The 51,818-nt window shown below is 52.2% G+C and overlaps 1 protein-coding gene across 1 annotated transcript; it reads left to right on the top strand.

Moving 5' to 3' along the window:
- The first annotated feature begins 9,581 nt into the window (after positions 1-9,581).
- Positions 9,582-35,710, top strand: LOC119100386 (chorion peroxidase). Its single transcript, XM_037223484.1, has 17 exons — positions 9,582-9,698; positions 10,080-10,228; positions 12,609-12,667; positions 13,106-13,196; positions 14,220-14,411; positions 21,024-21,208; positions 22,719-22,883; positions 24,861-24,939; positions 25,220-25,371; positions 27,815-27,942; positions 28,834-28,947; positions 30,221-30,353; positions 30,996-31,123; positions 32,839-33,041; positions 33,368-33,537; positions 34,757-34,865; positions 35,462-35,710. The coding sequence occupies exons 1-17, from the start codon at positions 9,582-9,584 to the stop codon at positions 35,535-35,537; spliced, it is 2,250 nt and encodes a 749-aa protein (XP_037079379.1). The 3' UTR covers positions 35,538-35,710.
- The last annotated feature ends 16,108 nt before the right edge of the window (positions 35,711-51,818 follow it).

The raw sequence follows: 51,818 nt of genomic DNA on the forward strand, positions 1-51,818 counted from the left end.
GCACCCACGTATCAACACTGGATCCCATGCCTAAACTGGACCCTCGAATCCAAAGCAGGACGTTTAGAGCGACAATGTAAACCCCATCAGTTGAAAGGCTTCCTATGCCCCTCTATGTCCTCCCCTTCTGGGGGAAATCCTTGCTGCCTACTTGGTCGAGACGTTTGGCATTTGGGGGGGGGGGGGGTGGTAGCATTGTAGATAGCTGTAGAGTTTCACAGCCCTGTAAAACAGACGTGAAGGTATGGGTGTAATTCCCCATCGGGTTTGGGGAACTGCATTAACTAACCGCTGCGTGAAGATAAGTGGGCAGTGACGAGGCCTACCCGCATCGACAGGCTACCACAGGATTGCATGATCCAATCGCCTGTCACGAAGTCGTTTACTCATTTAGTGTATTAGAACCCATGCACGTTTAAGTAAACCGGTGACGCAAAGGGAGCTCACGGCTTCCGCCAAATTTACTGGCTCGGTCTTATGGGGGCGTGGGGTCCGACAGGTGCTGCCTGCAGAGACCCGCCCAGACCCGTCCGGTGCAATTCAAGGACAGTGCCTAGTGCTGAACGGTGACCCTTTCTCAAATACCGTGCCATAAGGAAAATTCTCAAGGGACCGGAACGTTCCAGCCGGTATGTCCTAGCTGCAGAGGAAGAAGATTGCACCTTTTGGGTCCTACTGTACACACGCACACGCACACACACACACACACACACGCACACCACACACCACACACACACACACACACACACACACGCACACACACACACACACACACAATATTATATATATATATATATATATATATATATATATATATATAAACACGTTGTCATTGCTTACGCCATTGCGAAGCGCGTAAGTGAATCATCAGACTCGCTCTGTGTCACACGTTTCTCAAATGATATTCCGTGTTTATCCGTTTTAAGGAATTGGGCGGAGCAAAATTGGGTGGAACTGCGACGTCATACCGTTCAAGTGTCTCTTTCCCTCTTCCGGTTGCTAATTTAGTGGTGTTGGAAAATTCCAGACGGATTATCGTACGCCATTTTGGTGATTTTCGGTACGCCATTTTTAGCTCCAGGTGACCCCTGGGGCCAGAGCCAGATGTCATTCGACGTCCGCATTTTTATTAGACTCGACTATTTGAAGTCTGCAAAACATTGCACTGGGTCTGATTTCATCAAAATATATGTCATTGAGCGCCCTGCAGGGGTAGGTTTGGGGCGGAAGTCGCTGCGAAGCACAGCTTGTGCGGAGTTCCTGCTTCCACCGCCAGGCAGTAGCGTAATTTCAGTTTCATTGGCTATTTTGGCAGGAGCATTTACGCGTGCCGCGAAAGATCACAGAGCGTGCGCCCACCTCGGCCTGTTCCTTTCGAGGTCAGCTGACCGTGTTTTACGAGTTAAACAACCGAGTACATTTTACAGGACGTGTACTCAGATTTTCACAAGTTACTGGCCAGGCATCTACCTCTCTGACCTCTCGGAGCTACGGAGACGGCAAATCGACAATTGGCGTGTTTGTGGTGCCGCTTTATACTCGACTCGCACTCACTGATATGGACTTGCCTGCTCCATGCTCTGCAAACGTGTCGGTATAAAACGGATGGCGGATGGCCAGGTTTTGTGGGTCACACATCGTTCTTATATCTACATGTTGTTTTAACTATCAGGTCAGGCAAAACGTGGTCGAGGTCACCTGTACCCGATTCACAGCGTTCCTTGCATTCACAAAGCAGCTTCCATCCAATTCTGCCAATATATCGATCGGAGAGAGGTCAGCCATAGATACTGAAAGTCATACCAACCTTGAACCTGAATGAGTTTTACTCTGAATAATGGCTTACGTGCGTTTTCAGTTTGCATGACCTTCATTAAATGAGAGTGGGGTGTTTTATTTTTTCCACGCCTGTATTCTCCTACCCTTCTTGAAATTGCGCTTATTTTTCTCAACAACGCTACCATGAGTTGATTTGCCCGTCAAGTTGTAGTGTAAGTACATACTCCGCTGTTTGATAAGACGACACCATGTTCACAGAATTGCATGGAAAGAATAGGCCTAAAATGCAGCATTTTTGTGCAAGACTCCGCCCCTGATCTGCATGATTGGAACAGCTCCACGGCTGACCGGAAGCGCGGAGGGAAGCCTCCCTCGCGCACTCCGGTGACGCAATGTCTCTCGGTAACGGAGCTTATCCAATGCTTTCGCTGTGATAAAATGAGGATATTTGCTTATTTCGAAGGCCTCGCTGGATGGGGTACGTCGTGCTCGGGTAGTGGCGAGGTCCCGTCACCTAAGCTCGCGCGCCGTTAGCTGGTCTCGGAGCAGGGCACGGCGGCGGCAGCCAGTAAGCGCGGTCCAGGACGCACCTGTGCTATGTACGAGCCCCGGCCTGACGATTAAGAAGTCTAAGAAGGTATTACGACCCTCCTGGTTAGCGCCACATCCCGTCCGTGCAGACCGACAGGAGGTTGCCAGAAAGCACCCAAGCGCTGAGAGGGGGCACGATAGGGCCTCTGTCGCTCCAGCTGTTGCCGTTTCCGAGCTTTCTGTGTCATGAACGCTGCAGCCGAGCCAGCGGACTGCGTCGTGCAACGGTAACGGGCACTAGCTTTCCTGTAACTGCCTCTCGCTCTCCAGCCAACGGGTTTCCGTCCCGCCCATTCTGCCAAATCGTGCTGCAGGACTGTGACGGATCCAGTCTGCTCGCGGCCGCCGACGGAGTGGATGCCTGCTGTTTCTGTGACAGTTCTGAACAAACATTTTGAAGCGATGGATAACCAGTTATCTTTAGTGACACGAGACCTACACATCATGACCTTGTTTTTATTAAGCATGGGGTCATACGAAGGGTCAGTTTTTGTGACAACTCCAAGTAGATCTATGCTCCGTTGTTCGTCGACAAAGACCATTTGCACGACCATGCGGGGCGCTATCCCGCTCCAACCTGGAACCACCGCTCCACCATTGCGTCCTGGAGCCACCTTCACTTTATGAAAATCGAAAGGTCGAATCCTCGTGTCGCGTCGCTGGATTTGCGGTTTCCGGCAAGCACGTTGTAGGTCACTGCAGTGAAAACTCAAATCGCCATCCTTGGCAGCCGCTAACATCTGCACAGCACTCCATCGAGTAAAATGTACTAACGCATTGTTGTCAGCACATTTCATGTTCCATAACGTCACAGGTCTCGTGATGTATGCGTCACGGTCCTGAGTCATGAGTTCCAAGGGCATAACCGACTTAGCCATGATTCCAAGGTTCACTCCTGGGACAAGCTGACACAAGTGACCGCGCTACCGCGACTCCGAGCGTCTTGTGTTTCACGGACTGTAGCTCGCGGTGGATGAATTCAAGCGGGGTCATCGCATGCCACGGCAGCGGTGCAGGCGGTGTCTAGTTTTAGCTTTAGAGCATGTTTACTGTGTTCATGTGTGATAACTTTAGAGTACCACCTGAGGATGTGTCATCTGATTAGTGAGGGCCCCTCGCCGATGAGTCACCCGCCTATCACATAAGTTCATTCAATTCAGTCTTAAGGTCATGTTTAGGAATGTTTTCCTTTCGTGAGGACGTCTGTCACGCATCTTTTTATTTCCATTGGTAGTCCACGCTTTCCCGTACATTCCCTAGCCTTTTTATCGATTCAACTTTGAAAATACCGTGCACCGGAGCCTCAAGCGCACATGACGTGTTCAGGGCGCGCGTGTTCACATGCTGTACAAGCGAAATCACGTTTTTAACCGCACGAGCCTCGCCACGGATCTGTTGGTTGATCGGATGTCTGCCCAGGGACTACAGTGGTAAAGAGTGTCCTTGTTTTTAAAGACCGCTGGAGCTTGAATGGGCTTCCCTTCCTGCAGCAGCATTGTCATGGACTTACAGACCCTGTTCGATGAGGAAAACATGGGAAGAAGCAAAAGATGTTCGGACACCAATTACCTTATTATTCTTTCCCTACCAGCGTAAAGAAACAATTCTCTCCTATTCCACCCTAGTCTTTCAGAGGATTAAAAAACATGCAACAGAACAATCCTTGTTTGATGGTGATTGTGCACGCTTTAGGGCGCGAGTATAGGATCGTGCACTTGTGGATAGGCTAAACACTCATGTCGCAGTGAGCTGGTTTGCAACCTTCATTGATGAACTTATGCTTGAATCATTTTCCCTTACACTCATACCATTATTGCACCCCAAACTAAGTAAACAGTAGAGTTATGAGTTATCAAAGTGCCTAGTTTTATAGAGAGTGTGCAAAGTTATCAGGAAGAAGCGAGCATACCGGTTTTAAAGAAACAACTACAGGGGATTGCGTGGACAGATATACTATGAACACATCTAAGATCAATCTGGACAAATACTCAGATGTTGGAAAATGACTAGACCTGAAGTCTTTTGAGTAGGCCTGACCTAAGATCTTACTGAATGAGATAACATGCTGGCACTGACCACGTATTGAAGCGTTAACCATTGGCGTCTAGCATGAGTTTTCGATTTCCTCCTTAAATCACGTATTTATATACTATAATTTTTTGATCAAACATTTTGATTTATTCCATTCATTATATGAGGGCGAGTCGAAGCTTACAACTCGTAGAAATCGCACTGCAATGCGATAAGACAACTTGGTGTGCAGCTGCATAGCACGAATTATTGAAATGTGATATAGAGGATGGCAGAGGGAGAACATTAGCAGGCTTGGCACGGCTAGGGCTTAGAATTGATGCTGCTTGGTGGCGAATAGGGTCGGCCAGAATTGTATTTAAAGTTGGATTGGTTTTTGTAATTGGTGAATTGTTATCAATAAGCACCAAGCAAGGTAATACGCCAAAGAAGCAAAATCGCACATAATCTGAAAAAAACAGTACCGTGTGTGTGGATGTCATGAGACCTTGCTCAAAAATGCACTCGTGAAATACAGCAATACTGTCAGCTTACTTTGAATATTAATGCCATGTGGAAGAGCACGTAGAGGTATTTTGCCGTGCTACCCATGTCTTGTTTTGCGCAGGTAACAGATGCCCCCAGCACAACGTGTTCTCATGTTTAGCACGCAGTCTCTTTCGGTTGCAAATAAACGCTCGGTGCTGACTTAATCATGCTTTCTTTAAATCGCATATATTTAAAATCCGCAGCAGACACTCCATAACCCGACGCGCTTGTGGTCTCGGTCCATTAACACTATGGTTGAAAGTCAAAATCTCGTCATCACGTGTGCTTGAGGAAAACTCCTCTCAGGCGAGCACTAACGGGTTCTACGAGCATCGTCCAGCCGTAAATGTCATGACCGCGAGGCATTCAACGACGGCCCGACATGGGGTTTAAAGAAAGCGTGGTTGAGGAATTTGATTCATGTGATCGGCGAACAGTCGATATGAAATGGCTCGTGTGTTTCAAGGGAGGCGGCCTAATATCTGTTCAGCGATGTGCTCGGAAGTTACTTGGAGATAGGTTCGAATGATATTGGAATGGCGAGTGCAAACGCATGGAAAGAAAGCGATGACAGTGTGTTTGATTTATCGCATGATATTGGCAACATTACGGATACCTGTAGATCGCTGAGTTCATGTTTTGCATATGCTTGTCGACTTGACAAGCAGTTTTGGAGCTCATAGGCAGCTTCCGAAAGAGAATTCAAATCGATATGATTACCGAACTGCTCCCGGAAAATTGGAATCCGGCATATGGAGACCTTTCAAAATTGGGGGACAACTCCATATCACAAGGATGCTCCAGAACGTTGCACGGACTTTCAATCATTTGCATCAGAGTCTTGGTGGTATATGGGGTGCGATGAGATAAGTGAGACGTATTTGTGGCGGTCTGCCTGCCGGGGTTCCCTTACTGATGCCTCCCTCGTACAAATTTGTCGCGAGTAGGGAAGGTCTGAACGATTGCCTTGATTGGACACCTTTTATGGCGTGGTCTGACAGAGTGTCGTTGTAAGCCACTCCCCTGCCGTTTCCAAATTGAGGCAGATTGGAGGCAGAAATTGAGGCTAGCGGAAAGCATGGGTGGATTGAGCTTAACGAGATCTCGCGGTTAGTAATGACGTTTTGTATTACCAGGCCAATAATTCAACCCATTATGCCTGGTAAAAGTCAAATTTTCAGAAAATTTAGCTTTTCAGGTTTACATGTTGGTCTGTTTGAGATCACGTCTCGTAGCAACACGAAATCTATACGGGCTAAATCTATCCTTGTTTAACCATGAGTATTCTGGTTTGTAATCTGATGTGTTTTGAACATATATTCAGATAGATGCCCACCCACTGAATACCGGGAGCCTCAAAGGGCACGAAGGTCGCGCACGTCACATGCGTGCGGCTTCAGACGTTCTCGAAGGTATCTGGCAAGGCTTGCTCACACTTAGAAGGAGCCATGCTGAATGTTATCATCGCGGGTGTCAGCTGACCCGATCTGGATAGCACCTTGCCACCGGTGACCGAGGCGCCAGGCACTGGTGGGCCATCGTTGCCGGGTCTGCCGTATCGCGGTCTCCCTCCTCTCCTCTCCCACCATTGTCTCTCTCCTCCCCTCTCCCATCATTGTCCCTCTCCTCCCTTCCCCCACTGCCGTCTCACTCTTCTCCTCTCCTCTTCCACCTTTGTCCCTCTCCTCCCCTCTCCACCGTTGTCTCTCTCCTCTCTTCCCCTCTCTCAATTTTGTCTCTCTCCTCTCCTCTCCCACTTTTGTCTCCCTCCTCTCCTCTCTCTCATCTTCGTCTCTCTCTCTTCTCCTCTCCCAACGTTGCCTCTCTCCTCTGCCACCTTGTTTCTTTGTCTCTTTATTCTCACACCTTTGCCTCTCGTTCTCTGTCACCTCTGCCTCTCTCCTCCCCTCTCCCACATTTGTCTCTGTCTCCTCTCCCACTTTTGTGTCTCTCCTCCCCTCTCCGACCTTTGTCGATGCCGATCGCTTCTCGCCGGTGTGTGTCTGCTGTGTTGGAGGGTCCAGATCAGTATCATCGCTCTGCAAGTTTTATATTGTATTCAATGTGTCATTAACCGAGGTGCCACTCGACCTCGTTCGATCACTGCTCTAGGCGATTGTGTTCTAACCAGGTGACGCCAAACATGCCTCATGGGTTATCTCACTACTTGTTAGTCTTTGTCCACGTTAAGGTGTCAGCGCCTTCAGCATTCGACGTTTCCGTTCGTGATTCCCAACCGGCATGGATTTGTGACTGTACGCTTCTTTTGAGCTTAAAATACTTGAGGCACCCACAGCTGTTGTGGTCCAGTTCTTAAAAGATAACCACCTGGCATTGCTCTACGAAAAATGTGTGCCACCAGAATTACTGGGAGCAAAGGGAAGGCAAGCAGATTAAGAGCTCAAAGTTCTTGTGCTGAGTTAACGACTTCCAAGGTATCAGGAGCACTGGTTAAACAACGCTGCAATGCTACTTAATGATTATATGGTCGGTGCTCAGTATTTCGAGCCGTGCTCATTTGAACTCATAATGCCGAAAAGATATGAGCTGAAGGCCTGTCTTGCTTATATCAGGAAAGCCGATACTATCCCTACCCCTCCATGGTGCATTGTTCTAACAGGCCCGTGTCAAACTTCTGTTTTGCGACATTCTAGGTCTTTCCGCTGATAATGCCGATATTCAATATGCCTCGAATCTGAAGGTGTAATCCGTCGTTAAGCATTATCAAAATCTATTTCAAAGTTTCCTTGACTCTGTCTTTTGATCGATTGCTCCTGGCATGTTGAAGGTTCCTAGTTTCAACTTAAAAATTGTCTAAATTAGTCGGTAAATTAGTCCGCGAGCAAGCGCTTGAAATCGTTTCAGAACTGATGCGGCGATTGGCTTCAGATCTCACACAGAGGCTGAAATAGCCCCACCCACACAGATCAAGGTCCACAGGTTCTGCAAAGTGGCAGGATCCGGGGGATCGGCCTTACAGAAAAGCTGTCCTGAGTCAAAGAAATAGAATGGTCTCAAACATTTTACCGACGCATGTGACACCTCTGCAAGACGTTTGTTGTCGCATCGTAACAGCCGGGAAGACCCTCAACAAGACCGATTTGAGTACCTTTGCAAATGCGTTTGACTTAATTGCGTTAATTCGGCGTCATCCGCGTGGTAAAAGCGCTCATGAGTGTCATCCTGCGCAGCACAGCGTCCCGCACGGGCTTGCTGTCTGGTGTTGTTTTGCCTGCTTTCCTGCAGGTCCTGTCCTGTGATTGTGTTTGCACTGTGCTGCTGGCCGCGCCGTTCGGCAGCCGGGGCTGCGCGGGCGTTCGGGGGGTGCCGGGAGCCAGCCACTGCGAGTCGGGGCTGTGCGGGCGTTCGGGCGGTGCCGGGAGCCAGCCACTGCGAGTCGGGGCTGTGCGGGCGTTCGGGCGGTGCCGGGAGCCAGCCACTGCGAGTCGGGGCTGTGCGGGCGTTCGGGCGGTGTCGGGAGCCAGCCACTGCGAGTCGGGGCTGTGCGGGCGTTCGGGCGGTGTCGGGAGCCAGCCACTGCGAGTCGGGGCTGTGCGGGCGTTCGGGCGGTGCCGGGAGCCAGCCACTGCGAGTCGGGGCTGCGCGGGCGTTCGGGCGGTGCCGGGAGCCAGCCACTGCGAGTCGGGGCTGCGCGGGCGTTCGGGCGGTGCCGGGAGCCAGCCACTGCGAGTCGGAGCTGCGCGGGCGTTCGGGCGGTGCCGGGAGCCAGCCACTGCGAGTCGGGGCTGCGCGGGCGTTCGGGCGGTGTCGGGAGCCAGCCACTGCGAGTCGGAGCTGCGCGGGCGTTCGGGCGGTGCCGGGAGCCAGCCACTGCGAGTCGGGGCTGCGCGGGCGTTCGGGCCGTGCCGGGAGCCAGCCACTGCGAGTCGGGGCTGTGCGGGCGTTCGGGCGGTGCCGGGAGCCAGCCACTGCGAGTCGGGGCTGTGCGGGCGTTCGGGCGGTGCCGGGAGCTAGGCACCGCGGGGACTGCCACTCAAGACTGCAGTTCAATCCCTGCGTGGTGACGCCTGCGGGACTTTGCGCGAGAGGGATGGCTTGTATACACCTGTGAGACGGACGACTTGCGCTTTTTCGACATCACGGGACATGCGATCTACCGTAGTTTAGTGGCGTTGCCCACTACGTGGGCGCTGTTTAATCACGGCTCAGACCACAGGCATCTGTTTGACCGCATGCCACTGCTCACAGGCCATATCGCATAGCTGTGCTGTTGGCACCCGTGGCCAGTGACGTGTGAACATCTTTAAAGCTATAAGAAGAAGGTCAGCTTCTCAGCTTCTCAGGGGTACAGTAGTCGCTGCGCAACTCCAACTGAATTGGACTGCTGCTTACATAAGCTCCCAAGGCTGTGGGCAGCCGCTGGGCGCCCTGCTCCGTGGCGCGAGCCGGCGCCGCTCCTGCTGACCTCTGACCCTGTGCCGGCCCGCCCCTGCAGGTGGCAGGCCGCCATGAGGACCGCTGCATTGCTGACCATGACGCTGCTGCTGCACACCGGCGCTGGCGTGCTCTCGCTGCTGCTGCGGCCGCCGGAGACGCTCGGCTGGGGGCTGGCGCCCAACCAGCTGATGAGCCGCTCCGGGCCGCTCGCCACGCTCGCTATGGTCTCACACGCCGCCGCCATCGATGCGTCCATGGCGTTCGACCCCAACCTGCCGGCCGAGCTGCACCGCGCCGTGCCGCGCGAGATCGCCGACACCATGTCACCCTTTGCCCGCGGCGCCGGCTTCGGCTTCGGCGAAGACGTCCAGGTGAAGACGCACTTTGCAGTGCCGGTGGCGCCCGCTCCTGCGCCGGCGCCGCCCGCGCTCGGGCTGCAGCGCCATAGGAACGCGCTCGGTCTCGGCGACTCTGGCGCGCCACCGCCGGCGCCGGGCGGCGTGCTGTTGAAGAACGGCGCCGGCCTGGCCGGGGCGGGGCCCTGCCCCGCCGGCGGGGCGGTGATCACCGACCCCGACCACGCCGGCTGGATGAGGAGCCGCGGCGAGCTGTCGGTGGCGGCTGGCTCGGCGTCGCACCCGCTGATGTGCGGCGGCCCGGCGGTGGCCGGCCCCTCGGGCCGCGTGATCCCTCCGCGCAGCCGAGATACGCCGCCCGGCCTGATGACCAGGGACGTCCGGCTGTCTCGCCAGCAGGAGAAGGACATCATCCCGCCGCGCTCGCCTGACTACGTCACACGCTTCCGCGAGCCGCCGCCTGGCGGCCTGCTCCCGGAAGGTCGGGCGCGCGACCTCGCCGGCCGACAGGCGCCCGACGACTGCGCCCTCAAGCTCGAGGGCAGGTGAGTACCGGGCGCTGTGTCGCTCGTCCGGTGCAGGAGCGGCAGGCGTAGTCGTGCGAGTCACAGGTCTAGCACGTGGCTGCAGTGTACGTGAGATGGCTGAATGGTCTGTCCCTGGAGGCTGGTGTCCGCATGAGTGCTACTGCAAGATCGATGTCCGTATAGGTTTTGTAAACGTTTAGTGAGGCATAGGTTACCGGGCATACCTGGTCCTGGATGGACGATTAGGTGCGGTTCAGCGCGGACATGAGCACTTGGATGAGCGACCGATGCCACTCGAGCGTCAGAGCGAGGCGTGAGCGCTCCTCGTACCGTGAACGGCACTGGTACATCAAACCGAAGGAGACTGTCGGCTAACGCAGAGTCAAGGGAGCAAACAAATCTCGCAAACGTCGATGAATTGAAAATCAAGCCGAAAAAAACAGACAAACTTGAGAACCTAATTGACTTAAAATAGGTAGTTATTTAGCCTAGTCTTTTCGTTTTCGGTTCGATAATGTTTGATTACCACCACACCTTTCGACGCAACAGCCAGATACGTATTTGTCAGTGACTGTTTTTTTTCATTTGAGCTGCATTTTAATGTCAGCTTGTTCTGGATGCCACAACTTACAAATCCCAGCAATCAAAACACCATCGTAGCTAGAATATAGTTGAGAATCTCCGCACACGTCCATGAGTTATCCATCGCGTGTTCACCATCAAAACCTTTAACGAAATCGGCATACGGTGATTTATCTGTCGGAACTAATCTGCATAGGAGTGCGTGAATACACCCTCTCACTAAAACCTCACCCGCGTTGTGAGGTTTGTTAAAACTTACCTAGGTCAAACCTCGCCCGCCAAGGTCAAACATGGTGCAGTATGGACGCGCGGCGAGAAATCGAGTCTCGGAAAAACCACCTTTCACTGTTGCTACGAACCGTGTTTCATTAGTTTTCATTGCGTACTTTAACTGCAGCGATATACATAATAATATTGTTCTGGCGGGGAATACGGCAGAAATCAAAGGGCATTGCTCGCAGTGTTGTAAACCGGTGCCTTTTGTGTTGCTGCATTGTAGTGCTGGCGCAATGTTCAATTAGACGATGATTACGCCCCTTGACGTCGCGTTACCCGACAGTATGGTGTCCCCTGCGGTATGATGCACCAGTGCCGTTCGCGGCACCAGGATACACAAATTTCGGCGTAATACAACATTTTTGGGGTGGTACAGCATTTTGAAAGTCAAGCGAAATCCGTCGCCGCACTTCCTCAAGGCCGCCTGGTTGCACGTTCGCTGACTGCACACTGCGCAGAGCAAAGAAATATATCAAAAGATACGTTCAAGCAAGGAGGCGTACTTTGATGTTCGAGGAACAACACAATAGTTCCTGTTTCAAACAATGCTGTATGCGTTTTACGAGGTAATTTGTGCGTGATAATACCAACTGCTTGACCTATTTCAACGCATTCGGATAACTTTTTCTAATTTTTAGATTGTGTTATCTTTTCCCTGCGTGACGTCTTTATTTGGGGCCTCCATCCGGCATTCTATTGTACGTCCACTTCTGGTTCAACTACTGGACAAAAGTCATTTGCTTAGGAGTATATGCAAAGAAAACTACGCCAACTCCACCTGCTTCTTGATGGCCCGTCTTTTCTCGTAAAGTGTTCCTTCTTTAGTTGAGAAAACTCGGCGATGTTTGAACCTTTGCACGGCACCCGGTGGGAGCGGGGGGGGGGAAGGGGGGGGGCTAACACTTAAATTTGAACTAAGTCCCATGTGCAGGACTTCAGCCACATCGTTGAGGCAAGTTCAGCTAAAGAAAATATCGAAAGCGTGACGATATTTCCGTTGTCCCTTTTGTCGGGCTGAAAATATGTTTTAGGGAACCAGATAAATCGCCTCGCTTTCGACATTGCTCTTTTGGATGTTTTTGACGTTTCCCAGCCCGGCTGGTGTGTAGTCAAACGAGGTGGTGTATTAAATTAAGTCCAGGACACATCTATCATTAGTTTTATATCAATGGGAAATTTGGACTTGTGTTTTTGGTAGGCACAAACAGCAGCGCATATTTCCACTCCAGGCGCGATTCCTACGTTGAAGAAATCGTGTTCAGTGATCAGGGAACTGAGCTCCTGGTGAGGGTGGGCGCCGCGTAGCCGTGTTCCTGAGAAATGGTGCTATGACATCATCACGTGACGTATTACACCCGCTTCTGAGCCTCGGCAAACAATGGCATTGTGTAATGCAGTTATGACCTGTAGCAATGCGGAGCTCGTACAGACCGTTAGTTCGAATGTATTCAGTGGGTCTGATAATGGTATGCCGCTGATCAAAGTGCACGCTATGTGCTATAATGAACTGTAAAATGGTAACGTTTTCCATCTGTTTCAGAGACTGCGTTACATACGGAGCAATTGAAGCTGCTTTCCAAGAAGCGGTTGAACGTACGGGTAAGGCGAACGTTGAACGTGGTTCATGGAAATTCCCCCAAATGAATGTACAGAAGCATGCAATAATACGCTAAGTGGAGGTTCTGGGGTACACAAGTGCCTGATCCAAGTATTCTAAGATTGCACAGTAGGACCGCGCCCGGCGGGGAAGGCAGCTGCGTCCCGCCTCGGAGCACGGCCCCGTCAGCGGTCAGAAAGCTGACTGAAACCATTGCGTAAGGCAAAAACAGGCACAACTCGCGCACAGAAAAAGATGGGCTTTTTTATTTTAGAAACGAGAACGTTACCCAGCCTGCATGAATGGTGTCTCTGTAATGGAAAGACCTTGCAATATCACAACCCAACTGATATGCACGTCTCGTCACAAAATCCCGAAGGATTCTCTGCGTGGTGTAGTACGTTCCGACTGACGGCTTCATCCGTGCCCACGTGTTCTAGCCTTGGATCTGCCCCGCGGCGAATGGCTGCCACCAAACGTGGGTACCGTCGGGAGTGCCATCCTGAGGGCTTCCATGAGCATAGCGAGGAGGTGAGCCCACGGCGCCACACTGTGGCTCCCCATCACTGCAACACGCCTCTTCGGATGCCATATTTGTATAAACTGGGGTGTACTGAGGAACGCATGTGTTACAGCGCAGCTTACGAACAGGCCCTCCTTGCGTTGCTGCGCCAATGTTTTATCTGGGAATGTGGAGCTCCTGTTGAAATACTGTTGATCGCAGTCAGAGGTACAGGCCACTACGCTACGTGTTCGAGCGCTTGTTTATCTAACTTTACGTGATACTCATAGACAAAGCGATGAAACTACACAAATGTGTGTTTGTTGCGTGATTGTTGGTGGCAGTGAGGTCGTGGTAAGGGCGCAGCAAGCGAGGGCAGGGGGGCACGTCATCCTTAGTTCCCGAGGGGCCGAAGGACCGTCAGGGACGACAATAAAGGGTGCGCATGGAGGGCCAGAGGCCTGAAAGGCTGGCAGCAGGTCGGGTAAGGGGCCACGGCTTGCAGAGATGGGCGTTCAGATGGCAGTCAATGGGTCTCCTGCACCACGACCATTCGGCTCCATGTCGGGTTTGTTCACGGGGCCAAGCATGAACAAAGCCGGGGCCGCGACCGTTATTCGAAAACCCCTCCATTGGTCGCACCCCAAAAACAATCGGGCTCCCCTGTGTCAACCAGGAGTCCGCAGAGCCTAACGGTGGATTACCGTGTCGACAAGGGGCCTGAGTTGGCCGGGGACTCATTGGCTGAATGGGAACAAGAGGGCCACGTAGAATGTCAGCGGGCCCATTTCGTTGGTCGGGGCTCCGAAATGATGAGAGAAGGGTCGTGTAACGCGCACGACTGACCGTTACAAGTCCCCTGGAGACCCGACACATCCGACGCTGAAGACGTCCGACTCTGACGCTGAAGCGCCGCGTCGGCGTCCCTCCCGCCTGCCCAACGTTCGAGCACGCGCGCATGCTGTACCGCAACACACCACGAGCGTTCGCCCGAAGACGGGTCGCGCGCCGCCCGTCCCGCGCTGCGTGAGCGCAGCCCCGGTCCGCTTCAGGTACGAGATGACGCAGTACGAGATCGAGTACGTGCTGCCGCGGGCCGACACCCTGAGCACGTCCATCGCCAACGTGTGTCCCGACTTCGTCACCCCGATCCAGTGCCACCCGAAGCGGTACCGGCGCATCGACGGCCTCTGCAACAACGTCCGCTTCCCCAACTGGGGCGCCACGCGCCGCGTCTTCCAAAGGTGGGTGGCGCGCCGCAGCAGGGTAACTGCATCTGATCCCTGAGGGAGGGCTTAAAGCTGGCTGCAGTTGTGATGCGGTTAGGTCTGGTCCGCCCCGACCGGACCTACCGTGTCGTTCTGGTCGCAATGGCATCTTGTTGACGTTAAACGCTCTAGTTCTACAGAACATCTTTGGCTTAGCTTATGTCAGAGTAAGCCCTTACTCGTAAATCACAGTTAGCAGTGGTACAGCGATCAAAACCACGTTTGCAGGGCCATACAATGGCGTTTGAAGACCCCCGCAAACCACCGACTATTTCCGGGTCCCGGCAGCTCAGCACGGCTGCCCCTGACCTGTCCCAGCGAGAGTGTCGAATTTCTTGTGGGATGGATTGGTGGGGACACGCCAGCACCTTAGAGTCGTGTTTTGACGCCTTTGATTGTGTGGTACCCTGATCCAGTGTGTGAAAACATGCATTGTAGGATGAAGCAAAACTGAGTTCACAACCGATGCATCATATGTACGCCACAGGTAGTGACATTGGTCTTTGATCATGACTTCCAGTGCAAATCTCCAGTTTTTTCCACGTCTTCCCCAGGTTCAAACTTGCATCGCAGTTTTGGCCTCTTTATGCTCTGAGTGAAAGATTATTGTCTCCAAAGTAACCCTAGCTGGGGTGTTACACTACCCTGACCGCCGGGGGATTACCACGGGGCGCGTTATTCTCTTTATGGTCTTGACCGTCCGGGTTGTTCCTTGGCCTCTGATTGTCTGAGAGCCGCAAGTTTCCTTGGGGTCTCAGAGGTCCCTGTTCCGTTCCTGGGCTCAGCGGTCCTTTAGACTCAAAGATTTTGTGGTCATTAGCAACGAGATGGCCACGAGAACTCGGGAGAAATGTATAACAATGAGCTGCCTTATGAATGGGCGCGTTTTCTTGTGACTGGCAAAAGGTCTAATATGAACCATGATTATTGGAAAATGAAAGTGCACGCGGAATGCCATTTGCTGTGCAGTTTGTCCATTACCTCTATAAGTAACTGCCTTATCCCCGATTTAGTTTTCCGGTAACATGCGATTTTTCGAGAGATTCTTCACATAATATTGGTGCGAAAATCGTAGCTTAAATGGATTAAATAACATCATTTACAAGAACCTCAATTAAAGTGGCCGAAAGCCGAGGGCCCAATTTCATTTTGACACAGGCAACGCTGTCCTCCGCCCTTGGGGCCCGCAGCTTCAGCATAGTACCTGCGCCTGTGTGTGACGTATATGTTTATGCCACCTCCTGGAAACTGCAGCCAAAACCAAAATTGCACTCCTCAAACATCTGAAATGTCTTACACCGCCAAATCACGTATCAGCCAGCGATTCAGGATGCACCGCATCATTATGTCATCATCGCAGCAATGTCAAATTGAGGCTTGTGCTAGGGTCAGCTGCCGCGACTTACGTCGCAGGTTTTAAACGTTAAGAAGAAAAGAAAGCTCCACGCATGTCCCATATTATACTGCCTGTACGCTTGGACCTTCGCTCAAACAGCAGCTGCGCAGGAAACTTTGCAGAGCAGTTAGCCTTATAACTCTCACTTCACTAGAATGCGCCGACTCGGTCACGATTTCGAACCACGCCCTGAGATTTCTTCAGCAGCCTTACGCAGGAGAAACCGGACACACTTTTGCAGGGAGGCACCAGAGGGCTCTGTTCTTCCTCTTTTGGTGGAACTCTCGCAAAACAGAGATCCTCAAAATTGGGTGACAGCTGGCGGGAAGGTTTTGAGGCCTTTGTAATATATTTATTACCACACAACGTCAAAGAGCCTATATTAAGTTTTTCAGACTTGGTGAAAACCCCCTTGTCGTTAGGTCCAACGTTTGCCTCTGTTCATGTCGACCTCCTCACCGGCGTCAAAATCTCCCTGCTCTCTAAACAACCCGCCGTCGCTCCAGACTAGCGTGACTACCAGCTTGCCGGCACATTACGCCGGGCCGGCGCTGGAACGGCCCGTGCACGCACTCAGCAGAGCGGGGAAAGCGGGACCTTGGCAAGGCAGGCAGATCAGGGGCTCGTGCAGCCGCTCCCACGCGCCGGCCCCGTTGCCGCTGCGCTGTGACAGATGGCGGCTGGTGATTGCAAGGGTCACGGGTCCGGCGGACGCCCGCAGCGCGTGGGAAAAGCGCCAGTGGCGCCGGATATGCGCCGCCCTCAGCTGACAGGTCGACAGTGGCGGGTCGGATATACCGGAGTCTGTGGGTGAGAATATCGAGTTTTTGTTCACTGGGTTGTTTGAAATCATTGGACGCGTTCATCGATCTGCCATTGTTCATCAAATCATCGGGTTCATTGCTACTCGAAGTCGGTCATTTTCACACCGCGACCGAAGGCGCCATGCAAAAGCTGACAAACACTGAGCGAGCTGCAGCCTCTTCAAACGTGTGGAAAGCTTCACTCATGGCGTTACGTTTTGACTCCGGTCATGCGGTCCGGTCCCATGCTCCGGTCCCGACTGTACTTCGCTTATGACCTTTGCCGATGTTGCATAAGGGCCTTTACATGACAGACGTCCCGGTATTTACACTGCAAGACACTTGCTTAGCCATCCTGAGGCTGCAGGACGTGTCTCACGTGGCACATGTTGAGATATGTGCGATGTAGAACAATTGTTGAAAAACGTATTCAACTTCAATCAAAGGGAAACCGTATGCGATTGAACTTAAGAACTTTTGCCAACAGTGTTTCTAGATGGCTTCTGCGGTTCAGCTGTCAGCCAAACGAGGCCAAATCACGAATTCGCTGTCGCCGCGGATCGCCTCTGGATGATGGGCTTGCTCAACGCTGAAACGAAACTCGGCAACGGCGACGTCCGCTAAACTTTAAAGATGGTAGCAACTTAGATAGGGACTGTATCGTGGTAATGGCTGGCAATTGCTCTTTGTTTAACACGCGCTCGGGTGGGGGTCAACTTGACCCCCGAAGGTTTTTCAAAAATGGCTTCTGAACGGCGCGGAGAAGCCGCGCCAAATTTTCCATACATGTAGAAAATTGAATAGAAAATCGTTTGACATCAAAAATTTAGATATACCTTGCAAGGTCGCCGACCTATGGTGGGTCAAAGTCAGGCCATGGTTTCAGCGAAGGCAATTTTTAGTGAATCCTTCAATCTGATCGAACAACGGAATCTTAGACGAAGCCATACATATATGAGATGCTTTTTTAGGCAACACAACAGTTGAATAAGCAAATTACATTGACCTAAGGTCAGTTATAAAGGTCACACCAAGGTCAAAACCAACTTGTTTTATTACTCTGGGGGTCGCTGTATGGGATAGCTTCTTGTGCTCATTTCGAGTTTATTGATAGCAGAAACCGCATTATTCATCTTCCATGGACTTCTTAAAGGTCATAATAGGTAATTGACCTAAAATGATCTGGGTCAACATTTTGTTTTAGGAACATTCTGTCTAGCGTAATCTTTGTCGCTTAGTCAAACGCAAAACCCAAAGCAATCTTGTATTATTTTGGTCACCTAGACCTTCAAAAGGTCTAGCAAGGTCACTGGTGAGAATGTGACCTTTTGCTTAGAAACGGTTATCTACGTTCTGGGGGCACTTTGGAGACCAACCTGGAACTTAACACTGTTTGACCTTTTTTGACCCGAAGGTCATGACCTAGGAATCTGAAAATTTAACCTAAGTAAGTTCACGTACGGGTCAATACACCCCGTAAATTTTGTGTTTCTAGCTTGCTTCCTTTTTCTTGCCTTACTTGCTTCTTGCTTAGTTCCCGATGTCTCAGGGGGTTAAATTGCCCTCCCCCCACCCGAGCGAAGGGTATCTAGCCGGCCGCCCGTGCACGTGTTAATTGTTGTTGAAAAAATCGAGTAGGATCATCGGCAGGCAATTTTCAATTCACTTCTGCTATTGTCCCGGTAAAGGCGTGTTGCCGAAATATCGAACCAACTATCTTTCTATTCTCTTCGTTTTCTCCGACGAATAACGCTAATACTACTATCTTATCTGTGTGAATCATGTTCCTCGCTAATGCACGGAACAACTTACGTGATAGTAGCAGCGTTATCTTCAACGTTATCTCCATTGATGATGACGCTGATGGCATCTATCATCAACTGAAATAACGTAATTGTCTCGTGTATTTTTGCACCTACGGCAGTTATGTCAACTCAGTCATGGTAGGCGGGACAAAAGGTCACACACACGCATTGAACTACCCACAGACGGATCGAGATGAGGCATGACCTGCCAGCATAAGTACACCTACGCTGACGAGAGCACATGTAAGGGGCCCTTCGGTTCGATTCAGTACGTCCAGCGGCATAGGAGTCACGGCATAGGCTTGGTAAAAGGCTCGCGTGTTAAGAACAATAGCGGCTGGCAACGCGTCGATTAGCGGCACAAGTTGGCGACAGATGCTAAGGCATGGCAACAAAGAAAAACAAGACATGCATTCTTTCTCAGCCGTGCAAAGTGCGGCTAGGGCAGAGGTGACGTTGTTGCAAGAATTTGCAGAATGATGTCCGTTTAAACCAAGACTGCAAGCGAAGGCGATTGAATCTACCACTCCCAAGTCATGGAGGAAATACTTGCATTTGTCGGTTGTTTGAACACAGCCGTCAAGATCTTCAAAGGAGATTAGATTACCACATAAATCTGATTGCTACATCCGAACCTCAAAATGTGTGTACAAAAAGCAATCAGGATAGACAGCTCTTTGGCACGATGCATCTTTTGACTGAGTTATGACAGTACTTAAAGTTCATTTCTTGACAGGCTTCTTGATCGATCGGTGTATGGTGCATAAAGCGGGTTATAGCGTACGTTAAGCACACGTCCATTTGAAAGACGGACGAAACCAGGGACGGCAATCTGACGCAGGTTTGAAGCGTGCTTATTCCAGCAGTGCACAGCAGAGCCGTCCAACAACGCAGTACTGGTTGATAAAAGCCCCACCTTTGTACCAGTACGAGTAGGCTGTCCAGCCCCCTGACCAGGGCTCCGATGTGAGCGCTAGTGGCATCGATCCATGAGGTAGCGACATGCCCCGGGTCAGATCAGGTCAGGTCAGGTCAGGTCAGGTCACGTCAGGTCAGGGCTCACACAACACGCATGGCTGAGCGCTGGCTCTGATCAAAGAAATACATACATGCAAACGGTTCCCATGAAAATTTAAACAAGCATACAAAAACATTTTGTGTATTTTAAATTCAGCCTCAGCAGCTGATATACATTTCACCTGCGCCGCCATGACCATCACATAGCTACATGTTGTATGCGTCTGGTTTGTTCACACTGATGTTCCGTCAGACTTCGGTAGCCCTGGACTGTCATCGCAAATCGAGTGACGTCATGTCTTTGCTGAGCGCGTCACACCTTTCGACAGCTGTTGCCACTACACGTCGGGTTTGCTTTCCTCTCCCAGCTCTCGTCTGTCCGTGATGAGCGGATTTTTTTTAGAAAGCAAGCCCAAAGAATGTTTGGGGGTATTTTCGAGCGTCTGGCACTCAGTCTAAGTTTGTCCTGTTGGCACGTGATGAGCGATTGTTTATCGATTACAGCTTTCTCGCGTGCTTAAATATCCAAGATGGTTGGAGCGGATATTCGGACAAAACCCGTCCTTCAATGCAACTGTTTCTGTTCCTTTGTGACGAGAAAGTTGTCTGGGATGTCGATTTGAGTATCCTTGCGTATGGATTAGGCGTCACGCCCTTTCTCATAGCGTCATCCACTTCATTCCTCTGCGACCGTCATGCCCTTGCTGCCCGCATGAACAGACCGGAATTCTAACAACGTCAATGACTAGACTCCAAAAGAGTTAAGCATGCCCGTAAATAAGCCTGCGAGAGAGATGGTAGTGACAAGCGGATCGAACGAGATGCATGCCATCTTTGCCCTGCGCCTGATGGCAATAGGGCTAACATGTTGGCAGGCAAACTCTAAAAAGTTGCCATGCAGCTGAACACCGTGGTGTTCCTTTTGACACACGCTGGGCAAGCGGACCGTTCTTCTCCACTGCAGCGGTTGCATTAAAGAGCACATAACTCTGACATTTCATGATTATGACGCCGACGTCATCGTTTGTGACAGGATAACGCCAATCAGAGACGATGGTCCGTGCTGTCGTACAGAATGAATCATATCTCTGACATTTATCCTGTGCTATGGTACAGCATCAGGGCTATACCCTTTCGCTGCACTGGTCCAGAAACCCCAAGGATGACAACGAATCTGTGTTGAGCGCCCCAAGGATGACAATGAATCTGTGTTGAGCGCCCCAAGGATGACAATGAATCTGTGATGAGCGTCCCAAGCGAAAGACTGATTGTGGAGCGCCTGCCAAGGGAGTGACAACTTCAAAAGAGACCTTATCGGCTGTTTGTAAGGTCATGTAAGGCCGCTTGCGGTGTAGGTTCCGCAACATATCGGGGAAACATTACGTCTCCAATGGAACCGAGCTCATTCCAAGTCATCTGTCTCCGCTAACTTGCCATTTGTTTGTGACTGGCATCTTATCGCAGGAAAGCCATGCCCAACCAAACAGCCTGCACGCAAGCCCTCCGCGAGCACCGCCGGCCCTGTCGGCGTCTCTGCAGCGGGTGACGTGTTCTCCTCCGCCGGCAGGCTGCTGGAGCCGAACTACATCGACGGCATGGGCCTGCCGGCGATGAACCATCTGCCCAGCCCGCGTCTCGTCTCGGTCGGCGTTCACCAGGACAGGGAGCTGTTCGACCACGCCTCTACGCTCATGCTGATTGCCTGGGGCCAGTTTTTGGACCACGACATGACGTTGACTTTCACCAGGCCCGGTCAGTGCTCCCCACCTGCCAGCGGGACCTGGCCGAGCAAGCTGTTTTTGTGGCGGCGCACAACGTGTCTTTGCACGCACTGGTGTCCTAATGTAGAACGTGTTGGGCGTGGTGGCGAGTCAGGTCTGGCGATCATTAGGTCGCATGTGCTGACTGGAAGCATATGTTAGCGTAGTGTGTATATCTATGTCAGGATCTCAGCTCATAAGCTTCTCAGCTCTGCTTTTAGCTTTTGCTTGGATCCTGGTTTTGCGGTGACTTCTTGAAGTCCTGCCTCGACAGGGCGTGGGGTCTGTCCGTTATTTTTCCCAGGTTAATCGGAAGTGATTTGGCCTTTTTCGCTATTCTCTGTCTACTTCTTAATGCTGTGTGCGCTCCTTTAACCTTGCTTTGTGGAATATCGCCTTTCTTCCTGCCCATTCTTCCTGCCATTTGTTTCTGCCATCTCTGTGTTCTACCGCTCCGTGTGATTCTGGGACCATTCGCATCAGCTGACGGGCAGTAGCACTCTTGCGGTGTTCTATCGTCTGCCTTTCCTTGCGTCTCACTCAGCCTCACATGACCTTTTCCTTACCTCCTCTCACATCGGCTCGGGGTCTTCCATATGAAGTTATGTCACGCATGGAGAGGTGAGGGAGGAGTTCTAGACCGTAACGAAAGCGTAATAATGAAAAAGGAAAAGGGAGATGTTTGGGACAGCGTAATGTCACGCTCAAGTTTGATTGCAAATCATGTAAAAGCGTTTTTTTCTCAAAATTCAAAGCATTACAGTCGAATGAGGTCGTCTTCCTATCCTAATAAGGAATACGCTCGGTATTTGTTTCGCATCTCTAGCTCAATCAGTGGCCAAATGGACGATACGGCTTGGGATATTACCCTTACCACAGCGTATGTATGTGAAGGACGTGGCCTAGTGCAAGCACTATGTAATGATAGCAAAGGAAGGGTCCACAATAGGGAAAAAAGCGTAATGTAAAGTATGGACGGTTTCTTTAGAGCTCCTCATCCTTTCGGAAGCAAAAAATGCCATCCTTCTGAGGCCGTTCATTCGTTTTTGACTTTTTCAACACTCCTCTGACCTACCATCGTTTGTCATTTAACGCCGTGCCTGCTCACATGGCCTTACCCGACACGCTGAGCTCCCGCCGTCTTCCTCTCCGCTTGGTGCTCCTCCCACTTATCTCCGCACCACCTATCCGCGCTGTCCTCCTCTGACTCCTAGTCGCGTTTCTTTCACCTGCCTCTTCCTCCTCTTCATCCTCCTCTGAGTTCTCCTCTGACCTCCTCCCCGCACCGTCCTCCTCTACCTCTTCCTTTCCCCTGCCTCTTCCTCCTCTTCATCCTCCTCTGAGTTCTCCTCTGACCTCCTCCCCGCACCGTCCTCCTCTACCTCCTCCCGCCCCGTCTCCCCCGACCTCTCTCCGCCGTCCTCTTCCGACTTCTCTCCGCGCCGTCCTCCGCTGCCTCCTCCCACGCCGTCCTCTGCTGACTGTCCTCCGTGGCGTCGCAGACGAGCGGACCCTGAACGAGCCGGAGGACTGCTGCCGCGGCTCGGGCCCCGAAGACTGCCTGCCCATCGGCGTCCAGCGCAACGATCCGTTCTACTCCCGTCACGGCGTCGACTGCATGGACTTCGTGCGCTCCCAGCCGGGCGTGAGGCAGTTTTGCCGACTCGGTAAGCGGTCAAGGGCTTTACGGGTAATATTTACCTTGTCAACTCCACCCGCCACTCATGGGCTGACTCATACCCACTCGCCGTCCATCGTAATGAATTGTACCCGACCGGTGCCCAACTGCTGGCATTTATTCCAGCGCTTCTGTTCTGAATCATCGAAAATTTCGGGGAATTTTGCACCTAATCTCCCTCTGTTGCGTTGACAAGTGCCAAAGCAATGTGAAAGTGGCTACGTATGTCCAGAAGAAGCGCTGGCAGCGTGGTGTTCTTTCACACACAATTTATGGTGTGTAATTTCTTCACGTGTGTATTAGGCATTTCGTAAGCCTCCTTCCCATCCACGTACACATATGTGCAATTGACCCAAGTCTGTACCGAACCCAGCCCGTTACCCAGTCCATATGGGTTCCCACGGGCTTACTAAACACGTGAGGTTCTCTAGCAAGCAGACCCACCACGCGTGCGCCAGTTTTGTCCACTCGGTTAGCTCGCAGCAGCTGTGGCCGCCCGGCAGCTGCGCTCCAATATGCGCTGCAGCGTTGGCTGGCCGCAGTCCATTCCGGTTCTGGCTCTGGGCACAGACTTACTGTGGTGTAACGACGCGACGCAGGGCGTGGGCTTGGGCATGGGTTCTAAACCTCTCCCCATTGGAGGTGGGTTTACAGTGCGGGCAGAGAAATGGGTGGATTTAAGGAGGGTAGCGTTTGGCTCTCCCGAAACACGGGGGGCGCTTCTCGCGGGGCGCGGAGAAGAAGAGAATATTTTGCGCGAGTTGTGGAAGATCGGCTCAGTATTGACTTACCACAACATTAGCCCGAATGAATTCAACTAAATAACTTCCTTAAGACTTAAAGATTTATCAAAGCACAGGAAGTCATCACCAACAAAGCGCAAAAACACCATGGCTTCCAGAAACATCAGATCCCAAGAAACAAGACATGGACATAAAAACCATCAGACATACCTAACTGAAAATTGACCATGTCTCCGAAAGGATGACCAGATTCTAGATCCGCCCAAAGCCCCGGCAGGTCAGCCAGGGGTCAACAGCCACATCAATATATGCGCGTGGCAGACCGAGCACAGTGTTTTAAAAAAGGCCAAAACAGCTCTGGGGAAGGTACTCAGAGCATGCCCATAGTCACATTAAATACAAACCGCCATGCCATAAGGCATTCAAGATCTAAAAAAGTATCCATTGGCCCCGGAACAGGGGAGATAAACCGAAAAGTCCAAATGCACCCCGTCTTTGCGCGGTCCGGGCTGGCCACGGATTTTAAAAAAAGAGTTCTTAACAATAAGAGAGAGTAATGGAGCGCGCTGACTGTCAGCGGTACTCCGATGCAAAGCATTCAAGGATTACACCCCGATGCAACACATGCAAGGATTGCATCCTCCCATGCCTGCGTTGATCCTCTGATGTCAATAACCGGCTGGTATTTGTCAAAAAGAGCGCATTTTTTGCTCAGTCTGGGATTTTTCGGCATCGCTGGTAGCAATTCATCTTGTAATTCATCGCACGCATTCTAATTGCTTGTGCATTCAATTCACTTCGTTCAGTGTGTTATTCTGGGGCTGGTTATGTTCGGTTTAGTTCCCTCTGTCTGTTGACGATGTGATCTTTCCAAACATGAGCACGTTCACATTTACTGAAACCAATGAGCCTATGGCGAATCACCCCCACCCTCACCGCCAGTGAACGGACTTCAGCAATTGTCAAACATGATAGAATGATCTGACTAATCTGCTCTCTATAGGGCCTCTTAAACGTCATCTGCATTCTCGTGCAGGACGGTTTGGACCGTGCTGGGCTGGCTCTCACCTTATGCAATCAGGCAACATTGCTTCGATCGGAAGGAAGAAGGATGTATTTCAGCGGTGCACTTTGATTGACAGCTGTTTTTTGCATAGCCTCACCGGCTTTTTATGTAACGCATTCCCACGAGGCCGCCACCAGAACGTGTCAATTGTCTCCAGGATCTCGGATTGGGTTCAACGTGCTGACATCTGTGATTGACGGCAACACGGTGTACGGCCAGACGCACGAATCCTCCAGGTGGGTGCTCCTGAGCACGAGCCTATGTATTTCCGACATTTCAACGCAGCCTCTGTGATTGGCGGTGAGGACCCGTGGGCACGTGACGTGTACAAGTGACGTCATGATTTCTCTGTCTGCTGTACTGAATCGCTTGCCCTCCTACTCGGATTTATCTCCATCTCATTATGGACGTATGCACCAAATAGGCATGTAAGCGTCGCGTACCAGTGATTGTATCAGAAACATGGTTCGTCTCATCATTTATCGTGACGTACGAATCTCTTGCATGCTCGCTCAGCGTGCTGAGGATGTTCGAGGGAGGGAAGCTGAAGTCGTACCTCCCGGAGCACTTTAAGCAGCATAACATGCTGCCGCTGCTGCCCCTGCGGTTTGAACATCAAGACGAGGGATGCATTCGAGACCATCCGGGCCAGAGGTGCTTCCTTGCAGGTAAGAGTCGCGTGGTTAAACTGTGCAAAGGCTTAGTTTTACGATGGCGTGCTAGCCTAGTTTTTAGCGCCTGCATGGAACCATTACAAAGCCATTAGTTTTCCACCAGTAGCCTTCCTTACTAACTTGGCTGTTAATAACCGTTATCAGGCTTCCTGATTAAGTGGGAAAGTCTACGATATGGGCTATATAGATATCGCAAAGCATAGTTCTGCCCCAAATCGTGGACAGGGCAAGTCTTTCAACGATGGGGCATTACTGGCGTGAGCAGCCTGCACGTTCCGGGCATGCCCGGCTGTCACTCTCTCCGCACAGTCCATGTTTGCAGCCGCTTGTTGCAGCTCCACGCGGCTATCAGTAGCAATCAAAAAAGTCTCTCGAAAACTGTGATTTGGTGGACTTGTGGCATTGGAGTTGGAAAACTGTGATGAAAACTGTGATAGAGTTAGAAAACTGTGATCAGTGCATTCGCAGTTTGCTCAAACGTGGTTTTCCTGCGTCAACGTGCTGCAAAAAACCGTAAATTTGCAGGCTGCGAAATTCGGCGCAACACAAGACGAAATCAGGCGCGTGGTCTCAGCCATGACGGGTAGCAATGGCACATGCTCAAAACGATTTAGCTGTGAATTGAGCGCACCTTTGCACACGACGTATCTACGGCCCCGCGCGCAGAAGGTCACGGCATTACTGATAACACTTATCATAGGCGTCGTACATTTACATAACAAGTTACAGATCCATATGCATGCCATAATATACGTGGTATATACGGCCCGTGTTGCGCACTACAGAGGCCGTAGATCCGCAGATTATTGACATTTTCACGCATTACAATGTTAAGTGTCAGAAACTAATGTAGATCATTACTTGAAAATGAACTGCATGGCATAGACAATGGCAAGATCCACAACTTGCTACCGCAGATGAACTCAACTCAAGTGACAGGCTCGGTACAAATCGACAGAACTATGGTAATGCTACCTTCTTAAAAGCCGATTCCAAGCAGGGCCTCGTGTCTTAATATCCGTGTGGTGCAAGACGTACACACGGGTAGACAGCATTGCACAGGCTTATTCGGTCCGAACATTTACAACCTTTGTGGAATGTATGTGTCTTATTATTATTTCAGCCTCAAACAATTGCAATTTAAATCTAATGCGAAAACCACGCGTTACGTGCCCACACGCTAATGCGACAGATGTTTTCACATATGTTCGTGAATCTAAATGTTTCAAAGCGTTTGTAATGTCTTAGAGGATACCAATAGTAATGCGTAAGCTCCCAGTTGCGTCTCAAGCTCATGTTATTGTGCTGTGTAGCTTTTTCAATAAGGAGAACAGCTGTGTGCAGAGGTTATTCGCAAGCTTTTGAAGTAAGATACGTTAATTTTTCTGCTGCTTAAAATTCTTACATCGATCCAAATTTCCTTACATTTTTTCAAATTGTTCTTACAACGTTTCTACAGAAAATCCAAAGAGGCAGTAACATTTAAATGTGTTATCACCTCGTTCACTCCACAATGGATTGCTATTGGATTACTCCATAATGGATTGCTTCATAATGGATTGCTATACTCCATAATAGATTGTTACACGTCTTGCTGACGTGCAGCCGTGTTTTGCAATGTCATCGTGGCTTAATTCATAACTGCTCCGGCGTAGGTCGCAAGTGATTTGGAAGCCCGTGAAAACTGTCTTTACTGGCTAGTTTCCCTAGTTTCTAAGCCGAGTCTGTGTGTTAGACTGAGTCTATTCTAAAGGTCTCGTTAATCTCGTGACTGTTCATGGCGGAGCTCGATGGTTCTAGATTCGTACGAGGACTTCTTTAAACGAGAAAATCAAAGCGGTCTATTGTGTTGTTGCTTTGTCATCACCTGCGCAATCTGTTCACATCCCGGACACATCTTCAGTTTCAGGAATGTCCCATCAACTGTAGGCTATCACGGTTGGATGTTTAGTCATGAATCGGATGTTGACCAGTCACGCAGTTAGTTCCTGGAAACAAGGTGTCACTGGCTAAAGGTTCAAGTAACATTCCCGTGAAACGCTTTCCGGCATGGCAGCAGAGTTTGTCTGAACGCGCTGAAGTCTGCAATATCGCGCAAAAGCTCCAGAAGGACGAGGAGATGGACGCCAGTCCAATCTCAATCGCCTTAAAAAGCTAGAGCAGCCGGGAGGCGAAAAAGTCTGTCTGTGACCCCGGGAAAGCCTAAACGTGGCTAGGTAGTCTGCTGTCATGTCGGCTCGTGATTTTTTCCAGGATGAGTTTTCTCCCAAACCTTTCTGGTTCAAACCCCTTCTTCATGTATTGCTTGTGGAGAGGTATACGTTGGTACGCTTAACATATGTCTTCGCCGATTCCCAAGGCTAGATTATACGGTAAGCTTTCTATTTTACACAGCCATATATTGGTCATACCTTGCGAACTAAGCTTCTTTCTGCAGGAGAAATTCGTGTCAACGAGCAGCTTGTGCTGAGTACGATGCACCTCTCTTGGTTCCGGGAGCACAATCGCATCTGCGACATCTTGAGAGATCTCAACCCACACTGGGACGACGAGAAACTGTATCAGGTAAGCAAAGGTCTAATGCCATGTTACGTTCATTTTGGGGCAGTTTTGCAAAGCGTGCAGTTCAATTGATGCTCTTGCAGCCTTCAGAAAGAGAATAACCTCGAAAGTAACTGCTGGCACGAGTCAGTTGCAGTTGGTTGATATTAAACTAGGCATTAAACAATCCATTATATGGCGTCGCCGTTTTCCTACTGCTGTTCATTTGGAGACAGTAAGGTCGTCGTCTCGCCATAAGTAACCGTGACCCAGTGCACGTCAAGAGCATGGGTGTCAAGAATTTATTTTTTTTTTGTCACAGAAGATATCACCATCACCACTACATACCTTTTTATGACCTCATGTTTTCTGTTAAGTAACGTTGGGTGTTTTTTCAGCAGAATTCACCGTGATGTGTCTGAAACTGTTTCGCCGTTAAACTAAGGTGTTACTGTTGAAAGAGCGCATTGTTTAAATGAATTTAGCGTAAGGTTCCATGTCCCGACGAAATTTGCCAAATGTGTGCATTGCATTTGTGCGTACAGCAGTAGTTTGTTGGTGTTTATAGATACATACCTGTTTGGGATGGCTTTCAAGTTAACTTGGTCGTGCAGTTGTCAATATATACCAGAATACACAAAAGAGTAACGTTGTGCTATGGGCCAGTGGTCCTGGTTTGACTCAACATGAAGTGTCAGCCATTTCGCCCCATGATCTCGGGTCCCATTACCCTGGCAGATGACCCTGGGCCAGCTGGACCAATCACGTCCGGTTGCTCACTTCCCTCCGCAATGGCACGAGCCCCATGTCAATGGCACGAGCCCCATGTCATTGTGCCTACCTACCGAGGCAGATGCCGACTGGGTCGGATGCTGAGGTGAAGGACAATGTCCTCCAACCTATGTATCATTTCAGGAAGCAAGACGGATAGTCGTCGCCTGTATTCAGCACATCACCTATGACGAGTTCCTGCCGATGCTGTTGGGGAAGACGGTGATGAAGGAACACGACCTTATCTTGACCGATCACGTAAGTTGATGCGCGGGGTTGTGAAGATTTGGTCGGAACGCATCATCACCGAAATCATGTCAAAACCCAATCAAGCAGTCATTGGATGGATTTCTGGAACCAGAGCAGTGTGAGTCCTGATCCTGCCAAATCTTCCTGAGATTTCTGACCGAAGGCAGAAGTTTGTGTAAACGCTGCATTCGCGCAACCTTTAGCGCGGTCACTGCCACCGGCCGCGAGCCATCTGTCAGGCGTGTTTAAGAGAACGGCAGCACGGTAGCATCTTGAGCAGAATCCTTTTCATGCTACGCCCTTCATAACCTGGCACACTTTTGAGTTTTCTGCACCTCTGTCGAGGCTGATTTAATTTTGGAGAATTGGTAACATTAACGCATATTATGTTATCTTAATGTTTCAGCTTAGATGATCATAGCATTTAGTCCGTATAGTTGTCATGCAACAACTCGTGTATTTTCCCAGAAGATTGCTACCAACTGAAAGCTTTGTTTGTCTGTTGAAACTAGTTGCGATGCAAAATAGAGCTTGTAGTACGGAAATTTGGTTTCACCAAATTGCGGATGAAGGTTAAAAAGTTCAGCTCTCAGGCCTGGCGGATAGGTGGATAATATTGTGCAAAAGTGTCATTTTCGGGCAGTTTTCTTCGTATTTTCTACATGGTTTCTTCATTTTGCCCAGGAATCACAAAATAAACGTAATTTTATCGAAGACTGCATCACAATATTTTGCAGCTGGCGTGAATACACAATTAAAACATAAATACAAGGAAGGTGCGGTGAGGTAGACATTTTGCAGCGTAGCCCGAAGCTTCAACGCCAGCCATGTCGCAATGAACCGTCCTGTATGACAACAAAAGTCGCGTCCCATTTCGGGAAGAATTCATGATGAATGTGTGCCGCATGGCCGCCTTTTTTAAATCGGCAATATTTAGGAGACCAGGAAGATGCACGCAGAATAAGCTTAATACAAAGCAGTTTGTTCTGATATCTCGCTTTCGTTGTGTTAAGATGTCAGGATTTTTTGACGACCCTGTAAACTTGGTTTCGTTGAGCGAAATGGAGCTTCGATTATTACCATTGAATGGCTGGTAGAGGTAGCGTTTTTTTCTCGGAATACTTGATTGCTGTTGTGCACTTGTTCAGAATGGCCTAACTCTCGTGATACACCAACCTTCACGAACGACAAAATGCGCTTTCGACTGCCTTGGCATTCCGATCACGTGATTACCCGCGAGCAGCGGCGCAACCATTGGTCGCACGGTCGTGTGGCATTCCAGGGCTACTGGGACGGCTACAACGAGTACGAGGACCCCAGCATAACGCTGGCCTTCATGACTTCCGCGTACCGGTTCGGTCACAGCCTACTACCGTCGACGGTTGAGCGCTGGAGCCCCAACCACAAATACATCGGTAAATGGGTGGAAACGGCACGGGGGTGGTCGCACTGTGACCCAAACTAGGCCGACAGCATGCGGGAGCACAACAGTCACGACTACGCGTCCGACGGGAGTGAACAACAAATGTCACCAATATTTTATCGGTATATGAGCTGACATTTGATGATTCATTTTCGTATCATCGTCCACGACCGAGGGCGCGTCGCTTGTCCAAAGCCACTGCTGGCAAGGACTGGGCTCTCCCAGGAGGAAGGAAAATTGCAACGCGCGTGTTTCACGGTGTGCACCCCACTTCTGGTGTACAAACCGGTTCAAGCCGGACTGCATGGACAGCTGGACGCTATCTTGCAACGGTGGGTGAAACTCCCTTCTGGCCAGCACACAAGGTCGGCGATGATTTTACCCGATGAAGCACAAAAAAGGAATGTGATGGAAAATCAGGTCGTTGTTGGCAAATCAGGTCTGTTGCAATTGTAGTTGAAAGACGTCCCTAGATTTTGGGATTTCACGCCTTGCTGTATTGGTACCCTAACACTGCCGACGGGCGCAGGGGCACAACGAAATCGGCGTCTGAGACCGTATAGGTAGGCGCGAACCGGCAAATGTTTGTTGTCATGAAGCAAGCGCATTCGTGACCTGACCTACAATTTTTTAGACGAGCGGGATCTCTCGGATCTGATCCGGAAGCCGTTCGACCTGTACAAGCCCGGCGCCGTGGACGAGTACATTTTAGGCCAGCTCAACCAGCCGGCCATGGCCATGGACTTCGCCGTCACTGAAGAGGTGAGCAGGGACATCATGGGTCAGGTCAGCTGGCCATGGCCATGGACTTTGCCGTCACTGAAGAGGTGAGCAGGGACATCATGGGTCAGGTCAGCCGGCCATGGCCATGGACTTCGCCGTCACTGAATAGGTGAGCAGGGACATCATGGGTCGGGTCAGCCGGCCATGGCCATGGACTTTGCCGTCACTGAAGAGGTGAGCAGGGACATCATGGGTCAGGTCAGCCGGCCATGGCCATGGACTTTGCCGTCACTGAAGAGGTGAGCAGGGACATCATGGGTCAGGTCAGCTGGCCATGGCCATGGACTTTGCCGTCACTGAAGAGGTGAGCAGGGACATCATGGGTCAGGTCAGCTGGTCATGGCCGTGGACTTCGCCGTCACTGAATAGGTGAGCAGGGACATCGTGGGTCAGGTCAGCTGGCCATGGCCATGGCCTTCGCCGCCACTGAAGAGGTGAGCAGGGACATCATGGACCAGGTCAGCTGGTCATGGCCATGGTATTCGCCGTCACTGAATAGGTGAGCAGGGACATCATCGGTCAGGTCAGCTGGCCATGGCCATGGACTTTGCCGTCACTGAAGAGGTGAGCAGGGACATCATGGGTCAGGTCAGCTGGTCATGGCCATGGTCTTCGCCGTCACTGAGGAGGTGAACAGGGACGTCGTGGGTCAGGTCAGTCAGTCGGCCATGGACTTCGTCACTGCTGAGGAGCTGAGGCGGTGGGCTGGATAAACAGCCCTCCACTTCTGTCGGTGGGGTCCCGGACCGATGACCTGGTCTTCTCCGCTGGCAGCGACTGAGGCTGAAGCCCGTCAAACCGCTCGGTGAAGTTATGGCCCGGTTTCGCCGGTGACCGTACCGGCGGTGACCTGACGTCCCGGTTGGTGACGCTGCCAGTTCTGATCGGTGACGCTGCCAGCTCTGATCGTTGGCGCTACCAGTTCTGATCGGTGACGCTGCCAGCTCTGATAGGTGACGCTGCCAGCCCTGATCGGTGACGCTGCCAGCTCTGATCGTTGGCGCTACCAGTTCTGATCGGTGACGCTGCCAGCTCTGATCGTTGGCGCTGCCAGTTCTGATCGGTGACGCTGCCAGCTCTGATAGGTGACGCTGCCAGCCCTGATCGGTGACGCTGCCAGCTCTGATCGGTGACGCTGCCAGCTCTGATAGGTGACGCTGCCAGCCCTGATCGGTGACGCTGCCAGCTCTGATCGTTGGCGCTACCAGTTCTGATCGGTGACGCTGCCAGCTCTGATCGTTGGCGCTGCCAGTTCTGATCGGTGACGCTGCCAGCTCTGATAGGTGACGCTGCCAGCCCTGATCGGTGACGCTGCCAGCTCTGATCGGTGACGCTGCCGGCCCTGATCGGTGACGCTGCCAGCTCTGATCGTTGGCGCTACCAGTTCTGATCGGTGACGCTGCCAGCTCTGATCGTTGGCGCTGCCAGCTCTGATCGGTGACGTTGCCAGCTCTGATCGGCGGGGCTGCCAGCTCCGATCGGTGACGCTGCCAGCTCTGATCGGTGACGCTGCCAGTTCTGATAGGTGACGCTGCCAGCCCTGATCGGTGACGCTGCCAGCTCTGATCGGTGACGCTGCCGGCCCTGATCGGTGACGCTGCCGGCCCTGATCGGTGGCGCTGTTGGCCCTGATCGGTGACGCTGGCGGCTGATCTGATCGGTGACTTGACAGCCGGCCTGGCCCGCTTCCGCAGGTGACCACCATGCTCTTCAGACAGCCGAACGTCGGCCACGGCATCGATCTGGTGTCGCTGAACCTGCAGCGAGCCCGCGAGATGGGCGTGCCTGGCTACATGCACTACCGCAAGTGGTGCGGCTTGCCCACCGCCGACTCCTTCCTCGAGCTCACCAACTTCGTCAGCAACCACACCGCAGCCGCGTATGCGCAGTTGTACAAGTGAGTTAGCGTGGCTGGTCCGCGAGCCGAGCAAGTGAACCAGCAGGGACACGATGGCGCGCGCTTTTTCCTATAATCCCATGATTTGGCGCATCGTTGGCTGGTCTTGAAGAGAACAATTGCTGTCAAGCGCCTTTGATCCCCAGTATCACCAAGGAGAAATTAGTGAGCGTCGGCGATGTTCTGGTCTTATTGTTTACGACACCTTCATCGCAGTGCGTTGGTATTCTTTTCTGATAGCATGTGTCAACACTACAAGCCGCATTTCCGTCTAACGGCACCCACCCACCTCGCACCGGGAGTTGACCCTCACACCCTCGCCGTAGATCGCCCTGGGACATTGACCTGTTCAGTGGCGGCATATCGGAGCGGCCGCTGCCGCACAGCATGGTCGGGCCCACGTTCGCCTGCATCATCGGAGCGCAGCTACACAAGCTGCGGCACGGTGACCGCTTCTGGTACGAGCTGGGCAACCAGCCGTCCTCCTTCACTCCAGGTCAGTGACCGCCGGTGGCGCCAACCCGGAGCGTTCCGCTGGCCGGCTGGGGCGTTTCCGAAGTCGGTGTAACTAGTGGACAGTTTTGAGAGGAGTTTAGGCGGAAATGATGGCTTTCCGCCTTTTCGGTGCACAAAGGAAACCTTTTAGAGGGGGATCTTCTTCTTAACCATGTGTCTTGACCTCTTCACCAGGGTCGACGTCTGAGGAATGGCAGAGCTGTATTTGAGGCCGAGTAAGGCTGGGCAGGATTGGACGTTTGTCCATGGGTCGACTAGCTGATGTTGCACTATCGACCCCGCTGTTATAAAGCTCCATATGAGCCAGAGCCATCCCCCGGAGGTGGCTGATGGGCCTCCAAACGAGTTCATCGCGTTTGGACTCTACGAGAGCTTAATGGAATGTACCATTTTCGCGAGAGCTTTTCCGCCAGCACTCGACGATCAAAGAAAGGCTGACTGAGTGGCGATGACGTTAAAGCCCGTTCACGCTTTGCCTACGAGCTGGAGAATCAGTTATAGATCATGTAACCAGTCAGCTACTGCAGATTAGCGATGGCACTCTTAGCCTCAAGCTGGCAAACCTCAGGTAAAAAGAGCTCAAAAGGGATATCTCCCAAGTCCACAATACATAACGATCGAAGAACCCGCCGCGGAATCTGAAGGCTTCAGCTGCTGCGAACCAGAGGTGTCCCTTTCCAGCTCTGTTTACCGGTGCTTTGCAGGCCTGCGGGCTTCAATGTGGCACCTCTAGTCCGCGACAGGTGACTGGCGGCGACACCTGCAGTGAACACTGCAGTCAGACTGCAGAATCTGCAGCGGATTCTGCAGTCAGACTGCAGAATCTGCAGTGGATTCTGCAGTCAGGCTGCAGGCGTGCACGGGCCTTGATTCAGCGCCCCGGTCTGCAACCTCGTCCCCGTTTTGATGCGCGGCCCTTGAACAGATTCCAGCTGTGTTATAAGTCACTAACGAGGAAAATCAGATTGTACCATTTCCGCACGTTTAGCGGATTCCGTGTACGCCTTGTGGGGTGGGATGTGGGGATGAGGGGAACACCTCACCCCTCCTAAATGTTATTCACACTGGTGTGCACGATCCGTTTACGCATACAGCAGATCAGGCGTCTGGATCTGACACAGTTTCGCTGTTTTTTGTTCATCAGCGCACATGTTCGGCCCTTCACTTGTTTTGACGGTTATCTCGTGTTTGATTTTCAGAGCAACTCGAACAGATTCGTCGAGTTCAGCTGTCCAGGGTTCTATGCGACAACACGGATCTTATAAAAACGATACAAGTGTATCCGCTGGTGCTACCTGACTACGAAGTGTGAGTCCGGCATGCTTGCAAGGAGACGGCTTGAGCGCGCAACGACTTCCACAGGCCAATTTACACTCAAAATTGTCTAAATGGGACTGGCCCCGTGAAAAAGCAATGCCTCAGTTTCTAACTAAGGAAGTGTATCACCTGTTCTTTGCTCTCAGGATGCCCTCTTTTTTGTCATACATCCACAATAAACGCTGTCTGCAATATTTCTGCTAAGTTTAGGCTTCAAGATAGCCCCTGTGGAAGGCCGGTTATGCCCCGATGTACCCGCGCCGCAGTGCCGTAGTCAGGTCACAACACTCTGGTGAAGAGAGACGAAGAGTGGAGGCCACTGCAAATGTGATAATTTTGATATGACTCGCATCGGTACAAGTGGCGAGGATGACTTTTGGAATCACAACTATGTTTTTATTCCTGAGATAATTTTGAAGCGTTGTTGGTTCCAACCTTTTAAAATTGTTTGGCGCTGCATTTTTGTCCGAATATAGCTTACGAAGTCAAAACAAACAATAGACAGCAACAACCTTGAGATCCACAATGATAGCAGCCATTTCTGCACCGCGGACGTCTCTGACTGGTGTCTGCACCGCCGCCCGCAGAAATCCGCGAGTCCCTTGCGACAGCGGCGTGATCCCAAGACTGGACTTCAGCTACTGGAAGGAGATCCTGCCCTGAAGCTTCACCGACCGGCCGCCAGAGGCGCTGAGTGCCGGCCGCTCTGGCTCAGGCTGCCGTTGGGGTGATCGAGGGCGCCGCTGGTGCCGTGGCGGGAGAGGCGCAGCATGAGCCGCGCGCGGGAGATGTGTGCAGTGCTCTCGTGCGAAGTACGGCCCCCATGCTGCGCGGATCTCCGCGAATATTGCCGGGATCATAGGCGCGCGAGGTCAGCGGAGGACAAGGTCGTGTTTTTGTGACTGCGCTGGTCATGCTGTGATTGCAACACGTTGCTGCACTGAAAACAAATTGTCCGACATACTGGCTTGGTTTCCGGGTGTTCATGACGGAGGTCGCGAATTTGTTGCTTGCACTCTTCGATTGCGTTCATGGCAAGCTTGCGTTTTGTGTATTGCTGGTTACCAGACCATGCCTGCGAAAATGGCAGCTTGTCTTCAGTGGAAATAAGTATTTTAATAATGCTGCCGGTGGATGATATCCAAATATCAGCTCTCGACTGCGGGCGTACCATGCGCCATATTTGCCCGTCGAGTGAGAGAAACGACATAGCTTTGTTATAGTGCTGTATGCTTGCCATCAACATAATATTCGCTGACAGTTGAAAATAAATGACCAGAATCCAGCGGATGAAACCTGTGTGCCTTTTTACAAGCACTTCTGGAAGAACTTCGTAATTTCTATAAGCGCATTCAATACAAACTTTTGAGAATTTTTTATAAACACAAGCAGGCGACATATAGTTATAAGCGCTTATAACTATGCGTCGCCTGCTTGCGATATAGTTGTAAGCGATTTGGTCCAACTCTCTCCACAGACTAATGCAAACCAATACAAGCCAGCCATATCTTAAACCTGCATGTTCGATCCCGCTGCCTGAAAAGCTCTCCTTCGCCAAGCTGGCAGCGTGCAGAACGAGAGCCAGTGACGAGCAAGCGGATAGCGTTCTCAAGATCCCACATCGCGGACGCGAGCCTGAGCCCACCGGCGACGGCGGCGGCCCGACGGTCGAACACATCCCCGCGCACCCGCGTCGTCATGACGACGGCAGATTGGAGCAAATAAAACATAGGCAGAACTGCCGAACTAACTTCATTATGTTGGGTTGCAACAACTATTTTGGTATGGACTAGGCAGACCTTAGTAATTTAAAACTAGCGAACTGGTTTGAATTTAATTTAAAAAATGTCTTGTTTGCGGCGTGGCGATGGTGTGCTTAGCACGGAAGAATTTTGTGCAAACCTGCGGGGCCTCATCTGAAAACCACTGCTCAGCCGGCCTGATCAGTGGCAATGACAGCGTTGTCGCCTGGATGAACAGTCAACACTTCAGCATCACGCCAGCCAAAAATATACCATGACGACCAGAACACGCTGACTCCAGAAAACGCTCCACCAAGCCCGACGAATCCACAAAGCTGAACTATCGCCATCTTCATCCCCAGGCCGTCTGGGGAGGGCCGTCCTGATCTGTTAACAGGACAGCCAGCCTCACGACAGGAGCGCGGGCGGACGGACATGGCTCAATGTGCGCTAAAACACCGAGCGTGGGAGCGGGCTGAACGCGGGTCCGCGGGGGCGTGTCTGTCGAGAGCACGCACAAACGCACGTGCGATCTCTGTGCTCGCGCTTGGTACAGAGTGCAAGCTGGTGTAAAGGCCCACGCCAGGAGAAAGGAAAATGGTGAAATCGACCCACAGACGACATCCGCCGTTGTTTCCACCTTCACGCTTCATTCTGCAGTATCGCGGTGACCCGTTCGTCTTGGGTCAGCTGCCTGCACCCGTCATCGTTGGCTGAAACAGTCAGTGGGCCCTCCTGGCCCCGCCCTGCCTGAGTTCCCGCACAAACGCCGGAGAGGGGCCACCCTGTGGGCTACGTCCCGGTAGTGGACACAGGCTGCACTTAGTCTTGCCCAGTTACGACCCACTCCCCTTCATCCCTAGTCCCGAAATGGTCACTAATGGCCGGAAAGGGTCTAATTTAAACCACACCAAATCACAGGCAAAGAACGGCCTTGAGTGTCTGGCAGTTCATCAGGCTGTTGTTCAAGTTGTTCAACGTATAACGGCCGCCATGATTCTTAGTCACAATCACCCTGGCCACACATCATCCTGGCCATCCAAATACACGCACGGCGGGACTGGCTGCGACTAGCCCGCCGCGCTATACCCGCGCACGTGCCGGTCTGGGCCGACCAGCGCCTGATGGCCTCACCGCCCTGGGGCCGGCCGCGGGGCTGGCGAGCATGGAGTGGTCCAGGACCCGCAGGACCAGGCGTGGCACAGCCTGACGCGGACCAGTGGTCGGCCAACACATCACGATCAGCACGCCAGTTAGTGACAGACAACGCCAGTGAACGTCGGAAAAAGTCAGAGCGTGCAGCGTACTCCGTGTTCAAAAATGTGGCCGCCAGCCGGACGTGGGAGCTTGGGGGTGGTCATCAATGGTATGGAGCAGTAGTGTGTCTCGATGTCCTATGGAACAGTAAGATAAAAGACTTCTTTCGGCACTGCATACTGTAACAACGCGCTACTGGAATTGTTGCAAAATTGTAATATGTCGTAGAGCGACAAGCTTCATCTGATATTTACTGTTTCGTCGCTACGCTAGACCAACAACAACTTGGGTGCATTCATATTTTCGAACATCTGCACAGGATATAGCTTGTGCCGTATCTTCAGCAAAAATTATTGGGTTAGTCTAGATACTCCCAGCGTCATCTAACCCTCTTCGTGATCTTTAATGACGCGATTCAATATTCGGGAAATCCCGAACATTAAATCCCGTGTCTCCTACGCCAAACTGTATGCGAAAGACCCTAGCCCACCAGAAGTCGTCGGTTGAGAGGGATTATCCCTAGTCTCTTCTTTGCGGTGACTAATTTGAGTCGAATAAACGCAGAAGACTGGGTTAAAGTATCATTCATAAATTATGTAAGGTACTTGTTAGACTACGATCTACGGTACTTTAAACTTAAAGGCCTACCTCATACACATGAACAAGCTTCCTCCCATAATCCACACTTAATAATCCATACTTAATAATCCAAAAGTATTTTACCTACCCTCTTTTTTAATTAACGTAAGATTTCTTCACTTCACGCTTCCTGGAATCAGCATACATTCTTTATTATCCATAAACTGATGACGTTTCTTGACACAAACTCAAGGTTGAAACTAAGACCCAAAGCAACTTCAAGCGGTTATACCTTCTATAGAAGAAAGCGCACGACATCAAATGAGCATCCACGTGTAAGCTACGTTCATCGTAAGCAAATACATCTCAAGAAAACATTTACTCCCCCAAAGACGTCGGGGTGTAAACTTGGTAAAACGGAGCAGCGAGTCACCATGCCACTTCACACGATGTCCTGGGGGCTCGCATGCCACAAAGAAAAATGCACGAAGAAACCTGGAGGTCCGGAAACTGCGTTTGAAGGAGCACGTGGGGCAGTGGGGCTCATGAGTGGCTTCCAAATTCAGTTAACAGCTTGTGACGATTACTATCAAAGTAAATGCTGCATTGAAAGGCACGGCACGACTGTTCGACGGTTGCCGAAAGCTGGAAGAATTGGCTGCAGACGGCCTCTGAGTGTCCGAGAAATCCCCTCCTGGAGGTACCAGATAGACTGTAGTGGCGATGGGTGATGACCGTGTTCTCAGACCCAAAAGTCTAAGCAAATGCTGGGCACAGTACCGACGACAAGGAAAATGTCGATCCCACTGTCGAATACCACGTCAGTGGCAACTTCGCTGAAAAGATCATGATGTGCGCCGCACGATATCAGGCAAGGACATTGGCCGTCCCTTGCATAACGCACGAAAGCGTGGTGCCTTTCATAATGCATGGAAGCGTGGTGCCTTTCATAATGCACAGAACCGTGGTGAACGCTGATCAAGGCTAGATAAAGATAACATAAAGATATAAGCATCAAGGACAGGTAAAGATAATCCGCAAGGAGCACAACCCAAAGCTAGACAAGTTCGCCGAATGCAACCGAAAGAAAAAAGTGTGTATTTTGTTCTAGGTGGCACCTTAACACTACGCCCCTGATGAGCCAGGAGAGCTGAATAAGAGGAAAATCCGAGCAGGTCGTGCCTTGAATCGTGCCTTGAATCCGCCAGCAGCATTGCAAATGAGGCTCTGAGCAGATCTCGCGCTACTCAAGAATGAGGGCTATTAAAAAACAAAACATTTGGTTGGAGACGTCCGCGACCAAGATAAAGGGAAGAATCGAGCCGAAGATCCGGCCCTCAGACAAGACCGCCGTCTAATGCCACATGGGAGGCGTCAAGAGTGGAGACGTACACAGGATTGAATCGAGCCGAAGATCCGGCCCTTAGACAAGACCGCCGTCTGATGCCACATGGGAGGCGTCAAGAGTGGAGACGTACACAGGATTGAATCGAGCCGAAGATTCGACCTTTAGACAAGACCGCCGTCTAATGCCACATGCGAGGCGTCAAGAGTGGAGACGTACACAGGATTGAATCGAGCCGAAGACTCGGCCCTTAGACAAGACCGCCGTCTAATGCCACATGGGCGGCGTCGAGAGGGGAGACGTACACAGGATTGTTTTCAAGGGGTGGGGCGAAGCTCAATGAGAACGTATCATACTGATGTTTGGCGTCCTGTCAGGGGCCATCTGCATTAAAACGCGTGGGTCTAAACGGAAAGCGGACCCATCCCCACCTCCCTTGGACGTACCATTGGGTAAGGACAAAGAGCGTGGACGTGTCTATAGAAACAGGGGGCGTGGCGAGCTGCTCTGCATCTGCGGCCAATAGAGAGCGTCAAGCCGAGTTCGTTGGTGTACCGTCCAATTGTAGCTTGTGCATTATCATGCTTCCTTGTTCATTGGAGTATTTTTTCTACGGTATTTTTACTTCTTTTTTTGTTTTCATTATGTGATAAGGATGAACTTCAACCGTAACCGAGGATAAAATGTGTTCCGTGCGTTAGATATGCGTTACGTATTCATGTTTAGGAGAGAGGGGGATGGTCACATGCTCGCCCTTCGCTCTCTGCATCCTCTTTTCCTATGTTTCCTTGTACTTGATGCTTTGTCATCTACCCTTCACCACTTCCTCTGGTCCTCCAACATCCGCACTGCTCTCTGTAACTCTGCCATCAGTCAATCTTAATACATTCGATCTACCAGCAGGTGTCCACCATTTTGAGTGCCACCTGCGCCACCGGCCTCGGCGGCGCTGTCTGCTCCACGGTCATGACATCACCTCCGCCTGGCGCGCCTGGGACGCGCCTGCTGACGACTGGCCCGGCCGGACCTCTCGAGGGTCCGGCCCCCGCTTCCGGTACAGCGTCAGAGCCGCCGGCCGCGTCGCGTCGTCGAGCCGCGTCGGACCGCCGCCGACGATGTCCCTGTTCTCTGAGCTCGCACCGCTGTCTGGGGAGCGGCCCGTGTGTCCGGTCGCTGTGTCGGCTCCGGCTCCAGCTCCGGTCGCTATGTCGGCTCCGGCTCCAGCTCCGGCCGCTGTGTCTGCTCCGGCTCCAGCTCCGGCCGTTTTGTTAGCTTTGGCTGCGATGCCACCGCTCCATGGCCGCAGCGCCGCCCAAGCCTGCCGCATCGCATTTGGACGGGTGGCCCGCGAGGACTTTTTGCATGAGCGTCATCGCAGCCTGCGAGGTGGCGCCACCTTTGCTGCCGGCCTCAACACAGCCTCCTCTATGGACCGGAGCGCCACCTATGGGACCGGCCGCGCTGCGTGCGGCGCTAGCGGTGGTACGCCAGCTCTGCCCGCTGTGATGCCACGCTGTGCCATAACCCAGCTGGTTTAACAATTGACCACCGGGGGGCCTTTGGTACCGTGGCCCCTGTTGGGTGGATCCTAGCCATTGTGGTATTGGCTGAAGAGAGTACCAGCCTTTGGAGGGCGGGGAACTGCCGTGCTTTGTTCGGGGATCAGTGAGCACCGCTGTGAGCAGTGTGCCTCGTCTGTTGAAACGGTTCCGCCTTATTTGGTTGTGTGTGTGTGTGTGTGTGTGTGTGTGTGTGTGTGTGTGTGTGTGTGTGTGTGTGTGTGTGTGTGTGTGTGTGTGCACGCGCGCGCGCGTTATTTCACCCACTTCGGGAGCTTTTTCCACCTCGGCTCTACGAGGGGGCGAAGGTGAAGCCCTTAAAATTTTGAAAACTTGTCAAGACACGGCCCTGGTAAATGACATTGGAAGGCCCTTATCAAAACTGCATGAGATAGGAGTGCCCGAGCAATGCTGAACATGATTTTAAATTGGTTAAAACAGGTCAGCGCTTTATGGACACTGAATGTTAAATCAAGAATTCAGTATGCTATGCTACAGTGGAATACGGAACTAAATGTCTGGAAACTTTGTCGGATGGGCGCTGAAGGAAATCGACAGATGTGACTTGCGGCATGTTATGCCAGGTCAACGGGGTAAAGGCTTTAGTTGCATTGGCTCACCCGGCTATATCAAAAACTAAACAAGTCACATTAATGAGAAAACATGTCTAAAAACTACTTCAGAATTGCTTGAATTATACAATCTTCAAAAGGCAAAATCTGGAATCAAAGGTCAAGGTTTGACCAAGCTGGACTTTGCATGACCTGACTTTTTAAGTAACCGGAATGATAGCACTGCACTTAAGAGCGATACGCCTTGTTTGTTATTTGTTTCAGATTATGAGCAACATTTTGGAAGAGCAGTCGAAAACACCATTCAAGAGCACATTTCCTGCGAGATGTAAGCGTCGTTTGTCACTTCTGAGGAAAATGCTATGAGCATGATCTCGTGAAGGTTCATAGGCCACGCACTTTCAAGGGCAGTAACTTGAAGTTTTTATCGCAGGTGTGAAAAGTGTACGTCAGACAGGGTCCTATCGATGATCTTATTTTGCTTTGGCATTGGGCGCCACTTAACCAGAAAGGAACCAGCATTCGCGTGGCGTTTTATATTTGTGTGATCTTGAAATACCCTTCAAAGTTCGCGGGCGTCTAGCTCAGAAACTAGAGCCTTAAAAAAGACAGGATTATGAAATGCATTGAATGATCTTAAAAATGTCCATCTCGCGCCATAGCCACATGCAAATGTGGAACGCTTCCCTTGATCCCGCCACTTTCATGCGACAGGGGAGGGCCCGATCGCCAGTGCGCATGCGCATTTGCCTGTTGTTTGCTCCGTTTTCTCCGTTTTCTGCATGTTTGTGTCACGGTTGCGCACTATGAGGTGTAAATGGCTGGCAAGAGTGGAGTCTAGCAAACCAAGTGCAGCAAGCTGGAAGTGTATGTAAATTGACATGGCGCTGCTACAAGTTTGAACTTCCAGTGAGGTGCGTAAAGTTAAACACAATGAAATCTATAAATACCACTCAGTGTCATTCGTGCGCCAACGAGAACAGGTTACTTAGTGCAGAAAGAAAGGTCATCAGCTCATGGTTTTTGGCATTTTGGTAGAGGTTAAACGATGTTGTAATGCTAGCTAAAAGATTATATTGACGATACTCATATTGCTACTACACACACACACACACACACACACACACACCACACACACACCACACACACACACACACACACACACCACCACACACCACCACACAGCACCACACACACACACCACACACACACACACACACACACACACACACACACACACACACACACACACACACACACACACACACACACACACACACAACACACACACACACACACACACACACACAACACACACACACACACACACACACACACACACACACACACACACACACACACACACACACACACACACACACACACACACACACACACACACACACACACACACACACACACACACCACACACACACACACACACACACACACACACAACACACACACACACACACACACACACACACACACACACACACACACACACACACACACACACCACACACACACACACACACACACACACACACACACACACACACACACACACACACACACACACACACACACACACACACACACACACACACACACACACACACACACACACACACACACACACACACACACACACACACACACACACACACACACACACACACCACACACACACACACACACACACACACACACACACACACACACACACACACACACACACACCACACCACACACACACACACACACACACACCACACACACACACACACACACACACACACACACACACACACACACACACCCACACACACACACACACACACACACACACACACACACCACACACACACACACACCCACACCACACCCACACACACACACACACACACCACACACACACCACACACACACACCAACACACACCACACACCCACACACACACACACACACACACACACACACCACACACACACACACACACACACACACACAAGCCAAAGGGGGAAAGATCAGGGCCCGGGCCTCCCCCTTTGGCCCGCATTTTTTGTTACCATTGCAGAAGACTTCCGACGGAAAGCCAAAAATCGGCGTGATGCTATCTCACCGAGCTTCGAGCCCCTCCCTTAACACGCCCCCGGGTGGCCGGTTGGATACCCTTCGCTCGGGTAGGGGTCAAATTGACCCCTGAGATCTCGGTAACTAAGAGAGCTAAAAACACCAAATTCCCAGAGTGCGTTGACCTGTACGTGAACTCTCTTAGGTCAAAGTTTGAGGTTCCTTGGTCATGACCTTCGCGTAATATAAGGTCAAACAAGGTCAAATGCCAGATTGGTTCTCAAAGGGCCCCAAGAACCTAGGCAACTGTTCTAAGCAAAATTGTATACGCTCAGTTAAGGTCGGTGACCATGTTTGACCCTCAAAAGGTCATAATGACCAAATGATATAAGACCGTTTTAAGTCTTGCATTTGGATAACCGACAAAGAAAACGCTGTACAGTATGTTCTTAAAAACCAAATGTTAACCTGGATCATTTTAGGTCAGTGATCTGTTTTGACCTATAAGAGGTCCATGAAATGTGTATAATGCGGTTCCTGCTATCAATATATTCTAAATGAGCACCAGAAACCAGCCCACACAGCAAGCCCGGGACTGAGAGTAATAAAACAGGTCGGTTTTGACCTTGGTCTGACGTTCATGTCTGACCCTAGGTAATGTTATTTGCTTATTCAATTGTTGTGTTGCCTAAGAAAGTATCTCAGAGGTGTTTGGCTTCGTTTAACGCTCCGTTGTTTGATCGGATTGAACGATTCCCTAGAAGGTGTCTTCGCTGAAACCATGGCTTGACTTTGACCTGGTGAGCGACCTTACAAGGTATATCTGAATTTTTAGGTCAGACGATCCGTTACTCAATTGTCTACAGTTATACCAAATTTGGCACGGCTACGCCACGCCGTTCGGAAACCATTCCGGGAAAACCTTCGCAGGGGTCAATTCGACCCGCGCCCCACCCCACCTGAGCATGTGTTGACAAAATCCTGATTGCGTTCCTGTATACATACATCGAGAACACCCGAGCCACATCGGGAACTTACTCTGGCCGCTACAGATGCTGCGGCAGGTCTGCGTCTCAGCCGATCAGCCAAGTCTGGCGGCGCCGTCCGGCGACCCCCAGACACGGCTGACCCGCGTCTGGGCCTGGGCTCGGGCCGGATCACCGCGCGCGGACGCCTCGGACCCACACAGAACGTCGATGTCGCACCGGCCGGCGGCAGCGGCTAGCGCCATTGTGGGCCACGTCGAACGCCCAGTCCAACCGCAGGCCCAGTCTCACCGGAACCGCGAGCGTGCGACAGCCAAATGCCGCCTGGGCTGTTGGGCGAAACTTAAACTGCTCAGATGCTGGATCAGATCTTAATTGTGTGCAGCTGTTGGTATACGTGCGTGAGGAAAACAAGGTCGTGGCCTTCTGTCTGAAATATGTCCGTGCAAGAGTTTGCCTTATTCTAGTTAACGTGCGGGTGGGTACGAAACTGACTTAGTCTTCACGATAACGTCCAGACCTCTAATTTGATTGTCATTATGATAAACACTCGTAAGTATCTGATGTACCATCTCTTTCTTCGTGCGGGGTGCCAGGGCTGTTCTGTGTTGGCTATTTGGCCGGCCGGACTGCATGCAATAACCGCGTGGCAGGTACTGCAAGGCGCTGTAGATCTCGAACAAAATGAAACCACGACGACGGCGTGGTCAACGGGCTAGGTTCGAGGGAGACTGTAACGCCAGGCAGCGGAATTTCTGCTCCCAAACATTGCGAGCGGGCATGCTCAAGATTATGTCACGTGATTGCTGTCACCGAGCGACTTTGTAAACGAACCAACGTCTTCAGGCTAGCATAAATATGTAATGCTAATCAAAATTGTACCTTTTTCGATTCCCCTTCTACTACGGAGACCCCTACCTTTCCTGGACACGGGGCTCCGTGGGCAGATCGCTAGGGGGGGGCACATCACATTTTCCTGCGAGGGGCTCCTCTCAGACTCTGATGGGGGTGTCCATTGGCTGCTGTTCTGGCGATACGGGACCGGGCCTGTGTTGTATACGGAGGAGCTCAGTTTTTCATATCATGCGTCATGGATAGCTCTGACACGGTCAGAAGGTCCAGGTCGACGCAGAGACCCTCAGTGACGAAAAAGGATCTCTCACCGATGTAGAGGGTCCAATAGTTGGCACAGAAAACTCAACGCAAATTATTCGTCCCTGGCCGAAACGGGTCGGAAGACCGCTGCTGGAACAAGGGCCCTTGACTAATACAAGACATTTCTCATATATAATTGTGGACCCTTTCATTAGTGTTTCACATGCCTTTTCTTACTGTCGGATGACCCCGCCCTACGCAAGAGGTCCTCCAACCCTTGGGTCCCGTGCCTGTCCCTGTTCAGCAGATATGCCCTTAATCGTTAAGCTGTAAGACAATAGACATTGTGGGCTCCTGGCCGACACAAGGGGTCCTGCATTGTTCCAGAGGCAAGAGACCTCACCAACGGAAGAGAGATTCTGTGACAATCACGAGTCCAGGCCTTGTCCATGTCTAGGAGATGGCCCTCAGGGTCCGGACACATGCCGACTCTCGGTGTTGTCCCCAGGGGCCCTCCATCATCCCAGATGGCCCCGATCAGCGCAAGAGGCCCTCTGAATAATGTTTTGAGGGTGCAACCCTGGGGCTCAGAGTCCTCTAATACGACCTTTAGCAGGCCCTTCTGGAGATTACGGCCTTCTTGGAACCGATAGCGCTTTGGCTGCATGCTTGGAAAACCAGAACTACGGGGTAGATTCCCCGCGTTGCATGCCCTTTCTGCTAGGTTGAGGGGCAGGCGACATCAGCAATTCTCAGCAGCTGAGTGTGCCATAAAACCCTGATGACGATATCAGGGCCCCCAATTAGGCCCGCGGTCGTCGGTTTCTTTGGGTCCTTCGGTGCTTAAGTGTGGGGGGTTACACGCCCCTTTGCGCCTTCCTGCCTGCGCCATTGGCGCGAGAGTCATTGTAAGACTTCGCTCAATTAAAGTCTTAGTGTCGTTTCCGTAAGTGTGCACCGAAATCGATACGCGTCGCTACAGCAATGCACACAAAATGCTTCGTGTGCACTGCGCAAAGTATGAGTTCTTATATCAGCCGCTACGAGCGCTGGCGTCGGCCGATTACGCCCGTGACGGCCGTCGGTTCAGTGCACCGGCTTGTTCTTGTGGGGAGGGGCGCCAGAGTAGCGGCAGCAGTGCGCGCGCGGAGCGGCAGGGGTGGTGCCGCGCCGGGTTTGGCCAGTGGTGTGAGGGCGCGGCGGGGGACGCGGGCGCATCCCCTCTCGTCAGCCGCGAGCCTCGTGTCTCCGGCGACCGACGCGGCCGCTCGGGTGACAGGTGTGCTCTGGACTTGCGGCGCCTGTGCGTGGGGCCGGGGCCGGCTGGCGAACGCACGCGGGGCGGGAGCGCTGACGGCGGCGGCTGTGCTCTGATCCTGAGGTCTCCTGCACCACTCTCCAGAAGCCGCCACCATGGTGAGGAACCGACGACCGGTCGGACGGGGGCTAAGCTTACTCATTGTGGAAATCGCGTCAGTTATTGCATAACGTGTGTATCACCATGGAGTTGACAGCTTGATATCTGCTATCTGCAAGGCGTGATTGCGAGGATTATGGTTGCAAATCGTGTGTGCAGCAGGCTGATAAAGCGACAGGCGAGTGTCCGTCGGGACGGTACACACAGGTAGGTGCGTACAATGTTTTGACATGTTGTATGTAGCATGTTTCATTAACGCCCCAATGATACATAAACACACCCACGCACATGTAGATAGCCCCTTCAGGCTATTTCCCCCTTCATGCCGTGCGATTCTCGACAAAGCTTTCCTCAAAGTATTTCCTCCGCGTCACGGTCGTGGGTACAAGAACCGAGGATGGCGTAGTGAGGACAAGCCAAGCGCAGCTGCTTGCGTTGCATGGGCTCCAGCTGTGTGGGACGTCATCAGTCCTCATACCCACAGGAACTCTTCTCCGGCCCTTGAGCACTGAGCAGTCGCGGGTGCTTTATATCAGGGGCGTGGCAACCGTGCGCCCGCGTTCCCAAACAACAAACAACGGCACCCCCCGCCCCCGGGAAATGGTTGGCGGGTCTGGGAATCAATAAAATCACGTTCATCTCATGTTGTGGGGGTTGTCTTCGGAGCAAAGACATCGTGGACCATGGACCCAGGCACCAGTGACGCGTCCCGGGTGTGTACCTCGCCTCAGACGGCTGCCCCATCGTCCCTGAGGGCTTCATGTGGCCGAGGATCGGGCCGGGTGCGGCGGGGAGGGAGGGGTGGGGCGTGCGGAGCTGCCTGGGGCGCAGATGGTGCTCGGGGTTAGTTCGGGTACTGCAGCCGCCTGCTGATGTTTACCCGCCGGGCTAAATGGCCAGGGAGGCGTGTTTTTGGGCACGTTTTACACACTCATGGGGGCGTCGCGTGAGCATGTCACAATATACCGGCATTTGGGAAAGTCAAAGACGTATGACGCTAGATTTACCACAAACATGAGAACGCGTTATGTTTAGCGTCAATCATGAGCATCTTCTGAGGAGTGCTCGGACCCGGCTGCGATGGCGCTGCTTGATGTCGCTTTTCAGTTTGCGATTTTAGTGAAACCATGTGTATTGATAGCCGTTTTTTCATCCCTCCCTCAACTGACGAACGGAAGGCGCAATGTGTTGCCGCCGTCATGCGTGCGAAACATCGCATAGCGTCTCGATTACATGTGATGCATGCTCCTTCCTATCTTGTGTTCCCTTGAGAAATGCTCCTGTTGCTAAAATCATCTGTTGTTGATTTATAAGCATGAGTCTGTTGTTTATGCTTTGAATGATCCTTTGAATGATCTGCCTACGGTTTGTTTCCGGCCCGTGGTCACTGTTGAGCAACCGAGTCATGCGTTGCAAGAACCCTGGAACACATGCCCCGGTACCATCGGTTGAGCCTCAGCACTGCACCCACGTATTGCAACGGTGCTCTAAATCATCTGACGGCTCGTGTGACTGACGATCCTGAAGTTAGCGCCCCTTCAACGACAAAATACGAGGCTACGAAGTATGACTGATCACGATAGACCGGCCGCCTGGCACCTCGCACCAGCAGCGCATGGCATGCCCGTCCACAAGGCGACATCCACCGGAATAGGACGCCACAAGCGCTTCCCGTCTGAGGTTCCACCCAGTGCGCCTCTGCCGCATCAGACCGCATGAATCAGTCTTGCACGCGCAGTGTTTTCCCTGGCGCAGCTGTGTCGGTCGCCAGTGCTGCGGGGCGCGAGCGCGACCGCCCGCCCCGCTCCGCCCGTCTTCATTCCAATAACGAACGGCTTCCGCACGTGCGGCCCGCCGGCGTGGCGTCGGCTGCTCGCCGAACCGCGGCGTGCGCGGCTCTGAGTCAGCCGCGCCCGGCCACCGCGGACGGCGGCGGCCTGGACGGCGGCCGCTGAGTCCAGCCGTCGTGGCGACGCACGTGCCCCGCACGGTGCGGACTCGGCTGTTTCCGCCTGGAAAATGGTCGCTCGTGCTGCCGACACGAGCCAACGTGCATGATGTCATCCTCATCTTCTGCAGTCGACTCGGTTGACTCGGTGTTTGACGAGAGCCCGTCGGAGAGAAGCCGGCCGGTGCCCGGCTGCGGCAGCGGCCGGGCCGCGGTTGTCGACGCTAAAGCGTGAGACCGGGCGACGGCGGGCGCCAGCCTCACGCGAGCCCCAGGGGTGTTGTTCCCAGCTGTTGTTCCGGGCCCGACCCGGGCGGCGGGAGAGCGCGGGACCGTGCTGCCCTCCCCGCCGCCGCCCGCCCCGCCGCCGAGCCCACTTTCACTGAATGGGATCACTGCGGCGGCGGGCGGCGGACAGCCGGCAGGGGGGAGGTGAAACCGGCCGCGCGCTGGCCGCGTGCAGCCGCCCGCGCCGGGGCCAGTCGCACGTCGGCCGCCCGGCACGCGGGCGGGCGCGCGCGGCACGCGGCATCGGACGCGCCGGGGGCGCAGTGGCGTGTCCCCTCGTGGGACTCCCTAGCCAAGACGCCTCTCCATGAGACCGGGTCGCGGTCAGGAAGTGGAGGGTCGTGTGGAAGACGATGAGAGTGGTTTCACGAAGTAGTATGCCTGTCGAAGTCGCGCGGCGTTAATCTCGTTAGTCTTATTAAATGCTGGTACCGCATGGTACTAATACATCGCGTAATAGGCTAAGAACTGTGTGGCGAGATACGCGGAAGTCTGTTAAGGTGCGGAATGAATGTCTTTTAGCTTGCTGTAGGGACTGCAAAATTAGGTCATGCGACCCTGGGACACATGTAACTACGTTCTTCACCCCGGCGTCGGGCTGAGATAAGGCCTTTGGATCTGAGAGGCAGTATGGTAAACATTACTTGCACTTACCACGGCCACTCCTGTTACGGTTCTGCGACTGATAGGTCTGGCATCCGGACGAACAGTTCAGCAATCAGACTTCATGGTTTGTAATCCTTCAGGCCTGCATGTGCCATCAGCACGGCCTATTAACACACGGTCATAAGAGTATTTGGTCAGCCGTCCATTCATCCGCACTACTGAAATATTGAGGCGAGGTAACATCCCATCCATACATCCTTGTGCGCATCGGTACTGCATTCGGTGGCAGCCTGTACGTCGCATTCGACGTGCCGCTGGGCCGCATTGGCCAAACTGCTAAAGTTACCAAGCAGTAATGCGTCTACCATCTATTCAAGCTGGATGCATCTTTGTCGCGGCCTACGTAGCCGATCCAAAGGTTATTAAGCTGTTGTGCAGTCATATCAGGCCGTCCCAAACACAATGGAGCCGACGGCGTGCCAAACACTCCGGCCGGCGGTCGGTGCGTGACGGCCGGGCGTACCCCGCCCCGCGTGACTGCTGCCCAGGGCGTGGGCCGCCCGCCGGTGCTGCCCCGAGCGTGGGCCGCCCCGCTGGTGCTGCCCCGAGCGTGGGCCGCTCCGCCGGTGCTGCCCCGAGCGTGGGCCGCCCCGCCCAGGGACCGCCACCGGCCCGGGCCGCGAGCAGGCGAGGCGCTCCGGTGATCAGCAGGTGCCAGGGATGTACCGGGCGGAGACCGGAGCCTCGGGGAGGGGAAGCTGAGTCGTCCTGGTGCTGGTGCCATGGCCGCACGTGCGCCGGGAGGAGGAGCGCACACGGTCATTTGAAGGGAACGACCGCCGGCCGACACTTCAGTGTGTTTGAAGTGCGATGTTTTTGCAGGGTTTGGCTGGTTTCTCAGTTGTGTAAATTGGGATTGCGCTGCGTCTAAGATGCTCAAGAACGCGATCTGATTCAAAACTGTTACAGCAATCTATATATAATCTATCTATTCGTAATGCAATGTGAACAAGGTGTTTGTTAATGCAGACGAGGACTGTAATTCAGACGGCTACATGCCTGGGGAAAGGTAGCCAAAATATTGCGTACATATGTGATGTGAACCAAGCATTTGGTGTGCTGCGACTGGCGTGATTCCGTAAAAGCTTTGCGAACTTGATCTAGCTAGCATTACTTCCTGCTGTGGATGAAACGCGAAGATCTTTGTGCTGGGCTGGGACTCTTCAGTTAGATAATGATGACGGAGTGCATCATGCTGTAGCTATCAGCATCTTAAAGGCATGACATATTTGATCGTTAGAACTGAGAACGGAGAAGCGTAGAACCGATCAGCCGATGCGCGCCGGCTGACTGATGCGGAAGCAAGCGTTTCCAAGCCAGCTCTCCGTTCTCACGTGTACCAGGCCGCCAACGGTGTGCGACACAGTTTGCGGGTGGCGGCTCGGGTGACAGGTGGCGGCCCGTGTCTTGGTC

This window comes from Pollicipes pollicipes, unplaced genomic scaffold (assembly GCF_011947565.3).
Source record: "Pollicipes pollicipes isolate AB1234 unplaced genomic scaffold, Ppol_2.1 Scaffold_4881;HRSCAF=5763_pilon_pilon_pilon, whole genome shotgun sequence".
In the NCBI taxonomy this organism is placed as follows: domain Eukaryota; kingdom Metazoa; phylum Arthropoda; class Thecostraca; order Pollicipedomorpha; family Pollicipedidae; genus Pollicipes; species Pollicipes pollicipes.

Excerpts from the sequence above, each read along its gene's own strand:
- LOC119100386 (XM_037223484.1), top strand. The coding sequence starts at position 9,582 with ATGGCGTTCGACCCCAACCTGCCGGCCGAGCTGCACCGCGCCGTGCCG. Across the intron at positions 14,412-21,023 it reads ACGCGCCGCGTCTTCCAAAG|GCTGCTGGAGCCGAACTACA; the intron begins GTGGGTGGCGCG and ends CTCCGCCGGCAG. Across the intron at positions 33,042-33,367 it reads GCGTATGCGCAGTTGTACAA|ATCGCCCTGGGACATTGACC; the intron begins GTGAGTTAGCGT and ends CCCTCGCCGTAG.